Here is a 72,089-nt window from a genome sequence, read left to right on the forward strand (position 1 = left end):
TGGGCAAGTCGGTTAAGAACAAATTCTTATTTACAATAATGGCCTAGGAACAGTGGGTTAACGCCCTTGTTCAGGGGCAGAATCACAGATGTTTACCTTGTCAGCTCGGGGATTCGATCTCGCAACCTTTCGGTTACTGGCACAATGCTCTAACCACTAGGCTACCTGCCGCCCCAAACTTAACAGTTAGGCTATTGATTATAGACCTAATGAAGATGGGGTTTCCTCCTTCCTCGTCCTTCAGTTCTAATCACTGCCAAAGATGACTATAATATGTATTGAATCAGGGGTGTTAATTCTTATGTAAATGATACATTGCTGTATTTAATTTTCAATAAATTTGCTAACTTCTAAAAACATGTTTAAACTTGTATCAGATATTGTGTGTAGATGAGTGAGAAAAATCTGTAATCCATTTTGAATTCAGGCTGTAACAACAAAATCTGGAATAAATCAAGGGGTATGAATACTTTCTGAAGGCTCTGTATCAGAGGCCTGCAACACCTGTTCTGGACAGCCCGTCCACATGGTGTGCAGGCTCTTGTTCCATACCAGCACTAACACAGTGGGTTCAGCTAAATCAAATAACCATAATCCTCAATTTAGTCCTTATTACTTGACATTCGTATGGGTATGAATACGTTCTAAAAGCACTGTAGCTATGGCTTATGATATGTCCCTTTTGTATAACCATGATCTGTTTGATATGCTAATGCCCTCCTTTGTCATGTTTAGTCCTGGCAGTCTCATACATGTGTAACTATATGTTAAGCCTAGTCATATGGCATTACTTCATGATGTATGCACCTTTTTTGATGTGTTCCTAATGCGTTTCTCTAGTCTTCTAGACCGCCACTTCCTACCTTACCGTGCTACCGGCCTTTTCAAGCCCCAACTCCAACCCTTCCCCCATGTGCAACTGTGTTTATTATAAATACCCTCAACGTGGATTATCAACCTCCATCTCCTAAATGTGTTCTGACCGATGCTGCAACACCCCGGAACTAGCCTATACAGTCCACATAGTCCTTTTATTTTTGAAATCGTAGCTACTGTAAGTAGTATAGCTAGTACTAACTAATGTGGGTGGGTCTACATTGGGGCTATTGAAGTGATGAGAAAAAAATGTAATGTCGACTTCTAGCTAATCTCGGTTACCCAGAAGTAAATTATCGCTAAACCTTAGGTGGTGGAAAATAGTTCAGGACTGTTGCTCCTCTTCATCACTGCTAGTAAACAAAACAAGCTAACGTTAGCTAGCTAACAGTAGATAGGTTGTTGGCCCTCAGTAGCGGTTAATCTTCCAATGAGGTTTTCACTGGCGATTGATAATGGAAGCCAGACTTTATTCACGCTCATAAATAGTTCAACAGATCATAAACTCACCTTTAAAAATAGCCCTTGTCGTCAGTTGCTTGGTTGAGTAAGGAAACGCGACGAAAAGAAGCAGGAACGTAAACTTCCGCCCGCGTTTCTAAAACGGAAGTGGCGTTATATTTGTGCTGCCGTCAGTTAGATACTGTAGGTATGGAGCCAGCAACTCAACGGCTTTCCAATAAATCAAAAATATATAAGGCAGCTGCAAATTACATAGTATTGATACTTCTTCCACTACCAAAACGCTACATAATTAAATAGTTAAACTCTATTAAAAAAAAGGGGGCAGGACAGGCCAGTCATACATAGAGCAAGCTGGCAAAGTTAACTAGCATCGTTAGCATTGGTGTGTGGATGTTTTGTTTGCAGCAGTGGTACTAACATATGAATTACCATGTGCCATCATTTGTTAGACATCCAGAGTTTTTACCGGATACTAAAGAAATTATTACATGTTACCCAGAGTTGAAGTGATAATACAGGGTAAGTAAATACTGAGTACTGGTGACAAGTGGTGTTCATGTTAACGCAAGAACCCCTGCTCTATTTTCACATAACAGTTGCGGTTGGTAAATGCTATTTACATAATAACATGTGTTTGCATGTTTTACTTCTGTGGTTTGAAGTCGACTTTCTTCTAAAGCAACAGTCCAGTGTCAGGCCTGTGATACTTTAACCAGTGTGTATTCATATTTTATGACCAACAGAAACCCTTCCCACACTGTGAGCAGTGAAAAGGCTTCTTTCCTGTGTTCTGGTATCCCTTTGAGTTACTTGGTACATCTTTAGTTTGCTATTCCCCCATTGATCACAGGGGTAAGTTTTCTTTCTTTTGAGAGTCTGTTGGGGTGATTTAAGGTCAATTGGACAAATAAAACTGTCTCTGCAGTCTGAGCAGGGTTGGGGCCTACAAGTGTGTCTTCAACTCCTTTGGCTCATAGAAACTAGTGAAGCAGTCCATGCAGTGGTGATGTTTCTGTCTTGAGTTCCTCTGTCTGTGTTTATTGTTTCCTGATGCTGTGGAACTGGGCTCACTGTCTGAACCTGGGTTGGAGATCTCTCCTGTGGGAATATGAACAGATATGGGGTTAGAATCAGGAACAGAGCATTGGATGGGCTAAAGAGCGACTTCCCCTAAACAAAACAAAAAAATCCTTTGAGAACAGCCTGTGGCATCGATATAAGTCAGAAACATTTAGTCTATTGTCACAATTGACTACAAATTGTAAATAGGATAATTATGGTAATTTTATTTATTTTACCTTTATTTAACTAGGCAGGTCAGTTAAGAACCAATTCTTATTTTCAATGACTGCCTAGGAACAGTGGGTTAACTGCCTGTTCAGGGGCAGAACGACAGATTTGTACCTTGTCAGCTCAGGGGTTTGAACTTGAAACCTTGCGTGTTAATGGGTAGTAAAGTCATTGAAGTTAACTCGACTTGTGATGAGAAAAGTTGTAATTTTAACAACTAACTTAGCTAGCTAGTTCACTACGACTTTATCAGTAATTAGAATGTAGCTTGAGCTAGCAATGTGAAACAAACCCTCCACTGTATCTACCTCTTGACTAAACCACCTACAGATACACAGCTCGGGGATTTGATCTTGCAACCTTTCGGTTACTAGTCCAACACTAACCACTAGTAATGACTTTAAAACAGTTGAGTTTAATGGCTGTGATTGGAGAAATGAAGAGGGATCAACAATACTGACCTAATGAAAGATTGAAAAGGAAGCCTGTACAGAATAAAAAATATTCAAAATCATGCATCCTGTTTGCAATAAAACACTGAAGTAAAACTGAAAAAAATGTAACAAAGAAATTAACTTTATGTCCTGAATACGAAGCGTTATGTTTGGGGCAAATCCAACAACACGAAGTACCACTCCTCATATTTCCAAGCATGGTGATGGCTTCATCATGTTGTGGGTTTGTGTGTCATCGACAAGGACTAGGGATTTTTTTATAGAATGAAAATAAATAGAATAGAGCTAAGCACAGGCAGAATCCTAGATGAAAACCTGGTTCAGTCTGTTCCAACAGACGTTCACCTTTCATCAGAACAATAACCTACAACACTTATGTGCCTTTTACTGAGGAGTGGCTTCCATCTGGCCACTCTACCATAAAGCCCTGAGAGCTGCAGAGATGGTTGTCCTTCTGGAAGGTTCTCCCATCTCCACAGAGGATCTCTGAAGCTCTGTCAGAGTGACCATCGGGTTCTTGGTCACCTTCCTGACCAAGGCCCTTCTCCCTCGAATGCTCAGTTTGGCCGGGCAGCCAGCTCTAGAAAGAGTCTTGGTGGTTCCAATCTTCTTCAATTTAAGAATGATGGAGGCCACTGTGTTCTTGGGGACCATCAATGCTGCAGACATCTTTTGGATCTGTGCCTCGACACAATCCTGTCTCAGAGCTCATTTCTAAAAAACAGTTTTCGCCTTGTCATTACAAGATATTGTGTGTAGAATGAGGACTTAAAACAAATCTATTTTAGAATAAGGCTGTAATGGAACAAAATGTGTATAAAGAGAAGGGGTCTGAATATTTTCCAAATGCACATTTATAATATTAGAAAGGAACTTAGGGATGGCAGGTAGTCTAGTGGTTAAGAACATTGGGCCAGTAGGTTGGTGGTTTGTATCCCCAAGCAGACTGGGTGAAAAAAAAGTGAGCAAGGCACTTAACCCTAATTGGTCCTGTGAGTCGCTCTGGATAAGAACGTCTGCTAAATGACAAATGTCTAATGTAACTAACTTCCTTTCTCATGTCACGAAGGAAGGAAGGAATCAGGTCACCTCATGGCCTCATCAAGCATGAACTATTACTCAGGTAGTAGCATACTGCTTGTATGGGAAATGAAATGAGTGAAAAAGGCAGAGGAGAGGCGAATAGGGAGAAATAACATGGGTGTTTTCATTAGTCAAATTCAGTTGCGAAACGTTTTGCCACTGAAACCGTTTACTCCAAACGGAAAACGATTTGCATCAACAAGAATTTCTATTGGACAAATTAAAAGGGATACTTTGGGGTTTTGGCAATGATGCTCTTTATCTACTTCCCCAGTCAGATTAACTCATGGATACCATTTTTATGTCTCTGTGTCCAGTATGAAGGTAGAGGTCGTTTTGTAAGCCAATGCTAACTAGCATTAGCGCAGCTACACCATAGACTTCAAGTCATTGCGCTAATGCTAGTTAGCAACTTCCTTCAAACTGCATGCAGACATAAAAATAAAAATAAATGGTATCTACGAGATCATTTAACTCTGGGGAAGTAGATAAAGGTCTTCATTTCCAAAATCCCTAAGTATTGCTTTAAGGTAGGTCCCCTCCCGGTTGACAATGTTTAGCAAAATAATACAACTAATCAATACCCCTGGTGTGGAGGGAAGGGCCTTCAGGGGTATGCAAATAGATTCAGCTGCAAACTGACCACAACTAATCACAATTTCATACCTTGATAACATTGGGACATGATCACGCATTTTTTTGTGTAATAATTTGAAATTCCTAAATTAAACACATTTTTAGCTGAATTTCTAGTGATTTGTTTTTTTCTTTACCAAAAATTGACCCCCCCCCCAAATAATAATAATATAGATACTTTTACAACTCTGAAAGGCCCCCCAAAAATCACTTGCTGGATGTTTTTTGAAAAGTGAATCATTCATTTTGGAAGCTGCCTTGCGAGATATCACTCTGGTCGAGGGTGAAGTCAGCTCCAATCAAAGGTCACGTAGGTTAATTACGTGGGGTAATGAGTAGGATGTGTTGACACATGCAAAAGTGATTTTTTTTTTTTTTTATAAAAAGGCTGTCTTCCCAATACAAACTAGTTTGAAAATTCAAACATGTACTTTATGGAAAATATCTGTGTTTCTGAACGATGTATCATGCTGCTTTATTGACCAAGTAGCGCAGATCGCTTTTCAATATGAGCATCCCTCACCGGCTTCACTCGGGTCACGTGACGGACCACAGCCCAGTGTAACCCAGGCCAGTTTAATCAGTGTCACAACCTTTCACAACAAGTTAATTTAGCTGAACCTGCTGTGTTTGTGCTGGGATGGAATTAAAGCCTGCACCACATGTGGATGGGCTATCCAGAACAAGAGTTACAGGCCCCTGATATACTGTTATTAACTGACAGATGTCATTAAGCAGTTGAGTGAACTGTCCTTATAAAATTGTTATTGTACATATGTCGTATTTTAGCAGGGCCTTGGGAGTATCGGATAGTAACTCTTGATCCAATACATTTTAAGGGTGCTTTAAACGACTCAAGTCTGTGCTCGCAAATTAGTCTTATCACCACAGACAGGCGTTTGGCTTAGACACCCCAGCGCCTTGGCTTATGTCAGCATTTCTTTTTACACGAATCAATCCATTAAAATGTCACAGACAGTAAAAATCTAAATCTGGACATGAAAGGTCAGATGCTTGTGGCATGGATCCACAAAACCACCAGTCTTGGCTCGGTTAATTCAGATCTTATTTCCCAGGTCACATCTTTTTCTGTAGATCTATTATGGTGTCAGCAATGTGAGGACCTCATGGTCGACTAATAAGGTCAATATAATGTGCTGGCCTGTATCAGATCTCTCTGTGGTCCACAGTAAAGGTATGAGGTCTTCACCTTTCAGCATGCAGTGTGAAGTCAATGGAGGGATAAATGTAATATTAATCTAATACATTTACAAGGAGAAACAGTTGGATCAAATGGGGAGCTGTTGTGTTTTACAGCAAGATTTACAGATCTTTGGACTAACAAGTCAACAGTATTACCCCCTGCCTAGTGACCTTCTCCAAACATGACCATGATCCAAAACTGTGTGTCAGAAATACATGCAGCCTGAAGTCATTTATAGAGTAGTGGCCCGAGGGCACACACTTAATGTGTTGTGAAATGCAATGTTTTTATCTCATATAACTGCCTTATTTTGCTGGAGCCCAGGAAGAGTAGCTGCTGCTTTGCCAGGAACTAAATGGGATCCATAATAAACCCCAGGAAGAGTAGCTGCTGCTTTGGCAGGAACTAAATGGGATCCATAATAAACCCCAGGAAGAGTAGCTGCTGCTTTGGCAGGAACTAAATGGGATCCATAATAAACCCCAGGAAGAGTAGCTGCTGCTTTGGCAGGAACTAAATGGGATCCATAATAAACCCCAGGAAGAGTAGCTGCTGCTTTGGCAGGAACTAATGGTGATCCATAATAAATACAAATACAAGCTCAGTTATTTCAAGTTGGCTGGATGTCCTTTGGGTGGTGGACCATTCCTGATACACATGGGAAACTTGAGCAGGAAATACCCAGCATCGTTGCAGTTCTTGACTCAAACCGGTGCGCCTGGCACCTACTACCATACCCCGTTCAAAAGTACTTAAATATTGTCTTACCCGTGGCACACATACACAATCCATGTCTCAATTGTATCAAGGCTTAAAAATCATTCTTTAACCTGTCTCACCCCTTTCACCTATACTGATTGAAGTTGATTTAACAGTTGACATCAACAAGGGATCATAGAGCTTTCACCTGGTCAGTCTGTCATGGAAAGAGCATGTGTCCTTAATGTTTTTAATTTGAAGGCAGCTTAATGTGAATACTGGGCAAGAGGTGTGTAGACTTTCACTAGAGACTGTATATACAGGTTTAATATGTGAATTCTGACCAAATAGGTTCAATATTGAAAAATAATTTTAATTGTGGTAATATAATGACCCAAGTATCTCACCTGCATCTGGATGGAGTAGTCCTGCTTGTAATTGCAGTAGTCCTTTGCTGTTGTTCAGGGATTGATTTGCACTTTTTGCACCAAAGTACGTTCATCTCTAGGAGACAGAACATATATTCCTGAGAAGTATGACGGCTGCATGGTCCCATGGTGTTTATACTTGCGTACTATTGTTTGTACAGATGAACGTGCTACCTTCAGGCATTTGGAAATAGCTCCCAAGGATGAACCAAACTTGTGGAGGTCTACATTTTTTTTTCCTGACGTTGTGGCCGATTTCTTTTGATTTTCCCATGATGTCAAGCAAAGAGGCACTGAGTTTGAAGGTAGGCCTTGAAATACATCCACAGTAGAGGTCGACCGATTAAAATCGGAATAGCCGATTAATTAGGGCCGATTTTCAAGCTATCATAACAAACAGTGATCTGCGTTTTTAGAAACCGATTATGGCTGATTACATTGCACTCCACACGGAGACTGCGTGGCAGACTGACAACCTATTACACGAGTGCAGCAAGGAGCCAAAGTAAGTTGCTAGCTAGCATTAAAGTTATCTTATAAAAAACAAATCTTAACCATCACTAGTTAACTACACATGGTTGATGATATTACTAGTTTATCTAGCTTGTCCTGCTTTGCATATAATCGATGCGGTGCCTGTTAATTTATCATCGAATCACAGCCTACTTCGCCAAACAGGTGATGCTTTAACCAGCGCATTTGCGAAAAAAGCGCTGTCGTTGCACCAATGTGTACCTAACCATAAACATCAATGCCTTCCTTAAAATCAATGCACAAGTATATATTTTTAAACTTGTATATTTAGTTAATATTGTCTGGTAACATGAATTTCTTTTAACTAGGGAAATTCTGTCACTTCTCTTGCGTTCTGTACAAGTAGAGTCTGGGTATATGCAGCAGTTTGGGCTGCCTGGCTCGTTGCGTACTGTGTGAAGACCATTTCTTCCTTACAAAGACCGTAATTAATTTGCCAGAATTGTACATAATTATGACATAACATTAAAGGTTGTGCAACGTAACAGCAATATTTAGACTTGCCAACCGTTCGATAAAATACAGAACGGTTCCGTATTTCACTGAAAGAATAAAACGTTTTGTTTTCGAAATGATAGTTTCCGGATTTTACCATATTAATGACCTAAAGCTCGTATTTCTGTGTGTTATAATTAAGTCTATGATTTGATATTTGATAGAGCAGTCTGACTGAGCGGTGGTAGGCAGCAGCAGGCTCGTAAGCATTCATTCAAACAGCACTTTCCTGCATTTGCCAGCAGCTCTTCAAGCATTGTGCTGTTTATGACTTCAAGCCTATCAACTCCCGAGATTAGGCTGGCAATACTATAGTGCCTATAAGAACATCCAATAGTCAAAGGTATATGAAATACAAATGGTGTAGGGAGAAATAGTCCTATAATAACTACAACCTAAAACTTCTTACCTGGGAATATTAAAGACTCATGTTAAAAGGAACCACCAGCTTTCATATGTTCTCAGGAAGGAACTGAAACATTGCTTTTTTACATGACACATATTGCACTTACTTTCTTCAACACTTTGTTTTTGCATGATTTAAACCAAATTGAACATGTTTCATTATTTATTTGAGACTAAAATATTTTTTTGATGTACTATATTAGTTAAAATAAGTGTTTATTCAGTATTGTTGTAATTGTCATTATTACAAATATATATATTTTTTAAAATCGGCCGATTAATCGGTATCAGCCCTTTTGTTCTCCAATCGGTATCGGCGTTAATCATAATCGGTCAACCTCTAATCCACAGGTACACCTCCAATTGACTCAAATGATGTCAATTAGCCTAACAGAAGCTTCTAAAGCCATGACATCACTTTCTGGAATTTTCCAAGCTGTTTAAAGGCACAGCCAACTTAGTGTATGTAAACTTCTGACCCACTGGAATTGTGATACAGTGAATTATAAGTGAAATAATCTGTCTGTAAACAATTGTTGGAAAAATTACTTATGCACAAAGTAATGTCCTTACCGACTTGCCAAAACTATAGTTTGTTAACAAGACATTTGTGGAGTAGTTGAAAAAAAGTTAATGACTCCAACCTAAGTGTATGTGTCTGTGTATATATAATATATATCATTTTACTGCTCTAGGGATGTAATTCTTTTTTGGCTAATCTTATTTACTGTTACATTGATTTTTTAATATATTTTTTATTTATTTGTTCACTATTTATGTGGGGTGCAATGCAGAGAACGCCGGAAGAATTATAATTTAATTACCATAGTGAATTATTGTAATGTTTGCTTATGTGTCAATAAGGGATGGGTTGCCAATTGGCGATTTCACACAAAAATACAACTTCATTCATTCGGTAGAAACAAAGTCAAATTGATTGACTAATTGGTTAATGCATTAATAGGCGTCTCTGAACAATTCTGATGTGAAACATTTAAATTGTAATGATATTTGACTCAAAAATGCCCAACGATTGAACAGGGCATTCTGTAACTATGGAAACGGCAACAGAATTGCTGTGGTATCGTTTTGGTATTGAGTATCGTGATACTAAACCTGGTATCAAAGTCAAAATTCTGGTATCGTGACAGCACTTTCAGGAACAGTAAGAGCATTAAAAGGGGGGTTTAAAATACTTGTTGATTTCAAGCATAATAATTATTTTGGAATCCCCAGTGGGCGCCAAGGCACCAACTTCTCTCCGTACTCCACACCTGAACTTACCTGGGTCAGTGATACTATCTACTTCTTGCTCCTCTTCGTCTAGATCTGGAGCAGACACTTCTCTGTTCTCCTCTTCTTCTTTGACTTGTATCTCAGCTTCCTCTTTCACTCCTCTCTCTTTCTTCTCCTTCTTTAAGTTCTACTTTAAGTTCTCTCTCTTCCCCGATCACAATCTCATTGACTTCCAGTGGTTGACTGCAGTCCTCCAGCTTCACTGAGACCATCTCTGGACCCTGCTGTGAGCTTCTCTGTGATGGAACACCACAGCCAGAACCCGGGGACTCCATGGACTTGGGTTCAGCCATAGTAGGCCCATGTGGTAGGTGGATCTGTAGGTGGTTTAGTCATAAGAGGCAGTGAAGGGTGAGTTGCACATAGCTAGCTGAAACTACATTCCAAATACATTTTCTAAAGTCGTAGGTTACTAGCTAGAGCAAGTTGTTAAAATTACAATTTTTCTCATCACAGGTTGAGTTCACTTTAATGACTTACTATGCAATGAGACATTTAGCCAATTGTTACCCAAACGTATATCTATTATTTACTCTGAGGTGAAATCAGACTGCATGGGTTTTACTAGGTAGCCTCAGGCTAGCCCTGGATCATGACTCTCAGTTCCATTCAATTACTCATAAGAGTCATTGGACGAAGGTATCTTCTGTACGGGGTAGTTTTTGATACACACCTTTTTAGGCTTAGGGTTCCCACACAGCAATATCTCCATGTTACTGCACGTGTTTGCAGAAGGCAGAGGGACCACCTGTGCTAATTATCTCCTGGCACCTGTGTGTAACGGAAGAAGGCCGCCTGAAACGTGTTGTAACTGAAAAATACTGTCGGCTGCAACTGTGATAAAGCCGGTTACAAACAGTGTAAATGTTGTATTTATTAAATTATGTTTGATGTCATATGAAAGTAGATGGCTTTATGTTTCTAAAACCGTATCGCAATAGAGAATCGATTCACGTTTATATGGCTGTTTTGGCTGCCAGAGCCAGTCTACTTCTAAAAATACCATAAGGTGCTTGGACCTTAAGAGTAAGGGTAGGCTCCTTAAGAGTACATATTAGGTTAGCTAAATAAACATCTTCTAACAAAAGGTGGTGATATATGCTTCGCCTTTTACTCTGCTGGTAACACAACAAGCTAGCTAAAAGTATAGTAGCTAGATATCTGCCCTTGGTAGACATCATTCCACAAATTTGACTTTCACTGAGGATTTGCAATGGGAGTCGGGGTTTATTTACGCTCATAAATAGCTCAACAGATCATAAACTCACCTTTGAAAGTTGTAGAGTAGCTAAGATTAATTATCGTCAATTGTTGACAGGGAACGAGAGGAAAACTATCAGGAACGTAACTTCCGCGTTCTACATCTCTTATTCTATGGTATAAAGGCGTTGACACAATTTGAATGTGCATGCCGCCACCTACTGCATGGTAGTAAACTAGAGAACAAACTGGGACAGCCTGTTACTGTTAAACTGGGACACTCTGTTACTGTCAAACTGGGACACTCTGTTCCTGTCAAACTGGGACACTCTGTTCCTGTCAAACTGGGACACTCTGTTCCTGTCAAACTGGGACACTCTGTTACTGTCAAACTGGGACACTCTGTTACTGTCAAACTGGGACACCCTGTTACTGTCAAACTGGGACACCCTGTTACTGTCAAACTGGGACACCCTGTTACTGTCAAACTGGGACACCCTGTTACTGTCAAACTGGGACACCCTGTTACTGTCAAACTGGGACACTCTGTTACTGTCAAACTGGGACACTCTGTTACTGTCAAACTGGGACACCCTGTTACTGTCAAACTGGGACACCCTGTTACTGTCAAACTGGGACACCCTGTTACTGTCAAACTGGGACACTCTGTTACTGTCAAACTGGGACACCCTGTTACTGTTAAACTAGGACACTCCTCTAGGCCATTTTAATGCAGAACAAATATTTTGGGGTATAATGAAATACATGTTTTCTTAACAGAAATACATTTTTTTAAAGGATAAAATGTTCAACTATATTTTCCTCAAATCTGCTGTCAGCTAGCTTGTAGAAAAAGCTAGAATAACTGTATTTTACTTCCTAGCTAGCGATATTCATAACCATACAGGTATACAATGACTGCTGTTAACATTCTACAAGGAAAGGGACACTTAATTAATGATTTCATCAGTATCCAGATCACCCCGGATACCAGACTTAGAAGAGTCATAACTCAGTTCTAGAATGTTGTCATTGATGAGAATTGATCTAAAAATCTATTGGCATTCAGAATTCCTGACTTTGTTTAAACATCCAGCCTCTATTGTAGTTTCATGACCAGAGACACATCTCCAAAGGCACAGTATTTATTTATTCAGAGTGGTATTGTCAAGACTTCCACCGAAGTCGGCTCGTCTCCTTGTTCGGGCGGCGTTCAGTGGTCAACATCACCGGCTTTCTAGCCATCACCGCTCCGTTTTTCATTTATCCATTTGTTTTGTCTTGTTCCCTGCAGAACCTGGTTTTCATTCCCCAATCACACTACATGTATTTATTCCTCTGTTCCTCCTCATGTCTTTGTGTGAGATTGTTTTGTGTTACGTGTGTATTTTGACGTGCCAGGCTGGTGTTGGTTGTTCCGTGTTTCATCTCGAGGTATGTTTATTTGTTTGTACATTATTATTGTGACTGTTTGCGCGTTTTGCACTTTTGCCAATCGGCTGGAGGTTTCGACGCGGTGGCGTCCGTCTATTGGTTTCTCCTGCCTAAATAAAGTGTGCGCCTGTTCACCACTCTCTGTTCTCCTGCACCTGACTCTGCTCCCAGTACGCACACCATTGACAGGTACATGCATTCACACAGTCTTGATTTATAGGATCCTTCCCATTGTATGATTGATATCCCAAGTTATCAATTTAAAGTTTATGGAAGAAATGCACTTGTCCTCATGTGAAAATGTTTTTATTAAATAGTATACTGCCGTAATGTCATCAATCAAATCAAACTTTATGCAGTGGTGTAAAGTACTTCAGTAAAAATACTTTAAGTACTACTTAATTAAAAGTTTTTGGGGTATCTGTACTTTACTTTACTATTTATATTTTTGACAACTTTTACTTTTATTTCACTACATTCCAAAAGAAAATATTGTAATTTTTACTCCATACATTTCCCCCGACACCTAAAAGTACTAGTTACAGGTTGAATGCTTAGCAGAACAGGAACATTGTGAAATTCACCCACTTATCAAGAGAAAATCCCTGGTTATGGCGGACTCACTAAACACAACATCCCTGGTTATCCCTACTGCCTATGTTCTGGCGGACTCACTAAACACACATGCATCTTTTGTAAATAATGTCTGAGTGTTGGAGTGTGTCCCTGGCTAGCTCTACATGTATAAAACAAGAACACGGTGCTGTCTGCTTTGCTTAATATAAGACATTTGAAAATGATTTATACTTTTACTTTTGACACTTAAGTATATTTAAAAAACAAATACTGTTAGACTTTTTACTCCAGTAGTATTTTACTGGGTGACTTTTACTCCAGTAGTATTTTACTGGGTGACTTTTACTCCAGTAGTATTTTACTGGGTGACTTTTACTCCAGTGGTATTTTACTGGGTGACTTTTACTCCAGTGGTATTTTACTGGGTGACTTTTACTCCAGTGGTATTTTACTGGGTGACTTTTACTCCAGTGGTATTTTACTGGGTGACTTTTACTCCAGTGGTATTTTACTGGGTGACTTTTACTCCAGTGGTATTTTACTGGGTGACTTTTACTCCAGTGGTATTTTACTGGGTGACTTTTACTCCAGTGGTATTTTACTGGGTGACTTTTACTCCAGTGGTATTTTACTGGGTGACTTTTACTCCAGTGGTATTTTACTGGGTGACTTTTACTCCAGTGGTATTTTACTGGGTGACTTTTACTCCAGTGGTATTTTACTGGGTGACTTTTACTCCAGTGGTATTTTACTGGGTGACTTTTACTCCAGTGGTATTTTACTGGGTGACTTTTACTCCAGTGGTATTTTACTGGGTGACTTTTACTCCAGTGGTATTTTACTGGGTGACTTTTACTCCAGTAGTATTTTACTGGGTGGCTTTCCATTTTGCTTGAGTAACTTTCTATTAAGGTATCTATACTTTTCCTCAAGTATGACAATTTGGTACGTTTTCCACCACTGACTGTGAGTAGTTAGTACAACCAATGCATTTCAAGGTGTTCAGTCATGCATTTAAAAGGCATGTAACACTTAACCTCCTTCCTCTTGGCAGGTCTCCTATAGGCGACTCTATTTGAGCTGCCATCAGTGAGCTAGCTATGTATTTAGCAATTCAATGTTTTTCCAGGAAAATAAAATGTACACTGAGTGTACAAAACATTAGGAACACCTACCTAATATTGAGTTGCACCCCCATTTTGCCCTCAGAACAGCCTCGATTCGTTGAATGCGATCCACGATGATTCTGGCCCATGTAATGCTTCCCACAGTTGTGTCAAGTTGGCTGGATGTCCTTTGGGTGGTTGGCCATTCTTGATACACACAGGAAACTGTTAAGCATGAACACCCCTGCAATCCTGGCACCTACTACCACACCCTGTTGAAAGGCATTCACCCTCTGAATGGCACACATACAATCAATCCATGTCTCAATTGTATCAAGGCTTAAAAATCCTTCTTTAACCTGTCTCTTACCCTTCATCTACACTGATCGAAGTGAATTTAACAGGTGACATCAACAAGGGATCATAGCTTTCACCTGGATTCACCTAGTCCTCTTTGTCACAGAAAGAGCAGATGCTCCTAATGCTTTGTACACTGTATAAAGCATTAAATAATTCATTATATTCTTGATACATTGTTCCTCTAAGGACTACTGCCACTACCAGAACACTAGAGAATGAAAGAGCTAAACTGTATGAAAAGGCCAGGCCAGTCACTGATAAAGCAAGCTCGCAGAGTGAGTTAGACTCGTTACTGTAGGTGTGTGGCTGTTTTGTTTGCTGCAGTGCTGCTGTTTTTTTGTTCAGTCCTGAAATAGCGACAACCATGTTTACAATACACCGTTATCATGCCAGCTTTATAATCAATATACAAGACTAAAACACAACTCCAACGCAACACTTTCAATCCTCTACTTTGATCACCATTATTTTTAGTACATTAAATAGCTACGTTTATAACATGATACCCAGGTTCAAATGTCACCCTATACAATAATCTGAAGGAAATTGTTCCTTCACCTCCACCATAATAACCATCATTTATTACCAGACATCCAGGCTTTATTACAGGATACTGAATGTTTATAACATGTTACCAGGGTTGATGTGGTAAAACAATCGATTGTGTAAATGCTAAGCAGTGATCCAGATGACCAGAGACAAGACTCCCTGCTCTACTGTAGAATAACAGGAGAGGTGATGGCTAAAACAAGACTCCCTGCTCTACTGTAGAATAACAGGTGAGGTGATGGCTAAAACAAGACTCCCTGCTCTACTGTAGAATAACAGGTGAGGTGATGGCTAAAACAAGACTCCCTGCTCTACTGTAGAATAACAGGAGAGGTGATGGCTAAAACAAGATTCCCTGCTCTACTGTAGAATAACAGGTGAGGTGATGGCTAATACAAGACTCCCTGCTATACTGTAGAATAACAGGTGAGGTGATGGCTAAAACAAGACTCCCTGCTCTACTGTAGAATAACAGGTGAGGTGATGGCTAATACAAGACTCCCTGCTATACTGTAGAATAACAGGTGAGGTGATGGCTAAAACAAGATTCCCTGCTCTACTGTAGAATAACAGGTGAGGTGATGGCTAAAACAAGATTCCCTGCTCTACTGTAGAATAACAGGTGAGGTGATGGCTAAAACAAGACTCCCTGCTCTACTGTAGAATAACAGGAGAGGTGATAGCTAATACAAGAACCCCTGTTCTACTGTAGAATAACAGGTAAGGTGGTCCTTTGCAGCTCAGTTGGTAGAGCATTGTGCTTATAACGCCAGGGTAGTGGGTTGGAGTCCCTGGACCACCCATACGCATGGCTGTAAGTTGCTTTGGATAAAAGTGGCTGCTAAATGGTTTATATGACCTATATTATAAATGTTGTTAATGTAGACTTTTTATTTGTAAATCATCACTATGTCTAATAAATCACTGTTTATTTCATGAAAATAACTCCAACTATATTGTTTACCATTTCTTTCTCTGAGCCTCCTTTAGCTGTTGGAATGCTCAGTCTGATTGTGGGGGCGTGTTGACACAAATGGAACTATATTTACATACACAGCCCTGATTGGTGGATAGGATCGCCTATCGACTCTAGAACAGGGATGGATCATCATCGAGATTCAGATATTTTTTTCTCGCGAGGATGGTCATGGGGCCAGAACAAATTGAATACAGGAAGCCCAAACCGATAACATTTTATTAAAACATAATTTCAAACCTTGCTTTCATTTGTATAGGATCACATATATATATATATGTATCTTATGCGTGGGAACAGATTTTCAAAATTCAAATCACTTGGAGCTGATTGGCTGGTGTATTTACAGTCTAATCTCCTACAATAAAAAATTATACATTTTTATATTTTTTTGACCAGAAAACTTGGGGGGCCAATCAAAACCACCCGCAGGCAGCCAGTTGGGGAACCCTGCACTAAAGCCTACCCCACAAACCTCTTCAATATAAGAGGATACATATGCAAATAAAATATGATTGGTCAGATCAGATTGTGATGTCATGCTCTGGGGCAAAAACTCTATCCCACCTGAATAGGCTGAAAATCCAGGCAAATATATATATATTTTTAAGTGTTATTTCAACTTTATTAAAACTGCTCTGCTCCTTTAACATCATAAGATGTGTTTACATGTGTTTTACTTCTGTGGTTTGAAGTTGACTTTCTTCAAAAGCAAGAGAACTCTGTCCGGTGTCAGGGCTGTGATACTTTAACTGGTGTGTCTTCAGATTTGATGACTGACTGAAACTTTTCCTACATTGAGAGCATTGGTGAGTCTTTTCTCCTTTGTGAGTTTGCTGGTGTCTATTTAGGTGGTGCAACAGACTGAAAACCTTTCCACAATGGGAGCAGTGGTATGACCTATTTTCTGTGTGAGTTAGCTGGTGTGTCTTCAGACTTGAAAACTGACTGAAACTCTTTTCACACTGAGAGCAGTGATAAGGCTTCTCTCCTGTATGAGTTCGCTGGTGTGTCTTTAGATCTGAAGACTGATTGAAACTCTTCCCACACTGAAGGCAGTGGTAAGGCTTCTCTCCTGTGTGAGTTCGCTGGTGTGTCTTTAAGTAGCTTGAATGACTAAAACTCTTTCCACACTGAAAACATTTGTGAGGCTTCTCTCCTGTGTGAGTTCGCTGGTGTATCTTTAGATCTGAAGACTGATTGAATCTTTTCCCACACTGGGAGCAGTGGTAAGGCTTCTCTCCTGTGTGAGTTCGCTGGTGTGTCTTTAAGTAGTTTGAATGACTGAAACTTTTCCCACATTGAGAGCAGTGGAAAGGCTTTTCTCCCGTGTGTATTCTAAGATGATTTTTCAGGGAATCAGGTCGCTTAAAGCCCTTCCCACATTGGGAGCAGTGGATAGGCTTCTCTCCTGTGTGGATCAGCTGGTGTCTATTTAAGGTCTGTGAAAGAGGAAAACTCTTCCCACATACAGAGCAGTGGAAAGGCTTCTCTCCTGTGTGAGTTATCTGGTGTTTCTTTAGTTTGCTTGGTGCCTGAAAACTCTTCCCACATTGACCACAGGGGTAAGTCTTCTTTCTTTTGATAGTCTTTTTGCGTGGTATGAGGTGAGTTGGACACACGGAACTGCCTCTGCAATCTGAGCAGGGGTGGGGTCTACAAGTGTGCCTTCTCAGCTCCTCTGGCTCATAGAAACTAGTGAAGCAGTCCATGCAGTGGTGATGTTTCTGTCTTGAGTTCCTCTGTCTGTGTTGTTTATGGTTTCCTGATGCTGTGGAACTGGGCTCACTGTCTGAACCTGGGTTGGAGCTCTCTCCTGTGGGAATATGGACAGATAAAGGGTTAGAATCATGAACAGAGCATTGGAGGGGATTTAATAGTCTTGTTGATGCAAGCAGACACACAATAAGAGTTTTAGAATCCCCTGTGGCCGCCAAGGCACAAACCTCTCTCCGTACTCCACACCTGAACTTACCTGGGTCAGTGATACTATCTAATGCTGCCTCCTCTTCCTCTAGATCTGGAGCAGACACTTCCCTGTTCTCCTCTTCGTCTTTGACTTCTCTCTCCTCCTCTTCTTCTTCTAGTCCTCTCTCCTTTTTGACTTCTGTCTCCTCATCCTCTTTCACACCTCTCTCCTCCATCTCCTTGATGACTGCGTTCTCCTCCAGCTCTTCTTTGACTTCTGTATCCTTGTGTTCCTTTTCAATCTCCATCTCTTCCTCTTTGACCGCTCTCTTCTCCTCCACCTCCTGTTTAATCTCTATCTCCTTATGGTCCTCTTTAACATCCATCTCCTCCTCTTTGACTGCTCTCTTTTCGTCCACCACCTTTTCTTCTTCTTCTTCTTGTTCTTCTTTAACTTCTATCTTCTGATCTTCTACTTTAAGTTCTCTCTCTTCCCCGATCACAATCACATTGACTTCGAGTGGTTGACTGCAGTCCTCCAGCTTCACTGACACCATCTCTGGACCCTGCTGTGAGCTTCTCTGGGCTGGAACACCACAGCCAGAACCTGGGGACTCCATGGACTTGGGTTCAGCCATGGTAGGCTAGTAGGTAGGTGGATCTGAAGGTGGTATAGTCATAAGAGGCAGATACAGTGGAGGGTGATTTTCACTCTGCTAAGTCAAGTTACATTCCAAACACTGATTTTCTAATGTCACAGATAGCGAGCTAGCTAGGTTTCTAGCTTCCATGTTTCTCATCACAGGTAGAGTTGGCTTGCTAACTAACCAGAGACACCTAGCCAATTGTTTTCAATTGTTTTCGTTCCGTATATCTGGTATTTTCTCTGAGGTGAAATCAGACTGCATGGGTTCTACCAGGTAGCCTCAACTTGAGTTAGCTAACTAGCTACTAAAAAAGATGGTTGTACTGTATATGTTTCGCCTCTCAGCTAGTAATAGGCTGGACAATAAAATGAGTCAAAATTCACCCAAGGCTGAAAAACAGCAAAAGAACGTTGGCTAAGCTGGAACACGAGCGCGAGCCCATAGCAAATTAATGGAATCGAATGTTCGCAGAGCCTGTTTTGACTGGAGTGATGCTTAGAATTCAATTTCGCCCTAAATGGCAAAAAAACGGTTTCCTTCTTATTTTACCATCTGTTCCTCAGATGAAACTGGGGGAAAAAACTTGTGTAGAAAGTAAATATCCGCACCTCGATGGTGTCAACTGTGCTTATGTCTGCTTAATGAGAAAGTAGGGAAAAAATGAAAATGTATAAATATTTCTGGTCTAGTGATGGATGACAAACCAGCTCGCTGCCCAGACTTACAAAATTACATTTATTTAACTAGGCAAGTCAGTTAAGAACAAATTCTTATTTACAATGATGGCCTACCGAGGAACAGTGGGTTAACTGCCTTGTTCAGGGGCAGAACGACAGATTTTTACTTTGTCAGCTCAGGGATTCGATCCTTTTGGTTACTAGTCCAACGCTCCAACCTGCCGACCTCAGATTTCTATGAGTATTTTTTGTTGTTGTTTACATTTGAACTACAAACAACGTGAGCATGTATCATTGCCAACGATAGCGGATCAGGCATTGTGACGTGGAACAATAAGCTAGGAATAGAACGTTCGGAAGGCGGGTTGGTGCCACGGTGCTCAATAGAACTAATAGGAGCTGCCAGGGTGAAAATGTCCCTACAATAAGGCCTGTTTTTTTCGTGATTCCTTCAAATTGACAGCAAGTAGTTAGGAAATATGGGCATATTATTAAACTGGGCTCCACGGCGGATGCAAGGAACTCGTTTTTATCAGAAGAAAAGCGTTGTTAAAAATGTCATGTGTCCAGTGTAACAGTATAAATTTAAACCGTCCCCTCGCCCATACCCGGGCGCGAACCAGGGACTCTCTGCACACATCAACACTCACCCTCGAAGCATCGTTACCCATCGCTCCACAAAAGCCACGGCCCTTGCAGAGCAAGTGGAACTACTACTTCAAGGTCTCACAGCAAGTGACGTCACCGATTGAAACGCTATTTAGCGCGCACCGCTAACTAAGCTAGCCGTTTCACATCCGTTACACCAGCCTGCTAGTAAGAAAACAAGCTCCGTAGCTAACGCTAACAGTAGATAGCTACGTTATTGGCCCTCGGTACCCGCTATTACACCATTTGCTCTATCACCGACGATTGTCAATGGAAGTCATGCTTTAGGCGCGCTCATAATTAGTTCAACATATCACAAACTCACCTTCAAACGTTGTGGCTAAAAGTCTTTATCGACAGTTGTTTGACTGAGAAAGAACACGCAAGGTTAAAAACCAACGATGTAAACTTCCGGATGCGTTCTTCTTCTTCTTCTTTAAGGGCGGAATATATAAGACAATGGTGTATTACCGCCACCTGCTGGATGGGATGAAAACTAAGAATTCTTGTTAGTTTGGCAAATTTAACACATGCGCAGTGAAAGCAACATAATCCACCTTTAAAATCAGTGTTTCAGGATCTCTCAACAGGTGGCTACGGTGTAATCCACTGCCAATTCCTCCTCATTTCCACTTTCTCCTTCAACAGCGTGCACTGACTCTGCATAGGAGACCTACTGGACAGCTACTGCAACCTCCTTCACCCTCACAGGACACTCCGGGCAGTCAGGAACATGATTCCCAGTACAATTGCAGCACTGTACACTCTCTGACTCTTAAGCAACATATTTATTTTGTGCTGAAAGGAAAGTAGTGGGTGCGTGTCGAAAGCGCCCTGCTATAGGTTAGACAGTTTTGATTGAGTTTCTTCCCCTTCCGTTTCTTACCACACAACTAGGACTACCATATATTGAGCTACCATACTGAGAGAGTTTGGATTTCTGTTTTAAAACCAGAGGATGAGTGTGAGCCATATTTCACTGTTCATTTCACACAAATAATTGTTCATTTTCAGTTATAAAACTGACGATTGTTTATTTTTGATTGTACTGTTGCTTCATGAGTTGTATGCGTGCGCTTACTGTGACTGTGACCCTGGTATTGGCTATATATAATAATAATGTCTCCGTCATAACAATGCGAGTCGTTGTCCAAAAGGCTGTACTGTACTCTATATCAGCGACTGCATCCTTATGCAATACATGTATCACTAGCCACTTTAACTTTAACTATGCCACTTGGTTTACATACTCATCTCATATGTATATACTGTACTCGATATCATCTACTGTATCTTGCCTATGCTGCTCTGTACCATCACTCATTCATATATCCTTATGTACATATTCTTTATCCCCTTACACTGTGTATAAGATAGTAGTTTTTTTGGAACTGTTAGTTAGATTACTTGTTCGTTATTACTGCATTGTCGGAACTAGAAGCACAAGCATTTCGCTACACTTGCATTAACATCTGCTAACCATGTGTATGTGACAAATAACATTTGATTTGATTTGATTTGATTTGAAGGTGGGAAAGTTTAGGTCCAAAATGAACCATAGAAACACATTTTGGACAGATTTTGGAGAGAGTGAAACCTCTCGCTTTACCTCTTCCTCTCTTTACAGTGTATTACTGTGTTTAGAAGGTGTATTACTGTGTTTAGAAGGTGTATTACTGTGTTTAGAAGGTGTATTACTGTGTTTAGAAGGTGTATTACTGTGTTTAGAAGGTGTATTACTGTGTTTAGAAGGTGTATTACTGTGTTTAGAAGGTGCATTACTGTGTTTAGAAGGTGCATTACTGTGTTTAGAAGGTCTATTACTGTGTTTAGAAGGTGTATTACTGTGTTTGGAAGGTGCATTACTGTGTTTAGAAGGTGTATTACCAAAATGTTCACACTTGAGGACAGTAGGGGAACGCTAATTGTTATGGAAGTCTATATCTGCCGAAAATCTATTGGATAATGCAAATTGTCTAATGATAAATCAATATCACATTCTTCATTTCTTTCCCCATTTATGTGGGCATAATATCAATTGAACCCAGAACTAAAGTCTCACATAATTTGGTCAGATGCTCTATTACCATGTATGTTTAAGTAATCTTTTTGTCCCTGTTTGTCCCTGTGATCCATAAATCAGTCTATGAATTGTGAGAGTGGTTACATTTCTCCAGCCTCATCCCTCAGCTGTTTACCAAAAAAAGGGACCACTTTTTGGGGGAAAACACTTTGTTGATGTTGGAATCCCAGATTGCTCCTTTCATTAAAGTACAATATTTTTATGGTATTAAAAAGCTGTTTGCTGAGTAATAAGTCCACAGTCACAAAGGAAGTGTATGTAGATCTACATGTTTTTAATCAATGCTCAACATTTCACCATGAAAATCATATTTTATGCATCACAGGAAAATGGTAAGACTTTGATCTTCAATACTTTGGTCTTGTTTATTCAGCAACTTCTTTTCCCTGTAAGAAGAAATAAATAATATAATGGATCAGTAATAATAATGAACATGATAAATATATATATCAAGCATTTAATGCTCAGTGCTCAGCTTGGATTTTCAATTTTGAAGTACTGTGTATATATATATTATAAGTACTATATCATCTTTTTTGTTGTTGTTGCCCTTCCTGGAAAGTTCCTCTTAGAGATATTAAATACAGTTGAGTGTAAAAGTTCAGTATTGACCTCTGAGAAGACTGAATCATAGGTGGTGTTGATGTGGTCATATCTGAACATGAGTCAGGTACAGGTTTAGCAGCAGTTCTGTACCTTTCCAGAGTCACGGGTCTTGGCTCTGAGCTTGTTGACCTGAGTCTCAGCGATGTCAGCACGCTCCTCAGCCTCCTCCAGCTCATGCTGAACCTTCCTGAACTTAGACATGTGCTGGTTTGCTGCTTCCTCCTGGGTGAGGAAAAGAGAGGGAGAGCAGAACATCAGCATTTAAAGTTTGAAGCTTCAGGTAGCAAATATAAATAATATTTTCAGAAAAACACATATTGGCAGATTTAGGATAGCAATGTCTACAGGGAGATATATGATACTGCAGAGAAAGTGAGTGTCAGAATGGGAACAAACCGCTGCCTCCAGCACTACCACTAGACCAGCAAATTCATATTCAACCCCCTCTCCTTTAAGTTGGTAACACATAAGAGGCACTCACAAATGCGCATAATTTCTTCAGCATTTACTTGCACTATCAATTATAATTGTTGACTGGTGTGCTGTAGCAACACTTCAACTAAACCGTATGGACATTACGTTTTGTAGGGAAAAAAACATTTTCCATTGTATGCTTTCAGAGTATTTGACCTAGTCTGTGACTCACCGCTTCCTCAGCCTGCCTCTTGTAGGCCTTCACTTTCATCTGCAGCTTATCTACCAGGTCCTGAAGTCTGTTAACGTTCTTCTTATCCTCCTCAGTCTGTGGGAGAAGATCAAAGAATCAATGTCACAATAGTTTTATACACAAACCTCTCTGTGTTAGTTCATTCTTCACAAACTTGACACTTTCTCTTACCTGGTAAGTGAGCTCCTTGACTCTGCGCTCATACTTGCGAACTCCCTTAACTGCGTCTACACCTCTTCTCTGCTCGGCCTCCACCTCAGTCTCAAGCTCACGCACCTTTGTGGAACAAATACATGTAGGCATTTATTTGAGGTGGTGAAATCAAATCAGACCTAACAACTATTTGTAAAACGGTAGAATCTTCTACCCAGTCAAGGAGGCACAATTGTTATCTGTTCCTATGTACTCTGTAATTATAACAACAACTTTTCATTATCTAGGTCAGTGGTCCTCAACGTGGAATTTACATTTCAATTTGTTTATGTTTATTTCTAGCAAGAACAGATTAAACAGCCCGGGTTCTTTGGAAAATGTTCAGAGGGTGCAATACAGTACAATGTAATATTATTCATCCACAATTTATGTTAATAACTCTTAGATTAAACTACGGGTCTGGGAGGCTCACAACTCAATTCTTCTTGTATTTGACATATGACTTTCAACCATTTAGTCATGCGTTTTGTGGTGTATGGTGCAGTACCAGTACGGCGACTAGAGGCCGCCACTCGCATGTTTTAATGTTGTGACATTGCTTCTATTATGGAGCTCGCGCTCTGGCAGTTGAGAGAAGTTTGCCAAGTGAGCCAACAGCAAGACAGAAGCACCGACATAAATACATTTTTATGTCTTTATTTTGAAAGTAAGCGAGTGGAAAAACACCATATTCAAGACGGCAAAGTTTCTGGAGTATGTACATATGTTTGTTGAGGTATTATGTTGTATTTTCAGGTTTTACGAACTTATTAAACTCCGGTAGCCTACAAGCTAATTCAGCCATTAGCCTGCTAGCCGGTAGCCCCGCATAGCAACGCTAGCTTCCCTAGCAACGGCCAGTGAATGAGACGTAACAATAGAGAGAGAAATTATTACGATGACATCAATTCGATGAATGTATATTATATTCTGTGTTGATATTTATTGTGAATTGTTATTATTATTATGATCGAAATTAGAAGAAGTCTTGATCCAATACCTTTTTATTTAAAGGTCTTGGATCAACTCCACTAAATAAGTGTACAATTATTATAATTTGTTTTGTTGTGATCATAAATCCACAGTAATTTAAGCTTTAAAACTGCAACATTTTCTCACAGATGCAAACAAGGGGGACTTAAAAATGTTATTTCCCAGGGCCTGAGACTTGATTAGTCCAGTCATGCACTGCAGAAGTCATAGTAAATCTGCGTGGATGCTATTTTTGATGCACTTTAAAGTAGGAGTTGTGTTCTGATATTGTGAAGGTGGTCCCTGATGAATTCGCTACCACAAAAGGGGTGGTCCCCGATGCAAAGAGGTTTGGGAACCCCTGATCTAGGTGGGTTATTGTGAGAACAAGTCATTAAACAATGTTCCTGTTTATTTTTTATATGATCAAATACATTTCCAGCAATCAGTCTTTCAATCCACCCTAATCCACCCTGCTGGTATCTCACCCTGGACTCCAGTTTCTGGAGCTGCTTCTTGCCTCCCTTCATGGCCAGATTCTCAGCCTCATCCAGGCGGTGCTGCAGGTCCTTGACTGTGACCTCCAGGTTCTTCTTCATCCTCTCCAGGTGAGAGCTGGTGTCCTGCTCCTTCTTCAGCTCCTCAGACATCATGGCCGCCTGGAATAGTAGTTTGTTTATTTTATGCACCAATCATAACGTCCCTCTGAGATCTTTGTTGTTCTTAACCAGCCCAGCTACCGTTGGCACTTGGGGACAAATCAAGTTGATGTAATTCAAGGACTCACATCAGTGATTGCCTTCTTGGCCTTCTCCTCTGCATTCCTGGCCTCCTGGACGATGTCGTCTACCTCTCCCTGCACCTGCACCAGGTCAGTCTCCAGCTTCTTCTTGGTGTTCAGAAGGCTGGTGTTCTTAAGAAGGAAACAAGACGATTTGTTTGACTCTCAAGATAACTTGCAAGTCACAAGACTGAAATTCTGAACATCTAAAGCAAGCACTGTCAAATTCCAGGTGGGTTTAAATAGTATGCTTGGTTGAGTTTCATTAGAAATGGCTTTTGACCCATACCTGGGAGTGCAGCAGTCCAACACGCTCGCTGGCGTCTACCAGCTCAGTCTCAGCCACTTTGCGGCCTCTCTCTGTCTGCTCCAGAGCAACTCTCAGCTCCTCGATTTCAGCCACCATCAGACCGTTTCTGCGCTCCACCATGGCTGCCTGCTCCTTCATGTCTTCTGCGACACGGACGGCGTCATCAAGGTGCAATTGGGCATCCTGTGGTTCACAATGACATACGTTCATTAGGACTTGTGGAAGTAGGGGTGATAGGATCGATCAGTGATAGAAATGTTCACTGGGAAGAATTTCCCCAGTATCGCTACCTTTAGTACATAAACCACTCTATTCAAATCCTCTGTTCTATTATTTTCTACAGATTCACAAAACAAACAATCCCTCTCCATGTTCAGGTGTTTGAACCTGATGTCCCAGTCCCTTTACCTTGAGCTGTCCCTGGACATTCCTCAGCTGTTTCTGGGCCTCAGCGGCCTGCCTGTTGGAGTGGCTCAGCTGGATCTCCATCTCGTTCAGGTCTCCCTCCATCTTCTTCTTCACCCTCAGGGCATCATTCCTGCTCCTGACCTCAGAGTCCAGGGTGCTCTGCATGGAGTCAACCACCCTCTGGCTGTTCCTCTTGATCTGCTCCATCTCCTCATCCTTCTCAGCGATCTTCCTGTCCACCTCACCCTTGATCTGGTTCAGCTCCAGCTGCACACGCAGAATCTTGGATTCCTCGTGCTCCAGTGTTCCCTGGACAAACAGAAGCAGTCAGGCCAATTGTGTTCAATACATTTGGATGTAGGAATTAAATATATATGACTACAATAAACTCCAATACAGGGATTATTGGACTGTAGCTGGCGTTGGCTAGTGTAACACTGCTTTCCCATCAAACAGCTGTAGTTTGTACCTCAGCCTCCTCCAGAGCGGTCTGGATCTCAGACTTCTCTGTCTCCACGGTCTTCTTGGCCTTCTCCAGCTCATGGATGCTCTTGCCAGTCTCTCCGATCTGCTCAGTCAGGTCAGAGATCTCCTCTGCACACACACACACACACACACAGAAGCCACACACACACACAGAAGCAATTTAGACTTGGGAGATTTTCAGTGGATATCGCCAATGCACTGAAGTTGACATTGAATCATATTAACAGCAAATCACATTGCTAATAAAACATGAGCCAAATAGAATTGCTGTCAAATGCTCACGTTGCAGGTTCTTGTTCTCTCTCTTCAGAGTCTCCAGATGATCCAGGGCCTCCTCGTAGGAGTTCTTCATCTTGAAGAGTTCAGTGCTCATAGAGCGAGCCTCCTTCTGAGCTCCTTCCAGCTCAGCCTGGCCCTCCTCATACTTCTGCTTCCACTCTGCCAGAACCTAGGAGAATCCATGGGATTTTCATCAGAAGTCATTGATGAAGAGTTTTGAATAATAAATATGCTACAAGTTTACTACAATTGATCTTATAGCAGTCAGTAAATATCAGCCTATGGTGAGGTTTATTCATTTTCACCTTGTCAAAGTTCCTCTGCTTCTTGTCGAGGTTGGCGGCCAATGCGTTGGCTCTCTCAACATCAATCATGAGGTCCTCCACCTCTCCCTGCAGCCTCTGCTTGGTCTTCTCCAGGGAGGCGCACTTGGAGTTGGTCGCCTCAATGGTCTCCTCAGCATCCTGCAGACGCTGGGCCAGCTTCTTCCTGTTGGACAACAGAGGTTGGTTTTATGGAGTGATACATATGTTTCAATACATATTGATGTAACTTTTTCTCAGAGCCCCCTACCACCCTCACCATCCACACCATATCTGAGTTTTTCTGTTGCGTGCAACTCACTTGGCCTCCTCCAGCTCCTCTGTGCGCTGGATGGCATCAGTTTCATACTTAGTCCTCCACTGAGCCACCTCACTGTTGGCCTTGGACATGCCGCGTTGCAGCTCTGCCTTGGCCTCCTGCTCCTCCTCAAACTGCTCCCTCAGGAGGTCACAGTCATGGCGGGCAGACTGAACACCGTGGGCCAGTGCATTTTTAGCCTGTGAGAAAGAAAGACAAAGACAGATGAGAGAGAGAGTCAAAGAGATGACAGTAGGAGTCTCTGAGGGTGGAGAGACAGTAGGAGTCTCTGAGGTGGAGAGACAGTAGGAGTCTCTGAGGGTGGAGAGACAGTAGGAGTCTCTGAGGGTGTAGTCACCGTCTATATGAAGATATGGCTCTAAACTCTCCATCTTGGGTCCCTTACCTTGACCTCCTCCTCAATCGCCCTCTTCAGCTCCTCCACCTGCTGGGTGAAGGCCTGTTTTCCTCTGGTCAGCTGAGACACCAGGGCTTCCTTCTCCTCCAGCTGGCGGCCAAACTCACCTGCAGGGACAGAGGGACATCTTGTTAATAGGGTCTCTGTTCTCTAAGATTGAAAATGTATTTTGAGGTATCATAGGGCAATGTTAGGTGGTGAATAGTACAGTATAAACTATGTGGATATAGCCCCCAATACATTATTGTGTTCTACTGAAGGAAAGCATTGGCTTGTTGTTCATTGTTGATGGTACCATTTTCTGTCAGGAGTCTGGCTCTCTGTCCGCTGATGTCGTTGACCTGGCGAACATTCTCATCATTCTTAGTCTTCAGCTCACTCAGCTGGTCCTCAAGAGTACGGCACATCTTCTCCAGATTGCCCTGTTAGTGAAACATGTTCCATCATTACTTTATATATGTGACTCCTGTCAACTTCAGTTCACTTGAATGGTGATGTAGTTGACCCTCCTCAACACTGCTTGATCAAAACATCACTACTCACCTTAGCCTTGGCGACGGCCTCCATGTTGCTGGAGAGGTCATCAATCTCCATCTTGTACTCGCTCTTCTCCTTCTCCAGCTTCTGCTTGACACGCTGCAGGTTGTCGATCTGCTCCCGAGCTCAGCCACACTGTCGGCCTGCTTCTTGCGCAGAGCGGCGGCTGTGGCCTCATGCTGCAGGGTGGACTCTTCAAGATCACGACGCAGCTTCTGGAACTCAGCCTCACGCTTCTTGTTCATCTCAATCTGAGCAGCAGTGGCGCCTCCGGCCTCCTCCAGCCTCTCGCTGATCTCCTCAAGTTCCCTGGAGAGATCGGCCCTCTGCTTCTCAACCTTAGCCCTGGCAGCACGCTCAGCCTCAATTTCCTCCTCCAGCTCCTCAATACGGGCCTAGAACAGGGGTAGGAGCAGGGGGATGAACACTACAATACAGTTGAAACAATTGAATCTCACAAAGTAATAATAGTATGTATAATTTGTATAAATGTGTAATAAAAAGCCAGTTACACTAATATATTCAGTAGACAGTGTCCCATGCAGGAGCCAAACCCTCAAAGGTAAGAAGTTAGACAGAGGACTCTAGATGGATAGAAGCCATTTTAACATGTATATTGTCATTGAGGGCTGAGTGGGGATGGTAAGAAGCACCAACAAGAAACACCATCTTCCAACCTACTGAGCCATCAGAAGCCACCTGGAAAACTGTCTGCTGCCAGAAAAAGTATAATTTTTTTAAAGGAAATGATTCAAGTCTGTGCTTTTCTGTACTGGAGCTTATATCCTGTACTGTACCTGGAGTTCCTTGATCTTCTTCTGCAGCTGAGCTCCCAGAGACTGCTCATCCTCAATCTTGCTGAGGAGCTGGGTGGTCTCAAACTCCTTCCTAAGAAACACAAACACGTTGATTGCAGAGTTGGTTTTGGTTTGATAGTGTAAAGGCAGAGAATCATACCATTCACTTTGCTTTTAAGAATCACATGTAAATGCTAATTCATAATTACAAGTATTAGTCAAGAACAACCATTATAGCAGGTAATACTGTAGTCATTTGTTTGTGTTTACTTCTTGATTTTCTCATCAGCTTGCTGCTTGTCATTCTCCAGGTCCATTATGGACTCCTGGGCCAGTTTCAGATCTCCCTCCAGCTTTCTCTTGGATCTCTCAAGGTCCATACGGAGCTTCTTCTCTTGCTCCAGAGAACCCTCAAGCTAGAAGATAAAAACACATATATTGTTAAAATCTAAACAACTGAAGATAATATCATCTTACATACTATCATGGCCAAAATGTCAAACTCCACTCACGTCGTCCACTTGCTGTTCCAGCTTGGTCTTGGCCTTGGTCAGAGTGTTGACTTTGTCCTCCTCTGCCTGCAGGTCATCCAGTGTCTGCTGGTGGGCCTCTGGAGAGGGCTTTCTTCTCCTTGGTCAGCTTGGCAACACTCTCATCCATAGACGCCATCTCCTCTGTCAGGTTTTTAACCTGTAAATGGCCACAACATAATTATATCACCACAAAGGGGAGATTTAGTTTGTTTATACTTCACCATAAAGGGGAAATTTAATTTGTTATATATTGCATTCATTTCACCATTTACTGAATGGCATCAACAATTACATGTACTTTATTTAAATAGATTCAACACTTATTTTAGATGGCCAAATAACAGTGTGTTCACCAGCCAGTGTACTGTCATGGAAGTCATAAATGACCTGGCCCCATGAGAGGGGAGCAGAACATGCAATGAATGTTGGGAGTACCCCACAACTGAAATTCTACTATTGTGTCATAATATTTCCTGCACCCACAATACAACTTGAATTCCATTTCTGTTAAGCTATGTTTTGAGTTGATTATTGCTTGGTTAGACTGTCTATGGTAAAACACAAGACCTTGTTTTCAGTGGCGTGCTTCTCCTTCTCCACTTTGGCCAGGGTGAGCTCCAGGTCATCAATGTCCTTCTTCAGCTCAGAGCACTCATCCTCCAGCTTCCTCTTCTTGGCAGTCAACTCAGCATTGATCTCCTCCTCATCCTCCAGCCTCTCGGTCGTCTCTTTGAGTTTGGCCTCCAGCTGGATCTTGCTCTTGATGAGCCCCTCACACCTTTCCTCAGCATCGTTCAGACTCTCTCCTTCCTGGTTTCAGAACAGGAGTAAACAAATCAGAGGCCTCACTTTGTGTATTAAAATATACATTTTACTCAGAGGTCAGAGCAAATCAATAGAAATTCATGAGATATATAACATTGGCAATACAAATTTGTGTTCATATGGATTTGTATTCATGTGTATGTAAATTTGCCTGTGATGATTGTTGTTTTTTCACTCACAGATGCGACTTGGAGCGCCAGGTCGTTCTTCTCTTGCGTCAGGGCCACCAACTTCTCCTCCATTTGCTTCTTCGTGGACAGAGCCTTGGCCAGGTCTGCTGTCATCTTCTCATAGTTCTCCTTCATGTTGGCCAGCTCCTTCTCAGTCTCAGCGCTCTGCAGCAGGGGCTTGATCTTGAAGTACAACTTCATCCATGGCCAGGTTTTGACATTCATGAATGAGCGGATGTTGTACTGGATGGCGTAAACTGATTCTCTGATCGACAGAAAGGACAGAGTGACATGGTGAGTGACATGCTTAAAGCTACATTCTGGGATTAGATGAACAACAAAACAGAACCAACTGCCACTGTTTGTTTACAGCTGAGGAATGGGGCTCGGGAAATGTAACCCCCCTTAAATTCATAGACAGTTCTCTAGATGCAAGATCTGACAGGTCGCGCATGCTAAGCTCATGAGACATTTTATATTCTTCCCAAGTATGAATGGGTAAATACCACACATTTAAATGACAATTGAACAGCCAAGTCTCAAACTGCAGCTATTAAGCTAGAATCCTTAGTTGCTACATCCATTTCTGGACTAAATTAATTAACCCAAAATCTTTAGTAGACCATTATAAGATGTACTTTCTCATTCTGAACAACTCACAGCATGTAATCATAATGCATTAGATACAGGTGGTTGACAGAAAGCTTTGCCAAGATGTCTACTATTCCTCACCTCCTCTCCATCATCTTGGTGAACTCTCTCCTCATGAGGAATCCACGGCTGAGAGCCTGGACCATGCCGACCAGAGTGGCCAGCTTCTCATCTCTCATCTCCTCCAGGACACCCAGCAGACCGGCTTTGAAGAACACCTGAGACACAGGTTAACATGGTCAATGGAACCACAGATAGAAAGGGTTGAATCAAAAGAGGGGAACAACACCTCTAGATTGATTTGAACAACATTAACTTTGCAATGGTTACAAACAAACCATGGGAGAGGTTGTTTCTAAGTTGTTAGACATTGTACAATTGTAGATTAATAATGTACACAGATGCAGATAACTGCAGCCATACCACTCTAACACAATGCACATGATAATGAGTTTAGATTCTCTTCTATACTTGTGATGAATAAACAGAACAATGTTTTTCCACCTTTTTCATTAGTTAAATGTAGAAGCAAGAACAAAAGGATGGATAGATCACCTGGAGAGATTTTATATGGTACAGATTTAAATTATTATTCCAGTTGTGTTTTGTTGTCAGCTTTTATTGGGGGTTTTTGACTGACCTTGGTGTGTCCAAACTTGTAATCCTCGTGATTCACATCAATGGACCCAAGCAGCTTCTCAGAAGCCTTCTTGTTGTCCATGAACTGGCCCTCAGGGATGACACTGGCATTCAGTACTTTGTACCTGAATAAAGATAGATTATTTACATATGTGCAGTTGTAGGTTGGTTATATTACGTAAAAGGTAAGCTTATCCTTGGAGCAGATCTGTGAGCATGTGTGCATTTATGTTTGTGTACCTCTGCTTGAAATCAGCATAGATGATTCTGCTGGGGAAGCCCTTTCTGCAGATCCTGATACCCTCCAGTACACCATTACACCTGAGCTGGTGGATAACCAGGAAGTTCTCCATCAGACCTGGTGAAACAAACCAAGTCTCTTTTAATACTAATAAACAGGTTAAAGATTGGAATGGTTGAGGTTACTGATACTGTACTGATTAGATTACATATTTAACTCAATATTTCTTGTACCTGGAGTCTTTGACTCGTTGGGGATCAGGCAGCGCACAAAGTGAGGATGAGTGCTCCTCAAGTTGGTCATCAGCTTATGTAAGTTCTCCTGTAAGAGGGTTACAAACCATTTTCTCAGACATCATTTATGATAATCAATGCAACTTTTGAAGGACTGAATATACAAATTTCAAAAGCTCACCCTGAACTGGGAGGACACAGTCTGCATGGAACCACCCTTCTTCTTGCCTCCTTTCTTGGATGTATCTGTTAAAATGTGGAAAAGTTAAATATAACTAGAAAAGTACATTTCCTAGAGTGGGTGGAATGAATAAAATAATTAGAAGAGTATGTATGAAATCTAGAGTGGTCTTGTCTTCAGCAAGCACACTAATTATAAACCAGAGAATCTCTGGTTAACTTCACACTTATCTAGAGGCAAATGCTGCCAATCAGATTGTGTAGAATAACACCTATTGTATGATTAAATTAACCCAGTAATAAACCCTGAGAAGTGTGATACATTCAAAGACTTTAAAGAACATTTGGTTGTAACAAGTGCTTTAAATTAAATATTGTGACGTGATGCTAGTCTTACCCTCAGGTGGGGCAGCAGGATACAGGGCAGCCAAAAGTTTGACTGAGGACTTCCCGTACAACTGACAAACTGAGTCGTTCAGGGGGTCCTTGTTCTTCTCCAGCCACCCAGTGATGTTGTAGTCCACAGTTCCGGCATAGTGCACCAGGGAGAAGTGGGCCTCTGCCTTGCCTTTGGCAGGCTTGGGCTTCTCAAACGCCTTTGTTTTGCCAAGATGCTGGGAGTACAGCTTGTCCTTGAAGGTAGTGTCTGAAGACTTGGGGAACATGCACTCCTCTTCAAGGATGGAGAAGATGCCCAATGGCTTTACGAAAAGAGATGTATATCAAATTAGTGATATTTCCATTTAGGATCACATTTATTCCTTTTGCAAACATTCTATTTGCGGATTACATTAATTTAGGATACATTGAGTTCTCAACAGTCAGATACGTTGTACCATTATAATCCTCACAGACATCTTACCTTCTCAATAAGCTCAATGCAGGCAGCCAAGTCCATGCCGAAGTCAATGAAGGCCCAGACGATTCCCTCCTTCTTGTACTCCTCTTGCTCCAGGACGAACATGGTGTGGTTGAAAAACTGTTGCAGTTTCTCATTGGTGAAGTTGATGCACAGCTGCTCCATGCTGTTGTACTGTTGATGGAGTTTTAAAAGGGATCATTTCATCATACAAGACTGTAATCCATCTCAATCACAACTAATTGTCTTGTTCTGGTCTCATACTCACATCAAAGATCTCAAACCCGGCAATGTCAAGCACACCGATATAGAACTGCCTTGGCTGCTTGGTGTCCAACATCTCATTGATACGGATGACCATCCACAAGAACATCCTCTCATAGATGGACTTGGCCAGAGCACTGACTGAGTTGTTAACCTGCAATGATAATACCTCAAATTAATATATGAGATATTGACCATGTCCAGTGATAAGGTGATACGAGCTTGGAAAAAACATCACTGTGAAAAAAGCATAGCACTCATCTCCACGAAGAAGCCTGTGCTCAGAAAATGTTAGATGCTGTGTTTAACAGTCTTACCTGAGCCACAGTCTGTCCCTTGGTCACATACTCGTTGCCGACCTTCACTCTGGGGTAGCACAAAGCCTTCAACATCTCAGCTGAGTTCAGGCCCAGCAGGTAGCCAATTTTATCAGCCACTGGAGAGAGAACCAACAACAACAGACTCAGGGACACAAGATCACTTGTTTCTGATTTCACACTGACAAAATAGTTTGGCTATCTTTTTTGTGGGTTAGGTTTAGGTTCTCTCACATATCCATCATTTCAAATAGTTTCTGGAGGTTGGAATTGTGTCTTAAAAATAACTCCTGCCTGACTACACTGGGTGTACAAAACATTAGGAACACCTGCTCTTTCCAGGCCATAGACTGACCAGGTGAAAGCTATGATCCCTTGTTGATGTCACCTGTTAATTCCACTTCAATCAGTGTAGATGAAGGGGGGAGACATGTTAAAGAAGGATTTTTAAGCCTTGATACTGTTGAGACATGGATTGTGTATGTGTGTCATTCAGAGGCTGAATGGGCCTGACAAAATATTTATGTTCCTTTGAACAGGGTATGGTAGTAGGTGCCAGGCGCACCGATTTGAGTGTGTCAAGAACTGCAACGCTGCAGGGTTTTTCACACTCAGCAATTTCCTGTGTGTATAAAGAATGATCCACCACCAGAAGGAAATCCAGCCAACTTGACAAAATTGAGGGAAGCATTAGAGCCAGCATGGGCCAGCACCCCTGTGGAACATTTGAGACACATTTTTCAAGTCCAGGCCCTGACAAATTTATGCTGTTCTGAGGGCAAAAGGGGGTGCAACTCAATATTAGGAAGGTGTTCCTAATGTTTTGTACACTCAGTATATTTCCATCTTTGGGAATGGGACTATAATGCTTTATATATTGTATATCTATGAGTGGGACTCACCCTCTGTGCCGTCTGGCTCGGCCTGCTCCTCACGTTGCTTCTGCTTGAATTTCAAGTTGCCATGGTGCAATACAGCTCCTGTCAGCTTGTAGATGGCCTGCTTCTCTTCATTAGTGAAGCCCAGGATGGTAATGGCATCCTGGCATTAAAGAGGAAGTACAACAGTGATGAACTGAATGGTCATTTGGTATGTGAAAAAAATACATGAAGATTCCCAGCTGCCACCAAGTTGGAATTTCACAGTACATTCAGTGTGTATGGTGGTCCTATCCATTCCATATCTAGAGTTTGGTTAACCCTTTGTTTGACTCACGTCTGTGGCATCCAGCTCGTCATTGTCATTGATGCTGGCCACAGTGATTTGTCCCTGACTACACATGGGGAAGTCGTAGGGGTTGGTGGTGATGAGCGCCATTTCTGTGGACAACAGAGAACAGCTTGTCAGTTAAATCTCTTAGAATTCTGCTCTCCTACTTTACATTATCTCTCCCTCCTTTACTCAATAGATGGACTCAATGATACATGTAGTATATAATGAATAGCATCAAAAGAGGAGACTGAGACTTGTGGACTAGTGCATCACAGTGCATTACTTGATAGATATTTCCCAGAGACCTTCCAAATGTCTAGATGCCTTGTTATCTTGGATGTACTCATTGTAATAGTATTATTAGTGTGGATTATTGTGTGGAGGGATTGAGGGTAGATGAAGCATGGGACAAATAACAAACAAAAGACAACTATTGTAAAATACATTGTGTATGTAAAATTTAAACTGGAAGTAGAAGCCTAAGTATTGTTGTCCCAATTAGGGGAGGGATGGTAGGGTTTGGGAAGGAATAGGGTCAGGGGACTGAGACTTGTGGACTAGGGCATCACAGTGGTAGGGATAGATAGGGTTCCCAAAGAGGTTCCAAGGGTTAGGGGATGCCTTAGGGTTATGGGAGTAATGGTGGGGATTATTAGGGTTGGGGATTATGAATATTTTTAGGGGAAAATCTGGGTGGGAATCATTTTCTCTGGACCTCTACTTTGTCGTACCAACTATGTCAGGTTTGTGGCCTGTCATCATCTGGAAGAAGATGTGGTAGCCTCTCTCATCGGGCAGCTGGAAGGACACTCTGGACTTCTCCAGCAGGTCTGAGAGAGAAAGAGAATGAGTGAATAATACACAGAGAAAAAGAGAAGAGAACATGGGATAAAATTACATTTGATGATATGATCTCCAAAAAATAATCTGTATGAATTTAGGAAAGCATTGAGAATCAATCAAAACCAACTCACAGGTTTCAATGTCAGCTTTAGCCAGTTTACCACCTTGGAAGTGAATCCTAATGAATTTACCCTGTTGAAGATTATGGGGGTTATAAATAGGTCAACAAATTAATCTTAACATTTTACTTTGATAGACCCCTGTAAATGTTAGTTTGTTGGACAGATGTTGGATCTATTGATACAGATATAGGAGCTTGATGTAGGATCCAGTTTGCTACAGCAGGGGGAAAATCCTGCAGCACAGTAAATGTGAATTATTAAGTGGATTGCAAATCATTTTTTAAAAATTGGTAGGGGTTGATATTTTTTTTTATTACTACAGCAAATCAAGAGTAAAATGTTAAAGTGTATACTATAGGGAACTAATGAAATACATTTTTCCAATATAAGTTAACTTCCACAGTATGCCCTTCATACTTACAAAGCGAGACGAGTTGTCGTTCCTCACTGTCTTGGCATTACCGTAAGCCTCCAGCAGAGGGTTAGCTGCAATGATCTGATCCTCAAGAGACCCCTGATTGAGACAAACACAAGTTTCTCAGAAACTGGTAAGCTGGTAAAGTTTGTTTTTCTTCATTGCTTGAAATGTGTTAAAAAGGCAAACACAAGAACAACCGACCTGCATTTTGCTGGGGTCTACTTCCTTCTTCTTCTCTCCACCAGACACTGCAATGGTGGCAAAGTACTGGATGACACGCTTGGTGTTGACAGTCTTTCCTGCACCGGATTCTCCGCTGGTTTATATGACAGAGAAAGAGGGGTTTTAGTTACATGTTTGAGTGTCAGATTGGCTTTCTCTAAGAAATAGCATAGAAAAATACACTGTTAACCTGTGTTCTGACATAAGTCTTTAACAAATAATCCTTCTCATTGACTCGTTATTACACATAACCTGATGCTCTAATCCATCCATAATGTCATGTATTTCATCACACCAACTGACACAACTTATTACAATAGAAACACTTTCTCAAGTGACATTTTAGTAAACCACTTACGTAATCAGGACGGACTGGTTCTCCTTATCTGGAACCAAAAAACACATTGCTTATCATACTCAAAACACATGGGGACATTATTTAATTCATAGCATCATCATGAATTTCACTTTGGAGCATTTTCCATTCAAGGGTAGTGAGATCAGATATTCCCAGCAAACTGTTCTAACCTAGACTAGAAAACAGTAGATACCTCTCTGAAGCATATTCCATTGATGCATCCATTAATCTATCCATAAGCACTTAATTGACTTTGAGATCCATATGTCCTTATGGACATCCATCCATCCATCCATCCATGAGAGCTCGTACCAATCAGCATGAACTGAAAGGCGTTGTCAGAGACGGAGAAGATATGGGGTGGAGCCTCCATCCTCTTCTTCCCTCTGTAGGCATTGACAACCTCCATGTCGTACACTGGGAGCCACTTGTAGGGGTTCACCGTGGCACAGAAGAGCCCCGAGTAGGTCTGGATGAAAGAATAAATAAATGAGGGGATTACTAAAGTCAGATGTTCTTTTACCTGGAATTATGTGAGGATGTGGGTGTTCTTTGGTTTACTGATGTGGGTCTACTGTACTGATATGTTTTGGTTTCTACCATTCATTACAGTGGTGTCACTTTACCGAGCTATATTGTAGGCTGCAAAAGTATATATTTTTATACTAATACAATTGCTTGAAAAAAAGTATTTTGTTTTTAACAAGTAATATATTTCTCTCTCAAAGAGATCGGGGTCAGAATTATAGAGGTCTATTTTCATGTCATCCGACCAAAGCACTGGTTGAAATCCAAGTGTCAGTTCCATTTTAGTAAACTCCAGCCGTTTACATTTGTTGGATGACACGAAAATAGAGCTCTTTGGGTAAGCCAACCAGTGATGGGTTTGGTGCTGAAATTAGAATGCATAAGCAGAAAAGAACCCCAATTCCTACTGTAAAATACGGTGGTGGATCTTTGATATTATGGAGCTACTTTGCTTCCACTGGTCCTGGGGCCCTTGTTAAGGTCAATGGTATCATGAACATTATCAAGTACCAGGATATTTTAGCCGAAAACCTCGTTGCCTCTGCCAGGAGGCTGAAACTTGGCCGCAAGTTAATCTTCCAGCAGGACAATAAACCCACATTCACATGTAAATCTGCAATGAAATGGTTAATTGGCCACAAAGTCAACATTTTTGCAAAGGCCATCTCAGTCTCGGGACTTGAAACCCATTGAAAACCTGCGGTTTGAATTCAAGTGGGTAGTCCATAAGAATGTCAAGGATCAGGAAGGATTCTGTATGGATGAGTGGTCTAAGATCCCTCCCAACTCATAAAACATTTTAGAATACATTTTTGCTCATATTTATCAAGAGTGTCAATATTGTTTGACTCCTCTGTATGGGTAGTACTGTATTTATGTATTTCTTATGTTCATGTATGTGTGTGTTTGTATGTGCAGGTTTCTTACATAGATCATCCATGCTGCATAACGCTCTTTGAGGTTATACAACACAGAGGCTTCATTCAGGTAGGTCATCATGGCCATGTCCTCAATCTTGTCGTACTTAGGGGGGTTCATCTCATAGATGTCTGCCTCTTTGAACTCTTTTCCTTCCTGAAACAGTCAGAAATCTAGATTACAACACAGATCAAACTGGACATGACTGAATGCTTTTTTGCTCATTAAATACAAGTTGAATCATAAAAAAAAAAATCCATATTTAATCCAACTACTTGGTTATCACCCACTGACACATACATGGTGATTCTTGACTAGTCAACATGAGAAATGTGTTAGTTATATACTGCCTTCATAAAACAATTAAATGCTTCAAAAAGTGTTCATACCCCTTCATTTATTCCAGATTGTGTTGTATTACAGCCTGGATTCAACATTTATTAAATAGATCTTTTTAAAATAAAATGTTGCACATTTATTGATAATGAAATACAGAAATATCTCATTTACATAAGTATTCACACACCTGAGTCAATACATGTTAGAATAACCTTTGGCAGAGATTACAGCTGTGAGTCTTTCTGGGTAAGTCTCCAAGAGCTTTACACACCTGGTTAGTACAATAATTCCACATTATTCTTTTTTATATTCTTCAAGCTCTGTCAAGCTTGCTAGACAGCCATTTTCAAGTTGTGTCATAGAGTTTCAAGCGAATTTAAGTCAACTGTAACAAGGCAATTCAATGTCGTCTTGGTTAAACAACTCCACCGTATATTTGGCCCTTGTGTTTTAGGTTATTGTCCTGCTGAAAATATTAAGTGTGGTATTCAATCGTGTTGAATTTGCTCCAAACATAACACTTTGTCTTCAGGACATGAAGTTAATATCTTTGCCACATTCTTTAGAGTTTTACTTTTAATGCCTTATTGCAAAAATAGGATGCATGTTTTGGAATATTTTTTCATTCTGTATAAGATTTCTCCTTTTCAACTCTTTCATTTAGGTTAGTATTGTTATAATGTTGTTGCTCCATCCTCAGTTTTCTCCTATCACAGCCATTAAACTCTGTAACTGTTTTAAAGTCACCATTGGCTTCATGGTGAAATCCCTGAGTGATTTCCTTCCTCTTAGGCAACTTAATTAGGAAGGGCGCCTGTATCTTTGTGGTGACTGAGTGTATTGATATACCATCCAAAGTGTAATTAAAATGTTTTTGTTTTTTTACCCATCTACCAGTAGGTTCCCTTTCTTTGCAAGGCACTGGAAACCCTCCCTGGTCTTAGTGGTTGAATCTGTGTTTTAAATTCACTGCTTGACTGAGGGACCTTACAGATTATTGTAGGTGTGGTAATCAGAGATGAGGTAGTCATTCAAAAATGATGTTAAACACTAGTATTGCAAACAGAGTGAGTGCATGCATGTATGTGTATCTTTTTTAAAAACTTTTTTTGTTGTTGACATTTTCTTTAAGAATTTAGATGATTTTTCAAGGAATAGTGTAATTGCACAAACTTGAATACTTTTCAGATCAGGCTTACCTCCTTAGTGCCGTCAGGTTTCGTGACTGTTACAGTACACTTCCCGTCGGCCCTGGCAGTGACCAAACCCTTGAGGTACAGCTCCGCCTTGTCTGTCACGTAGCAGGAGTTCTTTGAATCAAAGGGTGCGGTTTGTGCCTCAATCCTCTCCCTCTCAGGCTTACGGAGGTATATGGCAGCCTTGCCGTAGATTTGCATCTCCGCGTCCGTACTCATGGTGACGGATAACTAGGAAAGAGATGAAACATGATTGACTCTGTGGTGCTTCCTCCCCAGTCAACAGAGTTAGGTGAGTAGTATCTCTCTCAGAATATTCTCATCACTTTTTATGTGGAGACTCAAACCATGTCTCACCTTCTTTTCCCCTCCTACAGATGAATGTGTACTTCTTAGAGGACCCTGTGAAACGAGAGTGTTGTGAAAACACACAAGTCTAAATGCTCATCATTTAGCCGTCAAAATCATTTTGGCAACTCACTTTACTACACATTCAAATAATTACCCCTGGAAGCCCAGTTACATTCTAGATCCCCCTCAATGTATGTAAATGAGAGTTACAGATAGGAAGTAAAACATTTTAAATCAATGCCACTTTATTGCATACTGTCAAATCTTACAAGAGACATGCATAACTTAATTCAAACACTGCAGTTAGCTACTGCCTCAGTTGCTGGGTGCAAACATGAGACAAATGTAAAAGTTGGAGAGGTCTTACCACAGAGGAAGAAGGTATCTGACTTATGGATGCTGGGGCCTCAGCCTCCTTATATCTGGTTGGAAGTGCCAACCAAGCAACAGTTAATTATGGACCACTCTGGGGAAGGACATGGATTGTAGGAGAGACCTCCCCCCCAGACCTGTGTGTCTGTGTCTCACTAGCCCCTCCCACTTCCAGGAGCACCACACTCCCATGACATTACTTTTTAATGTCATATTTGTCTCTGAATTGAATTTCACTGAATTTACATAAAGTAGATATGTCATTGCTAATAATTATTATAATGTCAAAAAAATGTGTTTGATTTATCAAATTGATTCCAATGTTACTCCCACTGACCCTCAAATACTGTAATGGAGTGAGTTTCCCCACAACCACTAATACAGTTTTCATCTGACCTGATTTAAATCTAATCTGACCTGATTTAAATCTAATCTGACCTGATTTAAGTCTAATCTGACCTGATTTAAATCTAATCTGACCTGATTTAAATCTAATCTGACCTGATTTAAGTCTAATCTGACTTTATTTAAGTCTAATCAGACCTGATTTAAGTCTAATCTGACCTGATTTAGTTCCATTTTAGTGGCATTAATCCTCATCAACAACTATATATATGTTCACCTGTTATTTACATTGTTTAGCTTGTAAACACATCTGAACTGTCTCCTCACCTCATGCTTGTGATGTAGATGGTCGTTACCTCGTGCTTTGCTCACTTTCATTTATCACCCTGGTGGAACCATATTAAATTAATATTTAAATCTAGAATGAAAACATTTAGGCTGTCAATTAAAGCTCATAAAACTGTTAAATCTAATGTGTTATTTATCTACAGTATGACATATTGAAGATTCTGGAGGCGCTTCTATTTGTCTCACATTTCAGTTGGCTAAAACGGTCCAGTAGGATTCTTATGACATAACACCAGTACAGTATTTCAATCATCTTATCCACTCATATTGCTGACAGCAATATAACTGCCTCAAACTGTTCTCACAGTCTGAAGTAAACAGCTTAGAAGCTGAGCTGGCTGATTAAAAATGTAGATGTAGAAAATAGTACAAATGAAGGAAAACCCTTGAATGAGTAGGTGTTCTAAAACGTTTGACTGGTAGTGTGTGTGTGTGTGTGTGTGTGTGTGTGTGTGTGTGTGTGTGTGTGTGTGTGTGTGTGTGTGTGTGTGTGTGTGTGTGTGTGTGTGTGTGTGTGTGTGTGTGTGTGTGTGTGTGTGTGTGTATATATACAGTGGGGCAAAAAGTATTTAGTCAGCCACCAATTGTGCAAGTTCTCCCACTTAAAAAGATGAGAGAGGCCTGTAATTTTCATCATAGGTACACCTCAACTATGACAAACAAAATGAGGGAAAAAAAATCCAGAAAATCACATTGTAGGATTTTTAATGAATTTATTTGCAAATTATGGTGGAAAATAAGTATTTGGTCACCTACAAACAAGCAAGATTTCTGGCTCTCACAGACCTGTAACTTCTGAGGCTCCTCTGTCCTCCACTCGTTACCTGTATTAATGGCAGCTGTTTGAACTTGTTATCAGTATAAAAGAAACCTGTTCACAACCTCAAACAGTCACACTCCAAACTCCACTATGGCCAAGACCAAAGAGCTGTCAAAGGACACCAGAAACAAAATTGTAGACCTGCACCAGGCTGGGAAGACTGAATCTGAAATCAACTGTGGGAGCAATTATTAGGAAATGGAAGACATACAATACCACTGATAATCTCCCTCGATCTGGGGCTCCACGCAAGATCTCACCCCGTGGGGTCAAAATGATCACAAGAACGGTGAGCAAAAATCCCAGAACCACCCGGGGGGAACTAGTGAATGACCTGCAGAGAGCTGGGACCAAAGTAACAAAGCCTACCATCAGCAAGGGCATTGAAGATGAAATGTGGCTGGGTCTTTCAGCATGACAATGATCCCAAACACACCGCTAGAGGCAACGAAGGAGTGGCTTCGTAAGAAGCATTTCAAGGTCCTGGAGTGGCCTAGCCAGTCTCCAGATCTCAACCCCATAGAAAATCTTTGGAGGGAGTTGAAAGTCCGTGTTGCCCAGCAACAGCCCCAAAACATCACTGCTCTAGAGGAGATCTGCATGGAGTAATGGGCCAAAATACCAGCAACAGTGTGTGAAAATCTTGTGAAGACTTACAGAAAACGTTTGACCTCTGTCATTGCCAACAAAGGGCATATAACAAAGTATTGAGATAAACTTTTGTTATTGACCAAATACTTTTTTTCCACCATAATTTGCAAATAAATTCATTAAAAATCCTACAATGTGATTTTCTGGATTTTTTTTCCTCATTTTGTGTGTCATAGTTGAAGTGTACCTATGATGAAAATTACAGGCTTCTCTCATCTTTTTAAGTGGGAGAACTTGCACAATTGGTGGCTGACTAAATACTTTTTTGCCCCACTGTATATCGGTCAAAAGTTTTAGAACACCTACTCATTCAAGGGTTTTTCTTTATTTTTGCTATTTTCTACATCGTAGAATAATAGTGAAGACATCAAAACTATGAAATAACACTTGTGGAATCATATAGAAACCAAAAAAGTGGTATATTTTAGCTTCTTCAAAGTAGCCACACATTGCCTTGATGACAGCTTTGCACACTTTTGGCATTTTCTTACAAAATTCTTGAAGGACTTCCCACATATGCTTAGCACTTGTTGGCTGATATTCCTTCACTCTGAGGTCCAGTTCATCCCAAACCATCTCACTTGAGTTGAGGTCGGGTGATTGTGGAGACCAGGTCATCTGATGCAGCAATCCATCACTCTCCTTCTTGGTAAAACAGCCCTTACACAGCAGATGTGTGTTGGGTCATTGTCCTGTTGAAAAACAAATAATAGTCCCACTAAGCCCAAACCAGATGGGATGGCGTATCGCTGCAGAATGCTGTGGTAGCAATGCTGGTTACTTGTGCCTTGAATTCTAAATAAATAACTGACAGTGTCACCAGCAAAGCACCTCAACACCATCACAACTCCTCCTCCATGCTTCATGGTGGGAACCGCACATGCGGAGATCATCCGTTCACCTACTCTGCGTCTCACAAACTTCTGTATGGAGGAATGGTCTAAGATCCCACCCAATGTGTTGTCCCATCTCATAAAACATTATAGTAAAAGGCTAAGTGCTGTTATCCTCATAAGGGGAGGGTGAACAAAGTAGTGAAAATAGGGGTGCCAATTATTTTGACATGTATAATTTTGAAATAAAAAAAATATTTCTCTTAACAATTGTATTAGTTTAAAATAACATAATTTCCCAAGCTCTTTGAGCACTGAACAGAGGAACTCTGCCTCGAAGGCCAGCATCCCGGAGTCTTTATTGCTCAACTTTATCAAGGTTGTCAATAAAGGTGACTGTATATAGGATTTCCTTACTTCTTCTATAATAATGTAAAGGTACCTTCTTTCTCATTTCACACACAAAGGAAGGAAGTAGTCAGGCCGCCCCATGGCATCACCAACCATGATTTATTACTCAGGTAGAAGCATATTGCTTATATGGGAAATGAAAGGGGTGAAAAAGGCAGAGAAGGCTCCTCCCGAGTGGTACAGCGGTCTAAGGCACTGCATCGCAGCGGTCTAAGGCACTGCATCGCAGCAGTCTAAGGCACTGCATCGCAGCAGTTTAAAGTACTGCATCGCAGCGGTCTAAGGCACTGCATCGCAGCAGCAGCACTGCATCGCAGCAAAGCACTGCATCGCAGCGGCTAAGGCACTGCATCGCAGCAGGCACTGCATCGCAGCGGTCTGCAAGGTCTAAGGCACTGCATCGCAGCAGTCTAAGGCACTGCATCGCAGCAGTTTAAAGTACTACATCGCAGCGGTCTAAGGCACTGCATCGCAGCAGTCTAAAGCACTGTATCGCAGTACTAGAGACTTCACTACAGACCCGGGTTCGATCCTGGGCTGTATCACAGCCGGCTGTGATCGGGAGTCCCATAGGGTGGCACACAATTGGCCCAGGGTCGTCAGGGTTAGGGGAGGGTTTGGCCGGGGAGGCTTTACCTGGCTCATCACGCTCTAGCGACTCCTTGTGGCGGCCCGGGCTCCTGCAGGTTGACCTTCGTCGTCAGGTGAACAGTTTCCTCTGACACATTGGTGTGGCTGGCTTCCAGGTTAAGCGGCATGTTTCGGAGAACGCATGACTCGACCTTCGCCTCCCAATCCTGTTGGGGAGTTGCAGCGATGAGATAAGATAGAAATAGAATCCGACTAATGAATACACCCCTGGTGTGGCGGGAAGGGGCATGGGTAGGCAACTAGATTCAGCTGTGGGACGACTAAGCCCAAAAAGAGATTGTATTTGAAAATATCAATAATTCATACCTTGATTACATTGATCATATATCTATTTTTTATTTGTGGGAATACTTCGGAATAGGTTAACTAAATGTAAAAATCTTTCCTGAATTCCTGGTGATTTCACTTGTTTTTGTAAGTTGTTGTTTAATTTTTTTTTTTAAACATTACAAAAAAATTCACTAACAATTTTGGAAGGCCAAAAAAACAAACATTGCCGGTGCAATTGGGAGTCCTATAGGAGTGAGTCGACTCGATTTAAGATCGCCAAAAGTTAGGGTTTTGGAACCAAGCTGCCTTGCAAGGCCTTGCTCTGGTCAACAGCAAAGTCAGCTCAAAACAGAGGTGTCGTAGGTTAAGCAGGTGCAGTAATGAATACGATTCTGTATTGTCACATGCAAAAGTGATTGCTTTTGATACAAACGCTTTATCTGCCTTCCCAATAAAAACTAGTTCGGACATTCGAACATATGCAGTATTTTATGTTAAATAGATATCATATGTTTCTGAACGATGCTTCATGCTTCACAACAAGTTGATTCAGCTGAACCCACTGTGTTAGTGCTGGGGCAGAATAAAAGCCTGCACCCCATGAGGATGGGCTGTCCAGAACAGGAGTTACAGGCCCCTGATATACTGGTATTAACTGACAGATGTCATTAAGCAGTTGAGGAAACTGTCATTATAAAACTGTATCGTACATATTTGAAGTATTTTAGCAGGGCCCTGGATAGTTGGATAGTAACTCTTGATCCAATACATGTTAAGGGTGCTTTAAATGACTGTCTGTGCTCGCAAAGTAGTTTTATCACCACAGACAGGAGTTTGGCTGAGACACCCCACAGCCAGTTCAAATCTAAATCTGGATATGAAATGTCACAAGTTGTGGCATGGATCCACAAAACCACCAGTCTTGGCTCGGTTCATTCAGATTTTATTTCCCAGATCACATATCTCTCTGTAAATCTATTATGGTGTCAGCAATGTGAGAACCTTATGGTCGACTAATAAGGTCAAAATAATGTGCTGGCCTGTATCGGATCTCTCTGTGGTCCACAGTCAAGGTATGAGGTGTTCACCTTTCAGCATGCAGTGTGAAGTCAATGGAGGGATAAATGTAATATGAATCTAATACATTTACAAGGAGAAACACTTGGATCAAATGGAGAGCTATTGTGTTTTACAGAAAGCTTTACAGATCTTTGGACAAACAAATAGTCAAAAGTATTACTTCCAGCCAGTGACCTTCTCCTAACATGGCTGTGATCCAAAACTGGGTGTCAGAAATACATGCAGCCTAATGTCGTTTAGGATTACTGTATGACCCTGCGTCATAGAGATATTATCAAACCTGCTGAGCTGTTCTTGAAACTCTTTGATCCCAATACAGTCGATGGCAGAGTTACAGGAAGTATACCTAAGCAACAGATAATTTCCAAGCCCAATATGGCCATGTTCAGAAACAGGTGTGTTAGAAATCGCTGAACTCCCCTTCAGCTGCAGCTGTTGGAACACAAGTGTCTCTGGGGGAGCAGGGGACTCGTCCTACCCAAGGCTTCTGGAACAGAAAGGACAAGTGACAGTCTAATCCACTAGATGACCCCTCCAACGATCACTGTTTAGAAGTTAAACCCTTCACATTCAGTCTCACAATTGGAAGACTGATTTAAATTATGGGGAAATTGGGAAGTGTTCCTGTCTGCCTGTGAATGAGTTGAATAGAAGGTGTTGGATAGAAGTTTGTCCAGTTTAACTGCTGCTTTGGTAATAGTCTTGACCTCTATGGCAGGTGTTATATCTGGGATGACTGAAGACCTGATGATAGGAGCCTCTGCTTTATAGTCCTGCAATTTATCCCACTTAAGAGTTGGCTCAACTTTAATATCGCAATCATCTCAATAATGTTGTCCTCAATTTGTTGGATCGGGACCAGTGTTGTGTTCATTAGGCACAGTGTAGCAAAACATTCCAAAACATATTACACCCTACCAGTATTTCAATCATCTTATCCACTCATATTGCTGACAGCGATGTAACTGCCTCAAACTGTTATTACACTCTGAAGTTAACCGCATAGCAGATGAGCTGGCTAATAAAATTATATATATATCTGGAGGCTGCTGAGGGGAGGACGGCTCATAGTAATGACTCGAACGGAGCAAATGGAATGTCACCAAACACATGGAAACCATGGAAACCATGTGTTTGGTGTCTTTGATACCATTCCACTTATTCCGCCCCAGAAATGATAGACCATGAGCTAATCCCCAATCAAGGTGCCAACCTCAAGTATTCAGACCCCTTGATTTTTCCCACATTTTCTTAGGTTACAGCCTTATTCTAAAATTACACACAATACCCCATAATGACAAAGCAAAAATACATTTTTTGAAATTATTGCTAATTTATATAAAAATGTAAAAATACTGAAATATCTCATTTACATAAGTATTCAGACCTTTTACTCAGTACTTTGTTGAAGCACCTTTGGCAGCGATTACAGCCTTGAGTCTTCTTGGGTATGATGCTACAAGCTTGGCACACCTGTATTTATGGAGTTTCTCCCATTATTCTCTGCAGATCCTCTCAAGCTCTGTCAGGTTGGATGGAGAGCACTGCTGCACAGCTATTTTCAGGTCTCTCCAGCGATGTCCAATCAGGTTCAAGTCCGGGCTCTGGCTGGGCCACTCAAGGACATTCCGAGACTTGACCCGAAGCCACTCCTGCTTTGTCTTGGCTGTGTGCTTAGGGTCATTGTCCTGTTGGAAGATGAACCTTCACCCCAATCTGAGGTCCTGAGCGCTCTGGAGCATGTTTTCATCAAGGATCTCTCTGTACTTTGCCTCGATCCTGACTAGTCCCTGTCGCTGGAAAACATCCCCACAGCATGATGCTGCTATATACTGTATATATATATATCATCTTCAAATAATATTTTTGCAGGAATCTCCTTGCGAATGATTTTGCCGAAGATAGTATCTCCGCCGGGCTGGGCAACCTGAGCTTTTGCTATCTGAACAAAAATATAAACACAACCATTTCAAAGATTTTACTGAGTTACAGTTAATAGAAGGATATCAGTCAATTGAAATAGATTCATTAGGCCCTATTCTGTGGATTTCACATGACTGGGCAGAGGCGCAGCCATGGGCAGGCCTGGGAGGGCATAGGCCCACCCACTGGTGAGCCAGACCAAGCCAATCAAAATGTGTTTTTCACTACTTAAAGGTATTTTTCTTACAGACAGAAACACTCCTCAGCACCCCCTCACCCTCCTCAGATGATCCCGCAGGTGAAGAAGCTGGATGTGAAGGTCCTGGGCTGGCGTGGTTACACATTGTCTGCGGTGGTGAGGCCAACTTTCAAAGTCTCTAAAACAATGTCGGAGGCGGCTTATGGTAGAGAAATTAACATTTTATTATCTGGCAGAAGCTCTGTTGGACATTCCTGTAGTCAGCATGTCAGTTGCACGCTCCCTCAACACTTGAGACATCTGTGGCATTGTTTGGTGTGACTTAACTGCCTATTTTAGAGTGGCCTTTTATTGTCCCCAGCACAAAGTGCACCTGTGTAATGACCATGCCGTTTAATCAGCTTCTTGATATGCCACACCTGTCAGGTGGATGGAATACCTTGGCAAAGGAGAAATGCTCACTAACAGGGATGTAAATAAATTTGTGCATAATATTTGAGAGAAATAAGCTTTTTTTTGCGTGCATATGGACCATTTCTGGCATATTTTATTCCAGCATATTTTTGTTCAGTATATCAATATATAAAATATATATCTCAATATAAAACTGAACAATAATAGATACCTTTACATTACAGTTTTTATATATTTCTAAAAGACAACTCTTGCGACTTTTAGAGACACAGAGTAATTGGGTGACATGTAAATGAAGCAAGTTCTTCGTTCCAGTCAGGCATTTCACATTCTTCAACGTGGATCATATCTCTTCTGTTTTCAAACATCTGCATTCCAATAGTAGTTTAAATGTTCTTTGTGTCTCATATGTTGCAGCTACTGTCTGTCAGGTAGAACAGGAAATCATGTTGTCTCTATTCAATACATTTCTATCAGCAATGTTCAGAACATTCAGATAGAAATGTATTGTGAAGAACAGATAGAACTGTCTGTCAGATAGAACAAGGAATTATGTCAGCTCTATTTAATACATTTCTATCAGCAATGTTCAGAACATTTCACCTCACTGAATACACCCTGTTTGTTCAGGGTCCGTGTCCACCCAGCACATCAGTACAAGAAGGCCAATATCTGCTGGATACACTAGTTGAGCAGGGTGACCATCTGGAAGGATCCCATCAAGGCCTTTTTATTTCTTGGACTGTGCTCTCGTCTTCACGACAGCCAATGTTTATTGTTTGATATATCTGCCAACACCGCCAAATTCTGGCACCGATGCCACTGTTATGAGACAAGATATTTACTCGCCGTGTTTGTGGGTGGAGAGAACTTCAGCACCATGCAGACTAAACGTTTATGACGTTCAAGGTCTTTTAATGTGCAAAGATCTTGCAAGATATATGACCTGTGTGTTTCTTGGCTTTGCCTCAGGAAGGATCGTATTAGGATGTTTTCTATAGAACTGGCTGGTTATTAAGGATTTCTGCTGCCACCATGGCGCATTAGTCAGAATGCAATGAGGGGACGGAGATTAAAGTAGGAATCCAGGTTTAGGGTATTTATTACACAGTGGAACACAGAGTTCATAGGGGAGGGTTTGGAACAGATGTTGATTATGGTTTAAGAGTTGGAGGTTCCCGGTAGGAAGGTTAGGTTGTGGAAGGATGTGGTGGTCTGGGTAGGAAGGTTAGGTTGTGGAAGGATATGGTGGTCTGGGTAGGAAGGTTAGGTTGTGGAAGGATGTGGTGGTCTGGGTAGGAAGGTTAGGTTGTGGAAGGATGTGGTGGTCTGGGTAGGAAGGTTAGGTTGTGGAAGGATGTGGTGGTCTGGGTAGGAAGGTTAGGTTGTGGAAGGATGTGGTGGTCTGGGTAGGAAGGTTAGGTTGTGGAAGGATGTGGTGGTCTGGATAGGAAGGTTAGGTTGTGGAAGGATGTGGTGGTCTGGGTAGGAAGGTTAGGTTGTGGAAGGATGTGGTGGTCTGGGTAGGAAGGTTAGGTTGTGGAAGGATGTGGTGGTCTGGGTAGGAAGGTTAGGTTGTGGAAGGATGTGGTGGTCTGGGTAGGAAGGTTAGGTTGTGGAAGGATGTGGTGGTCTGGGTAGGAAGGTTAGGTTGTGGAAGGATGTGGTGGTCTGGGTAGGAAGGTTAGGTTGTGGAAGGATGTGGTGGTCTGGGTAGGAAGGTTAGGTTGTGGAAGGATGTGGTGGTCTGGGTAGGAAGGTTAGGTTGTGGAAGGATGTGGTGGTCTGGGTAGGAAGGTTAGGTTGTGGAAGGATGTGGTGGTCTGGGTAGGAAGGTTAGGTTGTGGAAGGATGTGGTGGTCTGGTAGGAAGGTTAGGTTGTGGAAACATAGGAAGGTTAGGTTGTGGAAGGATGTGGTGGTCTGGATAGGAAGGTTAGGTTGTGGAAGGATGTGGTGGTCATAGGAAGGTTAGGTTGTGGAAATGTGGTGGTCTGGGCCAGGAAGACTAGATGGAAGGATGGGAATGGTCTGGGTAGGAAAGGTTGTAAACAGGTGGTCAGGTGACCAGGTTAGGTTGAGAATGGACTGAACAGTAAAGAGCCCAGTAAAGAGCTACACAGGTGAGGTTAGGTAGAAGGAGAATGGACTGAACAGTAAAGAGCCCAGTAAACAGCTACACAGGTGACCAGGTAGAGAGAATGGACTGAACAGTAAAGAGCCCAGTAAACAGCTACACAGGTGACCAGGTAGAGAGAATGGACTGAACAGTAAAGAGCCCAGTAAACAGCTACACAGGTGACCAGGTAGAGAGAATGGACTGAACAGTAAAGAGCCCAGTAAACAGCTACACAGGTGACCAGGTAGAGAGAATGGACTGAACAGGTAAAGAGCCCAGTAAACAGCTACACAGGTGACCAGGTAGAGAGAATGGACTGAACAGTAAAGAGCCCAGTAAACAGCTACACAGGTGACCAGGTAGAGAGAATGGACTGAACAGTAAAGAGCCCAGTAAACAGCTACACAGGTGACCAGGTAGAGAGAATGGACTGAACAGTAAAGAGCCCAGTAAACAGCTACACAGGTGACCAGGTAGAGAGAATGGACTGAACAGTAAAGAGCCCAGTAAACAGCTACACAGGTGACCAGGTAGAGAGAATGGACTGAACAGTAAAGTGCCCAGTAAACAGCTACACAGGTGACCAGGTAGAGAGAATGGACTGAACAGTAAAGTGCCCAGTAAACAGCTACACAGGTGACCAGGTAGAGAGAATGGACTGAACAGTAAAGTGCCCAGTAAACAGCTACACAGGTGACCAGGTAGAGAGAATGGACTGAACAGTAAAGAGCCCAGTAAACAGCTACACAGGTGACCAGGTAGAGAGAATGGACTGAACAGTAAAGAGCCCAGTAAACAGCTACACAGGTGACCAGGTAGAGAGAATGGACTGAACAGTAAAGTGCCCAGTAAACAGCTACACAGGTAGAGAGAATGGACTGAACAGTAAAGTGCCCAGTAAACAGCTACACAGGTGACCAGGTAGAGAGAATGGACTGAACAGTAAAGTGCCCAGTAAACAAAAGCAACTTGAGTTTTTTTTCTCCATTTTGACACCTTGATCTTGCAAAGTAAAACATTAATCTACGAAAGGTTTCAAGTACGTGTTCATGTGTGGCTTTTGGAGCTCAAAACATAAACCGCAGACAAGGACGTTTGTTTCTCAGATGTACAGGAAGCTCATTAGAGGAGCGGCCAAATGCTAAATGAAGAGGATTCAAACACTTGAACTCCATCACAAATGAACTGAAGGGACAGATTATCAGGGGAATTTAGAGGTGACAGTTCCTCATACATCTCCGCATCATATACAGTGCCTCGTAAGTAATCAGACCCCTTGACTTTTTCAACATTTTGTTAAATTACAGCCTTATTAAAACAAATGTAATCCCTCAGCAATCTACACACAATACCCCATAATGACAAAGCAAAAATAGGTTTTATTTTTGCAAATGTATAAAAAAAAATGTTTTACATAAGTAAGAGTCTTTGCTATGAGACTCGAAATTGAGCTCAGGTGCATCCTGTTCCCATTGATCATCCTTGAGATGTTTCAACAACTTGATAGGAGTCCACCTGTGGTAAATTCAATTGATTGGACATGATTTGGAAAGGCACACACCTGTTTATATAAGGTCCCACAGTCGACAGTGCATGTCAGAGCAAAAACCAAGCCATGGGTTGAAGGAATTGTCCTTAGAGCTCAGAGGCCGGATTGTGTCGAGGCACAGATCTGGGGAAGGGTACCAACATTGGGAAGGGTACCAACAGTGGCCTCAATCATTCTTAATCGAAGAAGTTTGGAACCGCCAAGACTATTCCTAGAACTGGCCGCCTGGCCAAACTGAGAAATTGGGGGAGAAGGGCATTGGTCAGGGAGGTGACCGAGATCCTGATGGTCACTCTGACAGAGTTCCTCTGTGGAGATAGTTGTCCTTCTGGAAGGTTCTCCTATCTCTGCAGCACTCCATCAATCAGGCGTTTATGGTAGAGTGGCCAGACGGAAGCCACTCCTCAGTAAAAGGCACATGACATCCCGCTTGGAGTTTGCCTAAAGGCACCTAAAGACTCTTAGACAATGAGAAACAAGATTCTCTGGTCTGATGAAACCAAGATTGAACTCTTTGGCCTGAATGCCAAACATCACATCTGAAGGAAACCTGGCACCATCCCTACGGTGAAGCATGGTGGTGGCAGTATCATGCTGTGGGGATGTTTTTCAGCGGCTAGGACTAGGAGACTAGTCAGGATCAAGGCAAAGATGAACGGAGCAAAGTACAAAGAGATCCTTGATGAAAACCTGCTCCAGAGCGCTCAGGACCTCAGACTGGGGCAAAGGTTCACCTTCCAACCGGACAATGAACCTAAACACACTGCCAAGACAATGCAGGAACATCTCTGGAGAGACCTGAAAATAGCTGTGCAGCGTCGCTCCCCATTCAACCTGACAGAGCTTGAGAGGATCTGCAGAGAAGAATGGGAGAAACTCTCCAAATACAAGTGTGCCAAAACTGTAACATCATCCCCAAGAAGATTTAAGGCTGTAATCGCTGCCAAAGGTGCATCAACAAAGTACTGAGTAAAGGGTCTGAATATTTATATAAATGTGATATCAGTTTTACATTATTTTTTAAATACATTAAAAAAAAAAAATTTTTAAACTGTTTTTGCTTTGTCATTATGTGGTATTGTGTGTAGATTGAGGGGGGGGGGGATTATAATCTATTTCAGAATATGCCTGCGACATAACTAAATGTGGGAAAAGTCAAGGGGTCTGAATACTTTCTGAAGGCACTGTACATGATCTATAGAAGCTGGGTTTTCTTTTGAACTCCATCAAATCAATGCTTTAGATGGTTTGTAATCTCAGGTTCCTGCAGCAAATTCGGAATGTGCTCTTCTAATGGCAAATGTATATATATTTAAATGACCTTTCAGTCTTTCCGATTGCCACAGCTCCTCCAGTATACCTTTTGTATCAGCATTTTCCACCACGCCAACCACACTAACCACGCCAACCACGCTAACCACGCTAACCACGCTAACCATGCTAACCACGCTAACCATGCTAACCACGCTAACCATGCTAACCACGCTAACCACGCTAACCACGGTAAGACAATCCTCACACATGTACTGAGCTTCCCTGTTCTGTTTCATGTCCACAAAATACTTGTAAAATAAAGATTTTGAGGCACTAATGGAATTACTATACTACATTTTAGAGCTAAAAGTTCATTTAGGTTTTTAGTCTGTTTGTGCTCAGTGTCTGTCTCACAGTCATCTGGGACCAGATCATCTTTTGAGTTGTATTGGAGACCATCTGCCTCAGAACCAAGATCTGAATGGGATACGAAGGCCCTTCACACGGGTTGGTCCGGCACAGACGTCCACCCGGGAACACTTTATCCAGCGCTGAGAGGCACCTCTCATAAAACACGACACCGGCTCAGTTTCCCAGATGCCAGGATGAGGAGACAAGGAGGCATTGTTCTAAACTGGCTACCCAAGTCAGTGTGCTATGGGACAAGGACAAGGAGGGATTGTTCTAAACTGGCTACCCAAGTCAGTGTGCTATGGGACAAGGACAAGGAGGGATTGCTCTAAACTGGCTACCCAAGTCAGTGCACTATGGGACAAGGACAAGGAGGCATTGTTCTAAACTGGCTACCCAAGTAAGTGCACGATGGGACAAGGACATTGCGACACAGCCTGAGATCGATCCCGGGTCTGTAGTGACGCCTCTAGCACTGCGATACAGTGCCTTAGACCGCTGCGCCACTCGGGAGGCCACCAAAGTTAACTTGGTGAAAACACCTTTGACAGCCATAAAAGTTGTGAATCATTTTGAATAAGATTCCACCAACCTTAACTCAACATTGGTTGATTAATTAATGAATCTTATGCTACACAAAGATAAATAGCATTTTTCTACACAAATCCAATCTATTAGTATTTAGACTTATTACACCCTTTACTGAAATGGTTGTTCCAGTTCAGAGGGTTTCAGTAGACATGAAATTAGAGCTCCTTGCCCACCAGTGGTGTGTTTGGCATGGAAATAAGGATACTTAAGCAGAAAACAACAACAGACCTACTGTCAAATATGGTGGTAAATCTGGGATGTCCGCACTGACGGACTGCCCTCTTCAATTCAAACCACGGGTTTATAATGGGGTTCAAGTCCTGAGGAGTAAGTTTCACAAATCCCCATCTGCTCAACCATCAATAACAAGTCTAGACCCGTTTAAGGGAAAAATCATTTTAATGTATTCGGTAATGTTATACTTATCCAGATTTACCAGAGGGTTCAAATTGCAATGAGTTAGAGGCTAGATATCTTTGTCAGCATAGCGGAGGCTTCATACATAGCAGAGGCTTCATACATAGCGGAGGCTTCATACATAGCAGAGGCTTCATACATAGCAGAGGCTTCACAGTTTTATGAGAAGGCTATAAATAGAATCCACAGTGACGGGAGAGGTTGGAATGAAGGCCCAACAGTCAGCCAACACAGACTAGATACATGGTGTCAGAAGGCAGTCATGGGGCAGTGAGCAGTTACCTACTCTGTCAGATTACATTAGTTGTAGGTTTTGTGAAATCTGTGGTTCTGAAACACAATGACCCTCCATGCTGACTACAGTGGAGAAGCATGCCAGATCTCAGAAACGCCTGGGTCTGCATATCAGCTAACCACATCATATGATATAGCAATTTGACGTGGCACGCAACCATTGGTTGACGCATTGCAACCAATAAGATACTGTGGAATCCTAATCCTATATAAAGGTTTTGCCCCAAGGGAGTGCGAGGGCAAGTTGATCAGACACATTCATCCCACTCTGATGTCATCAGGGAAGCAGCAAGAAACCTTGTTGTATTTGTTGCCGTTGGTTACTTCAATGTTGTGATTTTCATAGTTTCAGATGCAGTGTTCATCAAGTAAATAGGAAGAGGGAAGTGGATTATGAACAGGTTCTGAAAGAGGAAACATTAACTACTGGAGAACGGAAGGCTATCTAGAGAATCACAGTCTGTTTGCCACATTAGTGTAGCTATTAGAAAGCTATTGGGGTGATTCCTCACTAAGCTAGATCAACAAAATACAGATTTTAAAAAATAAATAAAAGATTTATGATATGTTCATTTTTTTAACATTGAAACATTAGACGGGTCCTTTGGAGGCGTTTTGCCATAATGCTAAAGCATAATTGAGGAAAAACATATTAAAGTTGGATAATTTGTGACATTTAACGGCCCTGTTGTGAGGTTCTCTGTAACGGCCCTGTTGTGAGGTTCTCTGTAACGGCCCTGTTGTGAGGTTCTCTGTAACGGCCCTGTTGTGAGGTTCTCTGTAACGGCCCTGTTGTGAGGTTCTCTGCTACAGCCCTGTTATGAGGTTCTCTGTAACGGCCCTGTTGTGAGGTTCTCTGTAACGGCCCTGTTATGAGGTTCTCTGTAACGGCCCTGTTGTGAGGTTCTCTGTAACGGCCCTGTTAGGAGGTTCTCTGTAACGGCCCTGTTATGAGGTTCTCTGTAACGGCCCTGTTATGAGGTTCTCTGCAACGGCCCTGTTATGAGGTTCTCTGCAACGGCCCTGTTGTGAGGTTCTCTGTAACGGCCCTGTTATGAGGTTCTCTGTAACGGCCCTGTTATGAGGTTCTCTGCTACGGCCCTGTTATGAGGTTCTCTGTAACGGCCCTGTTATGAGGTTCTCTGTGTTGACCTTCATTCAAATTGTTTTGCAAATTCAAGTTGATCCTAATTGTTGTCATATTGGCTTAGTTGTGAGGGTTAATTAATTGAACATTTATCGATACCAACTCAGGAAGCCCGGTGGCCACCAGCTTCTTAATGTTTTGCTACACTGTGCCTAATGAACACAACCCTGGAGGTCAAGACTATTACCAAAGCTGCAGTTAAACTGGACAACCTTCTATTCAACTCCTTCTATTCAACTCCTTCTATTCAACTCCTTCTATTCAACTCCGTCTATTCAACACCTTCTGTTCAACTCCTTCTATTCAACTCCTTCTATTCAACTCCTTCTATTCAACTCCTTCTATTCAACTCCTTCTGTTCAACTCCTTCTATTCAACTCCTTCTGTTCAACTCCTTCTATTCAACTCCTTCTGTTCAACTCCTTCTATTCAACTCCTTCTATTCAACTCCTTCTATTCAACTCCTTCTATTCAACACCTTCTATTCAACACCTTCTATTCAACTCCTTCTATTCAACTCCTTCTATTCAACTCCTTCTATTCAACACCTTCTATTCAACTCCTATTCTGCATTCAACTGATTCAACACCTATTTCTATTCAACATTCACTCCTTCTATTCAACTCCTTCTGTTCAACACCTTCTGTTCAACTCCTTCTATTCAACTCCTTCTATTCAACTCCTTCTATTCAACTCCTTCTATTCAACTCCTTCTGTTCGCACTCCTTCTGTTCAACTCCTTCTATGTTCAACTCCTCTCAACACCTTCTATGGCTATTATTCAACTCCCTTCTATTCAACTCCTTCTATTCAACTCCTTCTGTTCAACTCCTTTCAACACCTTCTGTTCAACTCCTTCTATTCAACTCCTTCTATTCAACTCCTTCTATTCAACTCCTTCTATTCAACTCCTTCTGTTCAACTCCTTCTATTCAACACCTTCTATTCAACTCCTTCTGTTCAACTCCTTCTGTTCAACACCTTCTGTTCAACTCCTTCTATTCAACTCCATCACTGGCAGACAGGAACACTTCCCATTTCCCCCATGATTTAAATCAGTCTTCCAATTGTGCGACTGGATGTGAAGGGTTTAACTTCTAAACAGTGATCGTTGGAGGGGTCATCTAGTGGATTAGACTGTCACTTGTCCTTTCTGTTCCAGAAGCCTTTTGGCAAGGAAGAGTCCCCTGCTCCCCCAGAGACACTTGTGTTCCAACAGCTGCAGCTGAAGGGGAGTTCAGCGATTTCTGACACACCTGTTTCTGAACATGGCCATATTGGGCTTGGAAATGATCTGTTGCTTAGGTATACTTCCTGTAACTCTGCCATCGACTGTATGGGATCAGATTGGACTTTCATGAACAGTTCAGCAGGTTTGATACCATCTCTATGACGGAGGGTCATAAACTAATCCTAAACGACTTTAGGCTGCATGTATTTCTGACATCTATGGTTGGAGAAGGTCACTGACGAGGTAATAATTGTGGAGTTGTTTGTCCAAAGATCTGTAAAGCTTTCTGTAAAACACAACAGCTCCCCATTTGATCCAAGTGTTTCTCCTTGTAAATGTATTAGATTAATATTACATTTATCCCTCCATTGACTTCACACTGCATGCTGAAAGGTGAAGACCTCATACCTTTACTGTGGACCACAGAGATCCAATTGAAAAAATTTACTTATTTAACTAGGCAAGTCAATTAAGAATAAATTCTAATTTACAATGACGGCCTCCCGGGGAACAGTTGGTTAACTGTTCCCCGGTAGAACGTAACGGCAGAACGACAGATTTATACCTCGTCAGCTCTGGCATTCGATCCAGCAACCTTTCAGTTACTGTCCCAACGCTCTAACCACTAGGCTACCTGCCGCCCCCGATACAGGCCAGCACATTATGTTGACCTTATTAGTCGACCATGAGGTCCTCACATTATGTTGACCTTATTAGTCGACCATGAGGTCCTCACATTATGTTGACCTTATTAGTCGACCATGAGGTCCTCACATTATTTTGACCTTATTAGTCGACCATGAGGTCCTCACATTGCTGACACCATAATAGATTTACAGAGAGATATGTGACCTGGGAAATAAGATCTGAATGAACCGAGCCAAGACTGGTGGTTTTGTGGATCCATGCCAAAGTATGTGACATTTCATATCCAGATTTAGATTTTTACTGGCTGTGGGGTGTCTCAGCCAAACTCCTGTCTGTGGTGATAAAACTATTTTGCGAGCACAGACAGTCATTTAAAGCACCCTTAACATGTATTGGATCAGGAGTTACTATCTGATCCCTGCAAGGCTCTGCTAAAATACTTCAAATATGTACAATAACAGTTTTATAATGACAGTTCACTCAACTGCTTAATGACATCTGACATAAGGGGGCATGCGACTCCTGTTCTGGACAGCCCATCCACATGGTTTGCAGGCTCTTGTTCCATCCCAGCACTAACACAGCGGCTTCAGCTGAATCACCTTGTTGTGAAGGGTCATGCCAAAGAGGGGATTTGATTATTCTGGCCTTGGTTGCACCGAGCTATGTCCCGTCACATGACCAAGTGAAGCAGGTGAGGGAAGCAAGTGAGGGAAGCAGGTGAGGGAAGCGCACCCTGCTGACATTGAACAGCAATTTGTGGTGCTTAGTCATATTGTCAACAACGCAGCATGATGCTATGTCCCGTCACATGAACGAGTGAAGCAAAAACCATCAAGCGCTATGATGAAACTGCCCCCTCATGAGGACCGCCACAGGAAACAAAGACCCAGAGTTACCTCTGCTGCAGAGGATAAGTTCATTACAGTTAACTGTCTCTCATGAGGACCGCCACAGGAAACAAAGACCCAGAGTTACCTCTGCTGCAGAGGATAAGTTCATTACAGTTAACTGTCTCTCATGAGGACCGCCACAGGAAACAAAGACCCAGAGTTACCTCTGCTGCAGAGGATAAGTTCATTACAGTTAACTGCACCTCAGATTGCAGCCCAAATAAATGCTTCACAGATTTCAAGTAACAGACACATCTCAACATCAACTGTTCAGAGGAGACTGTGTGAATCAGGCCTTCATGGTCGAATTGCTGCAAAGAAACCACTACTGAAGGACACCAATAAGAAGAAGAGCCTTGCTTGGGCCAAGAAACACGAGCAATGGACATTAGACCGGTGGAAATCATTAGACCGGTGGAAAACCGGTGGAAATCATTAGACCGGTGGAAATCATTAGACCGGTGGAAATCATTAGACCGGTGGAAATCTGTCTTTCGGTCTGATGAGTCCAAATTTGAGATTTTTGGTTCCAACCGCCGTTTCTTTGTAAGACGCAGAGTAGGTGAAAGGATGATCTCTCCATGTGTGGTTCCCACCGTGAAGCATGGAGGAGGAGGTGTGATGGTGCTTCACTGGTGGTGACACTGTCAGTGATTTATTTAGAATTCAAGGCACACTTAACCAGCATGGCTACCACAGCATTCTGCAGCAATACGCCATCCCATCTGGTTTGGGCTCAGTGGGACTATCACAATGACCTTATTACATTATTACTCAAATACAAATTATAATTCATTCACCTTGTTACTGACAAAATTAATAGTATTACTGTAAACTGTTATGTTACAGTAATAGTATTACTGTAAACTGTTATGTTACAGTAATAGTACTACTGTAAAATGTTTTGTTACTGTGTTACTGTACAACCCTGTGTGACTGTAACCCCCTGTGTTACTGTAACCCCCTGTGTGACTGTAACCCCCTGTGTGACTGTAACCCCCTGTGTTACTGTAACCCCCTGTGTTACTGTAACCCCCTGTGTTACCCCCGTGTTACTGTAACCCCCGTGTTACTGTAACCCCCCGTGTTACTGTAACCCCCTGTGTTACTAATGTGTATCCCCAACACTGGTGCAATAACATCAATATGCAAATCAAACATTCCCAAGAGGAGAGTTATTGACTAGAGATAATATTTATTTTTATTTTTCCTTCATTTAACTAGGCAAGTCAGTTAAGAACAAATTCTTATTTTCAATAACGGCCTAGGAACAGTGGGTTAACTGCCTGTTCAGGGGCAGAACGACAGATTTGTACCTTGTCAGCACAGGGGTTTGAACTTGCAACCTTCCGGTTACTAGTCCAACGCTCTAACCGCTAGGCTACCCTGCCTCTAACCGCTAGGCTACCCTACTCTAACCACTGCTACCCTGCCTCTAACCACTAGGCTACCCTCCCTCTAACCACTAGGCTACCCTGCCTCTAACCACTAGGCTACCCTGCCTCTAACCACTAGGCTACCCTGCCTCTAACCACTAGGCTACCCTGCCTCTAACCACTAGGCTACCCTGCCACCCCTCCACTCTAACCACTAGGCTACCCTGACTCTAACCACTAGGCTACCCTGCCTCTAACCACTAGGCTACCCTGCCTCTAACCACTAGGCTACCCTGCCTCTAACCACTAGGCTACCCTGCCTCTAACCACTAGGCTACCCTGCCTCTAACCACTAGGCTACCCTGCCTCTAACCACTAGGCTACCCTCCACTCTAACCACTAGGCTAACCTGCCTCTAACCACCAGGCTACCCTGCCTCTAACCACTAGGCTACCCTGCCTCTAACCACTAGGCTACCCTGCCTCTAACCACTAGGCTACCCTGCCTCTAACCACTAGGCTACCCTGCCTCTAACTACTAGGCTACCCTGCCTCTAACTACAGGCTACCCTGCCTCTAACTAGTAGGCTACCCTGCCACCCCTCCACTCTAACCACTAGGCTACCCTGCCACCCCTCCACTCTAACCACTAGGCTACCCTGCCACCCCTCCACTCTAACCACTAGGCTACCCTGCCTCTAACCACTAGGCTACCCTCCACTCTAACCACTAGGCTACCCTGCCTCTAACCACTAGGCTACCCTCCACTCTAACCACTAGGCTACCCTGCCTCTAACCACTAGGCTACCCTCCACTCTAACCACTAGGCTACCCTGCCTCTAACCACTAGGCTACCCTGCCACCCCTCCACTCTAACCACTAGGCTACCTGCCACCCCTCCACTCTAACCACTAGGCTACCCTGCCTCTAACCACTAGGCTACCCTCCACTCTAACCACTAGGCTACCCTGCCTCTAACCACTAGGCTACCTTGCCTCTAACCACTAGGCTACCCTGCCGCCCCAAATCCATAATATCCATAATGTTTAGAAAGTTTTCATTTATGCAGATAGAAACTAAATACATTTCTGGAAGAAAATACACTTGAATTAAAACATGATGTCATAATTCATACTCTTTAGTACATTTTCATATGAGAATATTACAGATGGACTTCAGGTCTTGCAGGATCATTATGCAGAGCCTGGGGTCAAGTGTTAACACACCCAGACAGTCACATGTACTCTTTTCCCCACCGGAGACCGGAGTTCCATCCCCCTCCCACCTCCCCCTCTGTTAACAAAGTGTTAAAAGGTAAAACATACAGTGTGGAGAACAAGTATTTGACACACTGCCGATTTTGCAGGTTTTCCTACTTACAAAGCACGTAGAGGTCTGTAATTTTTATCATAGGTACACTTCAACTGTGTGAGACGGAATCTAAAACAAAAATCCAGAAAATCACATTGTGTGATTTTTAAGTAATTAATTTGCATTTTGTTGCATGACATAAGTATTTGATCACCTACCAACCAGTAAGAATTCCGTCTCTCACAGACCTGTTAGTTTTTCTTTAAGAAGACATCCTGTTCTCCACTCGTTACCTGTTATAACTGCACCTGTTTGAACTTGTGACCTGTATAAAAGACACCTGTCCACACACTCAATCAAACAGACCTCAACCTCTCCACAATGGCCAAGACCAGAGAGCTGTGTAAGGCTGGGATGGGCTACAGGACAATAGGCAAGCAGCTTGGTGAGAATGCAACAACTGTTGGCGCAATTATTTGAAAATGGAAGAAGTTCAAGATGACGGTCAATCACCCACGGTCTGGGGCTCCATGCAAGATCTCACCTCGTGGGGCATCAATGATCGTGAGAAAGGTGAGGGTTCAGCCCAGAACTACACGGCAGGACCTGGTCAATGACCTGAAGAGAGCTGGGACCACAGTCTCAAAGAATACCATTCTCAAAGAAAACCATTAGTAACAAACTACACCGTCATGGATTAAAATCCTGCAGCGCACGCAAGTTCCCCCTGCTCAAGCCAGCGCATGTCCAGGCCCGTCTGAAGTTTGCCAATGACCATCTGGATGATCCAGAGGAGGAATGGGAGAAGGTCATGTGGTCTGATGAGACAAAAATTAAGCTTTTTGGTCTAAACTCCACTCGCCGTGTTTGGAGGAAGACGAAGGATGAGTACAACCCCAAGAACACCATCCCAACTGTGAAGCATGGAGGTGGAAACATCATTCTTTGGGGATGCTTTTCTGCTTTTCTGCAAAGGGTACAGGACGACTGCACCGTATTGAGGGGAGGATGGACGAGGCCATATATCGCGAGATCTTGGCCAACAACCTCCTTCCCTCAGTAAGAGCATTTTGAAGATGGGTCGTGGCTGGGTCTTCCAGCATGACAACGACCCGAAACACACAGCCAGGGCAACTAAGGAGTGGCTCCGTAAGAAGCATCACAAGGTCCTGGAGTGGCCTAGCCAGTCTCCAGACCTGAACCCAATAGAAAATCTCTGTATTGCCCAGCGACAGCCCCGAAACCTGAAGGATCTGGAGAAGGTCTGTATGGAGGAGTGGGCAAAAATCCCTGCTGAAGTGTGTGCAAACCTGGTCAAGAACTACAGGAAACGTATGATCTCTGTAATTGCAAACAAAGGTTTCTGTACCAAATATTAAGTTCTGCTTTTCTGATGTATCAAATACTTATGTCATGCAATAAAATGCAAATTAATTACTTAAAAATCATACAATGTGATTTTCTGATTTTCTTTTTGTTTTAGATTCCGTCTCTCACAGCTGAAGTGTACCTATGATAAAAATTACAGACCTCTACATGCTTTGTAAGTAAGAAACACTGCCGATTTTGCAGGTTATCAAATACTTGTTCTCCCCACTACATGGGGAGGTTTAACAGAATAATTACAAAAACAGTCAGTCAATATTAGTTAGATATGTAGCCGCCCAGCTTGGCAGCTCCATTATAAGGTCAGTGTTGGGCACTGCACTGTGAATTACTTCTTGATGTTCTTTCAGCATTTCTTTCCATTTAAAACAATTCCCGCACTGATCACAGCTGTATGGCTTCTCTCCCGTGTGTATTCTCTGGTGTTGCTTTAGATTTCCTTTCTCGCTGAAGGTCTTCCCACATTGGGAGCAGTGGAAAGGATTCTCCCCTGTGTGTCCTCTCTGATGTTGCTTTAGGACATTTAACCGACTGAAGCTTTTTCCACATTGAGAGCAGTGGTATGGCTTCTCTCCACTATGTATTCTCTGATGTCTCTTTAAGTCTCCTGCCTGACCGAAGCTCTTACCACATTGGGAGCAGTGGTGGGGCTTCTCTCCACTATGCATTCTCTGATGACTCTTAAGGCTTCCTTCCAATTTAAAACTCTTCCCACAATGATCACAGCTGAATGGTTTCTCTTCTGTGTGAGTTATTTGGTGCCTCTTCAGATATGATGACAGACTGAAACTCTTCCCACACTGGGAGCAGTGAAAAGGTTTCTCTCTTGTGTGAGTTTGTTGGTGTTTCGTTAAATTTGATAACTGATTAAAACTCTTCCCACATTGGGAGCAGTGGAAAGGCTTCTCCTCTGTATGTATTTTCTGGTGTCTCTTCAAATGTATTGACCAACCAAAAGTCTTCCCACACACGGAGCAGTGGAAAGGCTTCTCCCCTGTGTGCATTCTCTGGTGAGCCTTTACGGTGTCTACACGATGGAACCTCTTCCTACACTGAAAGCAGTGGTACGACTTCTTTCCTGTGTGAATAAGCTGGTGCCTCTTGCTTGGGGTCTGAAATCTCTCCGCACATTGACCACACGGGTGAGGCTTCTTTCTTTTGTGAATCTGATTGGGAGATTTGGGGTGAGTTGGACAAATAAAACAGTCTCTGCAGTCTGTGCAGGGTCTTGGCCTACAAGTGTGCCTTCTCAACTCCTCTGGCTCATAGAAACTAGTGAAGCAGTCCATGCAGTGGTGATGTTTCTGTCTTGAGTTCCTCTGTCTGTGTTTATGGTTTCCTGATGCTGTGGAACTGGGCTCACTGTCTGAACCTGGGTTGGAGATCTCTCCTGTGGGAATATGAACATATATGGGGATAGAATTAGAACGGTAACATTGAAATGGGATTTAAAAGACTATTGATGCAAGTAGAAGCAATACAATAGTTCTGGAATCCCCTGTGGCTGCCAAGGCAACAACCTCTCTCCGTACTCCACACCTGAACTTACCTGGGTCAGTGATACTATCTACTTCCTCCTCTTCCTCCTCTAGGTCTGGAACAGACACTTCCCTGTTCTCCTCTTCTTCGTTGACTGCTCTCTCCTCCTCCACCTCCTCATTGACTGCTCTCTCCTCCTCCTCCATCTCCTCTGTGACGGCTCTCTCCTCCTCCATCTCCTCTGTGACGGCTCTCTCCTCCTCCATCTCCTCTTTGACTGCTCTCTCCTCCTCCATCTCCTCTTTGACTGCTCTCTCCTCCTCCATCTCCTCTTTGACTGCTCTCTCCTCCTCCATCTCCTCTTTGACTGCTCTCTCTCCTCCTCCATCTCCTCTTGACTGCTCTCTCCTCCTCCATCTCCTCTGTGACTGCTCTCTCCTCCTCCATCTCCTCTGTGACTGCTCTCTCCTCCTCCATCTCCTCTTTGACTGCTCTCTCCTCCATCTCCCTTTGACTGCTCCTCCTCCTCCACCTCCTCCTCCACTTTGACTGCTCTCTCCTCCTCCACCTCCACTTTGACTGCTCTCTCCTCCTCCATCTCCACTTTGACTGCTCTCTCCTCCTCCTCCTCCTCTTTGACTGCTCTCTCCTCCTCCATCTCCTCTTTGACTGCTCTCTCCTCCACCTCCTCTTGACTGCTCTCTCCTCCTCCTCCTCTTTGACTGCTCTCTCCTCCTCCTCCTCCTCTTTGACTGCTCTCTCCTCCTCCCTCTTTGACTGCTCTCTCCTCCTCTTCTTTGACTGCTCTCTCCTCCTCTCTTTGACTGCTCTCTCCTCCTCCTCCTCTTTGACTGCTCTCTCCTCCACCTCCTCTTTGACTGCTGTCTCCTCCTCCTCCTCCACTTTGACTGCTCTCCCCTCCTCCTCCACTTTGACTGCTCTCCCCTCCTCCTCCACTTTGACTGCTCTCTCCTCCACCTCCTCTTTGACTGCTGTCTCCTCCTCCTCCTCCACTTTGACTGCTCTCTCCTCCGGGGACTCTGTGGACTTTGGTTCAGACATGGAAGGCTAGAGATGGATCCAAAAGAGGAAGCACAACAAGTGAAAGGTGAGTTTCACTAAATGATAAAGGAATAGACCATGCTAAATATTCCATGCACTAGGAATCCCTGCTAATAAAAAGGAACTAGCTAGCTCACGTTGCTATGGCGATGGCAACGACAGCTAACGTCAGCAATGTGGAGTTATTATTGGATTATCTTTAGCTTACAGACCAGCCCTTAATCACGAATCTCTGTTCCAGTACATTACACAGAAGAGTCAATGGACGAAGGGATCTTCTGTAATTCATTCACAGATATAGATCACAGCTACAGTACAGATCATTCACAGATATAGATCACAGCTACAGTACAGATCATTCACAGATATAGATCACAGCTACAGTACAGATCATTCAGATAGAGATCACAGCTACAGTACAGATCATTCAGATAGAGATCACAGCTACAGTACAGATCATTCAGATAGAGATCACAGCTACAGTACAGATCATTCAGATAGAGATCACAGCTACAGTACAGATCATTCAGATAGAGATCACAGCTACAGTACAGATCATTCAGATAGAGATCACAGCTACAGTACAGATCATTCAGATAGAGATTACAGTACAGATCATTCACAGATAGATCACAGCTACAGTACAGATCATTCACAGATATAGATCACAGCTACAGTACAGATCATTCACAGATAGAGATCACAGCTACAGTACAGATCATTCAGTACAGATATAGATCACAGCTACAGTACAGATCATTCAGATATAGATCACAGCTACAGTACAGATCATTCACAGATAGAGATCACAGCAGTACAGATCATTACAGATCATTCACAGATAGAGATCACAGCTACAGTACAGATCATTCACAGAGCTACAGTACAGATCATTCAGATATAGATCACAGCTACAGTACAGATCATTCACAGATATAGATCACAGCTACAGTACAGATCATTCACAGCTACAGTACAGATCATTCACAGATAGAGATCACAGCTACAGTACAGATCATTCAGATAGAGATCACAGCTACAGTACAGATCATTCACAGATAGAGATCACAGCTACAGTACAGATCATTCACAGATAGAGATCACAGCTACAGTACAGATCATTCACAGATAGAGATCTCCTACACACAGTCTGTGCCTGTATTTCGTTTTCATACTAGTGAGGGCTGAGAATCCACTCTCACATAGGTACATGTGTGTAACCGATGTGAAATGGCTAGCTAGTTAGCGGTGGTGCGCGCTAATAGCGTTTCAATCGGATTGCAAAGGGCATCAGTGTCTTAACAGGCCAAGGCAATAAACTCTGAGCGCAGCACTATCCAGAAATCTGGTAGTGGCTTCTGATTAAATTCAATTTTCACAGAACCACTTGTTGTAATTTCGATGAGGCGCTCTTGTTCAGATATCGGTAAGTGGACTGGAGGCAGGGCATGAAAGGGATAACGAATCCAGTTGTTTGTGTCGTCCGTTTCGGGAAAGTACCTGCGTAATTGCGCACCCAGCTCACTCAGGTGCTTCGCTATATCACATTTCACAATGTCCGTCAGCTTGAGTTAATTTGCACACAAAAAAATCATACAATGATGGAAAGTAATGTGTGTTGTCCTTGTTAATGCAGACAGAGAAGAGCTCCAACTTCTTAATCATAGCCTCAATTTTGTCCTGCACTTTGAATACAGTTGCGGAGAGTCCCCGTAATCCTAGATTCAGATCATTCAGGCGAGAAAAAACATCACCCAGAAAGGTTAGTTGTGTGAGAAACTCCTCATCAAACAAGCGGTCAGACAAGTGAAAATTATGGTCAGTAAATAAAACTTTAAGCTCCTCTCTCAATTAAAAAAACGAGTCAATACTTTGTGTAACCGATGTGAAATGGCTAGCTAGTTAGCGGTCGTGCGCGCTAATAGCATTTCAATCGGTGACGTCACTCGCTCTGAGACCTTGAAGTAGTGGTTCCCCTTGCTCTGCAAGGGCCGTGGCTTTTGTGGAGCGATGGGTAATGATGCTTCATGTGTGTCAGTTGTTGATGTGTGCAGAGGGTCCCTGGTTCTGGGGGACGGACGAAAGTTATACTGTTACATTTGCCCCTTGATAACCAGCGCACTTCTGTAAAAGCGTTACGTGGTTGCTGCCCATGTCATTGCATAGTGCAGGAAATACACAAGAGTTCAGGGGCCTTGCTTTACAAAAGTTATCAATTTTCACTGTTGTGTCCAAAACGGCTTTCAAGCGGTCATACATTCCCTTGGCAGCAAGAGCCTCTCGTGGATGCTGCTGTGGACCCAAGTGGTATCAGGAGCAACTGCTTGCACGTGCATTAACACTCTAATATGTCTCCCTGGCATGGCTTTTGCACCATCAGTACGGACACCAACATGAGCAGCAGCTACGTTTGGCTACGTACGGACCGAGAGTGGAATTCCCGCGAGAGAGTAACGGTTAATGTGATTAGATGTTAATTATTTGACTAGGCTACCTGCATTTGACATTATGTTATTTCGCTGAACACGAGATTGGTTAATTGTATTTTTGGCAGTGAAACGAGGCTACTCAGGCGAGAAAAAACCCTCACCCAAATGTATAGCCCTGTTGGAAAATATAAATGGACTGATTGTAAATGTGATAAAATGTGTTTAGCTACAACTAATTCCAAGCATGTGCAGCAAACTGGGTTACGCGCAATGCCGTCGGGGGTACGCCAAATAAAAATTTGATTCATATACATATTTATATAGTTTATATAAATATACCACGGCCATGGGACACCGATTTATGCCACAAGTTACTCTTACTTGGTCTGCCAAGAACTGCCTTTTATTTATTTTTTTATATATGACTTAATAGTAAAACGGATCAAACATTCAGCTCCCGAAGGAGTGGTGTTTCTGTCTTCATATATATATGAATTGCGCGTAACCCAGTTTGCTGCACATGCTTGGAATTAGTTGTAGCTATCGTCTCGTGCACCAAAGACTGAAGCGACGATGGGTTGACTGCGTTTTGTGAGTTTTCGGCTCACCTGACTGCTAATTAGATACATTTCGAGCAATATAGTTTAAAGCAAATGAGATTTGAAACAGACATTTGATTTGTAATCACTAAATGACTAATAAATACTGAAATTAAGTTGGCTAGCTAGCCTCCTTAGCTACCTAACTATCGGCCTAGTTAGCCAGGCTAACTTACTAGCCAGAGATCCGAGTAGCCAATGGATGTCATGTTAAAAATGAACAATTTACACTTAATATATTTTTGACATTGACACTCAATATGGTGATTAACAACACAGCGTACTGAAGATAAACATAATTGCTTGCTATATACTGTTAGCTTGTTAGCAAGCTAGCTAGCTAGAGCAATATGCGGCTAATTGTTGATCTGGTGCACGTGGACAAATAATCCGACCACTAAATGATTCTTTCTGTATTTGCAAACGTTCTAGAATATGTTACAAAGCCTGATTTTCACCTTGACACTTGATTTAGAACGGTCTTGTAGCCCTCTTTCACCAGAACGAGATATGCGCTGACAACGCGAGAATACAAGATCTGCATTCTCAAGACAGTCACGGCTGCGCTAGACGCTCACATTGCGCAACTCCATTACATCTTTCATTATGAAAAGGATATGATATTCTACCCAGTTGTTTGGAGATTTTCAGGCCAGATCATATGAGAAGCGGCTTGAAGACCCACACTGGCGAAAGAAATACGTGTTTTTACTCAAGCAAGCTGTTTTTATTTTATTATGGTTCGATAGGACCGTCTTGTTGAATGGAGCGACCACACATTGTTTTAATCACAACTTCACGTTTTAACATTTTCTTTCAGGTTGCATAATCAAAACAATATACTATATCTTATTGACCAAACAGGTATCCTGAATGATTCCCTAACCCAGCATTAAGAAGGTATCCTGAATGATTCCCTAACCCAGCATTAAGAAGGTATCCTGAATGATTCCCTAACCCAGCATTAAGAAGGTATCCTGAATGATTCCCTAACCCAGCATTAAGAAGGTATCCTGAATGATTCTCTAACCCAGCATTAAGAAGGTATCCTGAATGATTCCCTAACCCAGCATTAAGAAGGTATCCTGAATGATTCCCTAACCCAGCATTAAGAAGGTATCCTGAATGATTCCCTAACCCAGCATTAAGAAGGTATCCTGAATGATTCCCCAGCATTAAGAAGGTATCCTGAATGATTCCCTAACCCAGCATTAAGAAGGTATCCTGAATGATTCCCTAACCCAGCATTAAGAAGGTATCCTGAATGATTCCCTAACCCAGCATTAAGAAGGTATCCTGAATGATTCCCTAACCCAGCATTAAGAAGGTATCCTGAATGATTCCCTAACCCAGCATTAAGAAGGTATCCTGAATGATTCCCTAACCCAGCATTAAGAAGGTATCCTGAATGATTCCCTAACCCAGCATTAAGAAGGTATCCTGAATGATTCCTAACCCAGCATTAAGAAGGTATCCTGAATGATTCCCTAACCCAGCATTAAGAAGGTATCCTGAATGATTCCCTAACCCAGCATTAAGAAGGTATCCTGAATGATTCCCTAACCCAGCATTAAGAAGGTATCCTGAATGATTCCCTAACCCAGCATTAAGAAGGTATCCTGAATGATTCCCTAACCCAGCATTAAGAAGGTATCCTGAATGATTCCCTAACCCAGCATTAAGAAGGTATCCTGAATGATTCCCTAACCCAGCATTAAGAAGGTATCCTGAATGATTCCCTAACCCAGCATTAAGAAGGTATCCTGAATGATTCCCTAACCCAGCATTAAGAAGGTATCCTGAATGATTCCCTAACCCAGCATTAAGAAGGTATCCTGAATGATTCCCTAACCCAGCATTAAGAAGGTATCCTGAATGATTCCCTAACCCAGCATTAAGAAGGTATCCTGAATGATTCCCTAACCCAGCATTAAGAAGGTATCCTGAATGATTCCCTAACCCAGCATTAAGAAGGTATCCTGAATGATTCCCTAACCCAGCATTAAGAAGGTATCCTGAATGATTCCCTAACCCAGCATTAAGAAGGTATCCTGAATGATTCCCTAACCCAGCATTAAGAAGGTATCCTGAATGATTCCCTAACCCAGCATTAAGAAGGTATCCTGAATGATTCCCTAACCCAGCATTAAGAAGGTATCCTGAATGATTCCCTAACCCAGCATTAAGAAGGTAACCTGAATGATTCCCTAACCCAGCATTAAGAAGGTAACCTGAATGATTCCCTAACCCAGCATTAAGAAGGTATCCTGAATGATTCCCTAACCCAGCATTAAGAAGGTATCCTGAATGATTCCCTAACCCAGCATTAAGAAGGTATCCTGAATGCAGTGGTTGAAAAAGTACCCAATTGTTATACTTGAGTAAAAGTAAAGCTACATTAATAGAAAATGACTCCAGTAAAAGTGAAAGTTACCCAGTAAAATACTACTTGAGTAAAAGTCTAAAAGTAATTTGGTTTCAAATGTAAAAGTATAAATCATTAAAAAATATATTTTGACATATTTTACATTTATTTTGACATATATTTTCAAATTCCTTATATTAAGCAAACCAGAGGTTTGTATTTTTTAAATTTATTTATGGATATCCAGAAGCACACCCCAACACACAGACATAATTTACAAAGCATTTGTGTTTAGTGAGACCGCCAGAGCAGAGGCAGTAGGGATGACCAGGGATGTTCTCTAGATACGTTCGCTGTCAAAGCAGCCTGCGAGGAGAAGACAACCAGACCAGGCTGATGAAATGTAAAGGGTACCATGTATCAAAAACATTCCAGAGGAACACCAGCCACTGTGCAGTGCAACCAGTCAGCTAGAACAAAGAGCAGCAGAGAAAGTACTAAAACACTAGGTGTATGGTATCTAAATCAAATCAAATAGGTGTATGGTATCTAAATCAAATCAAATCAAATAGGTGTATGGTATCTAAATCAAATCAAATAGGTGTATGGTATCTAAAATCAAATCACTAGGTGTATGGTATCAAAATCAAATCAACTAGGTGTATGGTATCTAAAATCAAATCACTAGGT

General features: G+C 42.1%; 2 protein-coding genes, 1 long non-coding RNA gene and 1 pseudogene across 4 annotated transcripts; all 4 read right to left on the reverse strand.

Moving 5' to 3' along the window:
- Positions 1–1,325: 1,325 nt before the first annotated feature.
- Positions 1,326–11,257, reverse strand: LOC112248064. Of its 2 annotated transcripts, XR_006082665.1 has the most exons (5): positions 11,135–11,257; positions 10,540–10,637; positions 9,855–10,183; positions 7,116–7,212; positions 1,326–2,439 (listed from the first exon to the last, which is right to left on the reverse strand). It is a non-coding gene; the product is annotated as an uncharacterized LOC112248064 (long non-coding RNA). The 2 variants fall into 2 exon arrangements; XR_006082664.1 differs by lacking the exon at positions 10,540–10,637 and having other exon boundaries at positions 11,135–11,242.
- Positions 11,258–16,272: 5,015 nt separating this feature from the next.
- On the reverse strand, positions 16,273–18,613 carry LOC112248067 (oocyte zinc finger protein XlCOF22). The gene is made up of 2 exons (XM_024416891.2): positions 18,043–18,613; positions 16,273–17,883 (listed from the first exon to the last, which is right to left on the reverse strand). Exons 1-2 carry the CDS (start codon positions 18,611–18,613, stop codon positions 16,733–16,735), a joined length of 1,722 nt encoding a protein of 573 aa, XP_024272659.2. The 3' UTR covers positions 16,273–16,732.
- Positions 18,614–22,283: 3,670 nt separating this feature from the next.
- Positions 22,284–40,574, reverse strand: LOC112230072 (annotated as a pseudogene).
- Positions 40,575–63,612: 23,038 nt separating this feature from the next.
- Positions 63,613–65,199, reverse strand: LOC112248071 (oocyte zinc finger protein XlCOF6.1-like). Its single transcript, XM_042317209.1, has 2 exons — positions 65,015–65,199; positions 63,613–64,855 (listed from the first exon to the last, which is right to left on the reverse strand). Exons 1-2 carry the CDS (start codon positions 65,178–65,180, stop codon positions 63,714–63,716), a joined length of 1,308 nt encoding a protein of 435 aa, XP_042173143.1. The 5' UTR covers positions 65,181–65,199; the 3' UTR covers positions 63,613–63,713.
- Between the last annotated feature and the right edge of the window lie 6,890 nt (positions 65,200–72,089).

This window comes from Oncorhynchus tshawytscha, unplaced genomic scaffold, assembly GCF_018296145.1.
Source record: "Oncorhynchus tshawytscha isolate Ot180627B unplaced genomic scaffold, Otsh_v2.0 Un_contig_1368_pilon_pilon, whole genome shotgun sequence".
Taxonomy (NCBI): Eukaryota; Metazoa; Chordata; class Actinopteri; order Salmoniformes; family Salmonidae; genus Oncorhynchus; species Oncorhynchus tshawytscha.

Bases quoted from the DNA above. Each gene is read 5' to 3' on its own strand.
- LOC112248071 (XM_042317209.1), bottom strand. From the start codon at position 65,180: ATGGAGGAGGAGAGAGCCGTCACAGAGGAGATGGAGGAGGAGGAGAGA. The intron at 64,856-65,014 runs GTAAGTTCAGGT...ATATTCCCACAG, and splicing joins AGATAGTATCACTGACCCAG to GAGAGATCTCCAACCCAGGT.
- LOC112248067 (XM_024416891.2), bottom strand. From the start codon at position 18,613: ATGGCTGAACCCAAGTCCATGGAGTCCCCAGGTTCTGGCTGTGGTGTT. The intron at 17,884-18,042 runs GTAAGTTCAGGT...ATATTCCCACAG, and splicing joins AGATAGTATCACTGACCCAG to GAGAGAGCTCCAACCCAGGT.